Below are 58,772 nucleotides of genomic sequence, written 5' to 3'. Positions count from 1 at the left end.
AAACAGAGCAAGAACAACCATTCGTCGCACAATGCGAATAGCGTAACGAGGGGGCCGTCCAATGCTCCAAACCATCATAAAAGCTTGTTCTTCTTCGCCTATTAACTGTGGTGCATGCCCACTTCAGCCATAATTCCTCATTGTGGTCAACCACGGCATGAACAATTGGCACAAAATTCCTTGCAAGTGTTTAGTGGATACGATGCTTTTAAAAATAATGACGAAGAATAGCATAGGAAACGCTTGCCTACTACCCAAAAAAGTTTATTATTAATGTACTAGTGGGTATCAAGCAAGCATGGTGGAAGTAGTTACCCAATAAGTGTTGTGAAAAGGCTCTGAAAGGCTGCTCTTCAAGCTTTCGCTGTGACTGTGCTGCGCCTTACGCGCAGGCCTGGCCTTTTTTTACGTTCATTCAATCATCCATTCCTCCAAAAGAGAATAAGCTAAAGTTACGGCTTAATGGCATGCATGCCTTCAATAAGACATTATTTCCCGGATTTGTTAACTATACTTGTTAGTTTTTTATGTAGCTTCAATCACCAATTACCACCGAGGTGAATATGTTACATTTGCGCTTAAATGACATGAATGACTTCATGCAAACAATGTTATTACCTTCATTTATTTAAATATTTTCTAAATTTTCAAGTACCCGAAGTCACCCATCGCCCCAGGAAAAAATATGCTACATCTTATCTAAGATTAGAAGATGAAAACGGCAATTTTATTCCCTCTTTTTTCTTTCATCGCATATTTCAAAGTACTCGAAAAATATAAAAAACTGGGAGCTTGTTGCGCGTGTACATGATATAAAGATTTATGAACAGTTTCTATTTCGCTTACTTTTTTTAATCGCCAACCACCCCCACTTACCCTCACGAAAATAAGAATAAACTCCTCATGGCCCGCACACATAGCTCCTTGATTACGAGTGAAGCTCTTATCGAAGCGTGAAACTGATAATCAGGTAGTCAAGCGATTCTGCAGCTGCTTAAATGCCACTAAACGCCCCTACACTATTCGTTGTAACGCTACCACCTATCATCCGCACGTGCAGTCATCCAAAGCCCGTCTGCTGCTCGACAACGCTAGTCCAGTTTCTACAGCAATTCTGTACAACAGCAGCACAGGAAGGTGCCACGATGTCCAAGGCAAGCAAGTCTTCATCGCGAGCACGACACGACTCCCAGATGGACCCGAAGAAGAAGATAATAGAGGAGGACGACTCTGGACTCGGCACGAGTAAGTCTCAAACACGCACATCCGGCGCGACGTCGGGGAAGATTCACGATCCTTCCAAAGCGGGACCCAGCCTCTCAATGCCTGGGCCGAGCCACGCCAAGTCGCCTGCCAAGAAGGCAGCGCTAGGGACCAGCCGCGGCAAGTTACCGGGCAAGAAGAGCCCTGCACTCGGACGCAGTCAAGCCAAGTCACCGATCAAGAAGAGCTCTGCGCCTGGAGCACGACAGAAGTCGCCGCTGAAGAAAGCCATGGGGCTGCTCTTAAAGAGCCCTTCCCCGAAGCCTCCTGCACAAGGGGTGTCTCCCTCGAGTACCGCCGCCCGAATGGATGATTGGGTTGAGATGCAGAGCGAGACGGCTCCAGTCAAGACCGACCCCGAGACGGGATTGCCTGTACCCGTCTACCACGAGCCCAAGTTCCAAATCTTCGAGAACCGCACTGAGGTCGTTGAGCAGCTCCCGGCTGAGCTGCTCGAGGAAGAGGGAATACGCACCAAACCTCCGTTGGCCTCCATGGAAGACCTCACCAGTCCGACGAGCCCGGACAGTCCCATTCCTTCGACCTCCTTCAAGGCGAAAGCTACTATCAGTGATGCTCCGCCACAGGTCTCCTCCCCATCGCCTCCTCGAAGGGGCTACTATACCAGGCAGGCAGCCAGAAAAGGTGGGCACAAAGTCTGAATAAGGTGTCAGCGTGCCCTGGAAAAAGGCTAGAGGAGATCGACGGCCGTTTTCACTCTTCGTGAATCCTCGTGCGTGCTGTTACTCTCGGCGTTTTCCGTTAGTTATCTGGGGGGGCAGATGCAGTTATCGCTATGCATTTCTGTGGCTACAAGACACGTATTCATTATGCCTGTGCCCACTTCATTCTTCACGTTGTTGTCTTTACGCCCCTTTGCTAAATATGCTGCAACAGTTTTACTTAACCTTTTAGTAGCTTCAAGTGTCTGATGCTATGGACGTGGTGGAGAACTCTGCTTAACATTTCCTTTTATTTTTTTGTCAAATTCATGCATTCTGCGCTCGCGCAACAATTGGGATTCTACAGTTGCCTTGTCAGAGGCCACAGATTAAGCGTACCATATTTTCATGTCTTCGTATATTTTTACATCATTTTAATCTCGTTGTTCTCTCCAATTGCTGTTTTAGACAGCAAGCTTTTTATTGTCACTTTTTTATTTTTTATGACCACATTTCTGAATAAAGAGTCCCGCGAGGGTTCCACGATCCACATATACACTTGTTCATTTCTTGTACTGCAAACAACTGTGAAAGCTATTTGTGGCATGCTTAAAAAAATGCACTCCGGGTTATTACGTATGTCGACAGCCGCTTAAACTGAGCGCTACTGAGTAATATTTGATAATATCTGGTGCTTCTTTAGCGTGCACCTAATATAAGTTTAAGTGTTTTCGCATTTTGTCTCTGTAAAAATGGGGACACCGTGGCTCATAATAGAACCGGCTGCCCAAGGACAAAGTAATCGAGCTTAAATTACCATGGTTGCATGCCTTTACTGCAAAAAATGTTTGCATCTTCGCCGAATGACTTACAGCTAGAATCGCCCCGCCGCGGTGGTCTAGTGGCTAACGTTCTTTGCTGCTGGCTCGCATGTCGCGGGATTTAATCCCGGCTGCGGCGGCTGCATTTTCGATGGAGACGAAAATGCTGTGTTCCCTTGTGTTTATATTCCCGGTGCCCTCCACCACGGCGTCTCTCATAATCATATGATAGTTTTGGTATGTTAAACCACACATATCAATCAATACAGATAGAATAATACTTTTCTATCGAGCATCGCAGCACGTGGCTGTAGACACTGTTGTTGGCCGTTGATTCTACGTGACGTTAGCTGCAAGCTTCCATTCATGCTTAAATTATAGCACGCATACGGACCTAGCACGCAGTATGCCCATGTTTATACGGCATCGGTCTTCACATATTTTGGCAGCAAAAGGCCGCTGCATGGAGCGGCGGGCTGGGCGCTCTGGCCAAGTGTGATCCTATATGCACGCGCCACCAGAGATGCTACGATGGCTATCCCTATGGCCGCCTCAGAAGGTTTGAAACTTCGTTTTGAAATGAAGAAAGTTAAAAAAATCCTATCCACACTGCCATAAGTTTGTCAGAAAGAAACACAGTCAGTGCCGTTTCAAACGGAATGCCAAAATACGCGCTGATTATCTAGCGCTCTGCAGTGGTTGTACAATGCATGGGAGACGAAAATTAAACGTACACAGTACATAAAGAGGCCATAAACAAACTGGCAATACTGAGAACGAGTGGGTTAATTGATCCGGGCGTTTCCTGTTATTGCGGCATAATTGACACAAGTCCCGCTGTTCCATTTTTTTCTTCTACTTTCTTCCACTCTAGCACGCAAAAGTTTCACGCAATTATTTACAGAAGCAGCTCATTCACGACAGAATGACACAAGTTCTCAATTGGTTGCTATACTAAAGATATCTGTTGTGCATAGTCGCCCATACTGCTTTGGATTCATCCACACACTCGTTCTTCATTGTCTCGCATATCCATTGTGCGCAATACACTAATTTTACTTAGTTTTTGTTTACATTTGCCACTAGGCAACCAGACATACCAGCATAATCAAAAACATGAAATACTGGCTGTCTTAACTATTAGTGCTGACATTCCCTTGGTCTTCTGGGGAAAAAAAAACGGCTACAAAGACATAACGTTTGTCGGAAGGCCAGCGAAGGCAAAAGAACAAAAACAAACATTAATGTCTCGCCAATGAACTCGGTGTGCTTTAACAAATAGCAAGTAAACGAATGGGTGCTGAGCGTCTGCTCTTTATTGCAGAAACGTAGCCTAGAAGATAGAACTAACGCACATGCGTGCAGTAGGGCCATTCTAAAATTGCAGACGTATGCAGAACAGCTCGATATATTTTTTCAAAAACTGAACGTTAGCGTTCTTGATGAAGCCTTAGCCGTTTCCTTCTTATCACGATAAAAAAATCATCCCCGCCCAAAAACTTCGTGCAGATGACTGAATAGCAAAGCAAAAACTAGCTGCCACAGCGGGTTGCAGACGACGCAGATGAATTGTACGTGCCGCACGAGAAAATCCCGCCAGAAAATTGCGTCGGCCCTAGTGAACGCGTTTTCCTAATTTCCTCACTGACGCCGCTCAATCGTCTCGCCCTTGTCGCTTGCACTCGGCTCTCAAGGCTGCCAGATGCTCGGTGAGCAGTTCTTACTTGCGCTCCGCCGTCCGAGCCTCTTTTTGTGCCTGGGCTACTGCACCGACCCGGCGAACATGAATTCTTTTGCGGATCAGTGGTCGGCAATCGTAAGTTGCTGTTCCGGTGTTCATACAGTCCGCATACTTTCCGCGTGGAAGTTGTAGGTTGAATGTTTCTTCGTCGACGAACTCTTCGCGTGCCCGTGAGCCAGTCACGTGATGTTTGTTTACATCCCTTCTTTGCCGAACGTTGCCTTTGCCTGTCCCCATGCTTGACGGCTTTTTTACGACGCGCACGCAGACGGAGCGGGGAACAATTAATCGTTCGCCATTATCTCTCTGCATTCTTTTTTTCTCCGACTACCCATCTATGTGCAGTGCTTTTGAGGTGACTTCCACTGATAGAGAGCGCTGCACGTTCTTCATTTTTGTCCGTTTCAAAGCCACTTCGTTGAAGCTCCTGCGCGCAAGCTCAACGGCACGGCTACCAAGATATTAGAGACTTTTAGTACTGCGTACGCTGCGTACGTGGTGGCGTTGCGTACGTAAGGACGCCACGTTCTGCGTAGTGCGCATGCGCAGACCGCAACACGCACGTATCGCGTTATGTACGCAGCCGCTACGTACGCACACATAAGATGCGTGCGTGCGTACGTATAAGGTGATCGTGCCGCTCTGGAACAAGTTCGCGACAGCGCGAGACTTCGTTTTGCAAAATGGTGGCATCGAACGCAAGCACTGACCGGCTCTGTGGCTTAAAATATGGCCATAATCTGGCTATAACACTTGAATTGGCTCACATTGGCTGTGAACAACACGTACTCCTATTTTGATCTACCAGATGGCGCAACACGCTTCACGCTCGTTACGTACGCGGGTACTACGGCGTACTAAAAGCCGATTAGTGGCAAACGACGCCACGTAACGTGAGGCGCTTGCGCGATGCGTACGTAGCACCATTCCGCAGTACTAAAACTCTCTATTAACGACGGCGCTGACGGTGCTCCCAAACGGCGCATGCGATTGGGTGCGACGTAGAGAATGACGTAACTGAAGGAAAACCTAACGGAGGTGCCTAGCGTTTCTCGAGCCCCGCCGTGTGACTACCGCTATGGATGATTGGAAAGTCCGGGCAGAAACCTCTATGCATTCCGAGGACCAAACAAGGGCAAAGCCACATTTTTACAGTATACTGTAAAAAAAAAGCTGTAATAAAGCCACAACAGCGGGTGCTTTTGACTACTTACCAGTGTCAGCCGCCACAGACATCGATGACGGATGCCAAAAAAAAAAACGAAATTAGGAAAGAATATCCAAGATTATGTGAGATAGGAAATGAGACCCTCTTCGCGGCAGTCAAATATTCTACTATAGAGCCGACATGAAAGAACTTAGCGCTGAAAACACGCTCGCCAGATTGATCGGATTGACGCTCGTGACATCGTGACCGAAAAAAACTAGGTGAAATATATTCAGTCAAAATGATCACAGAACTTCTGTAATAGCTGGATATAACGCAAACAAAAATGGCGCATGTCTAGAAGCCTCTCTTTCCCTTTTGTTCGTCTGTTCTTGTTTTTGGCGCTGTCAAACTGTTCCATGGTGTCTTGCGAACTAGCCGAAGCTTCCACGCTCATAGAGCCACGTTGGTTCTCGAAACTCCATGGCAAATAGACCCTATAGCAGATGCGTGATTTTATACGAGGTATCTATTCTAAACGCATAAGCTTGCAAACACGGACAAGAGAAAAGTCACGACAACACCGACGCCGACAAACAAATGCAGAAGTGCACACTGGTGGGGAACAAAAAGAGCACGAAAACTTATCTGCGCATGCCCATGCAACAGACGAGCCTATAAATCCTGCACGCGTGGGGGACTACGTGAAAGACAAGTGTTAAGCCATTTGATTTCTTCTTTTTGCACTTTAATCGACGGTTGACTTACGCATGAGCTGCCACTACTATTAATAGGCCACGGTTTACTCATTAAACGCGTTTCTTCGTACGTCTGGCGGCTCAAAACTGGGCGCTCGTCGAGCATCAGGTAGAAGAAGAAGCATGAACACACAAATAAAAATCAAAAGTAACAACAACGTCGCGTTTTGCTACGCTTATCCTTATGGCGTTGCACCACTAATTAATATGTGGCTCTTAGCATCCCAAAACCGCCATATGATTATGAGAGACGGCATAGTGCAGAGCTCCGGAAAATTTTCGACCACCTGGGGTTCTTTAACGTGCACCCGTTTTGCACCACTGGTGCACAGCTTCCTTGATAGTAAGAAAACCACACAGATGAATTCACTTAAAGAGGCCCTGGAACACTTCTTCAAGTAACCATGGAGTGAATTTACAAAAAGAGCTTATTTTCTTATCAATTTAACGCCGCGAAAATTATAAGAATCCGTCCAGTGCGAGTGGAGTTACAAAGGTTTGTCGTATGCTGCAATTGCACTCTCTCTCCTCTCGTCCTGACGAAAGCGCTGGAGGCTAAGCAGGAAGGAATGGCGGGGCCAGAAAAAAGCGTCACGCACGCCTTCTTACCTTAAGCACTTTTTTGTTTTTTTTCCTTCGAATACGCGGCTTTTACCGTGTGATATCACGCATCGGATGGATGGATGGATAGATGGATGGATATGGCTGTACCCTCTAGATCGGGTAGTGGCTAGCGCCACCAAACCGTAAGACTTAATGAATTAAAAACTAGATTTATTTTTTTCTTTAAAAAGTGAGCTGGAGAATTCGTACTTTGCAGTGAAAAGTTTGATTTTCACTCGTGCCTTGACCTTAGCCACCAATCAGATAACCTCCTCCTAGTTAAGTCTACCCGCTTAAAGTCTATTTTACCCTACCGGTCCCTAAACCCCAGTGCTTTGAAAAACGCTGCGCCATCATCCTGAACTATAGCGTTAAGCCCTTTACAGAACATTATCAAGTGTTCGGCAGTTTCTTCTTCCTCTCCACACACACTGCATACTGTGTCTACCCCTTCGTATTTAACCCGTTATGTCTTGGTTCGCAGTACTCCCGTCCTGGCCTCAAACAGTAGGGAACTACCCGAGTATTATCATAGATCTCTTCCTTGGCAATTTCCTGCTTGAAAGTTCGATAGATCTCTAGTGCGGACTTCTTAATCATGCCCATTCTCCACATGTCGATCTCTGTTTCCTTCACTTTCTTCTTAACCGATAGTTCTTTTTGGTTTGGCCACCTGCTGTTTTCTAAGAATTTACCAGTCGATTTCCTGGTTCGATTCTTCCATTTTGTACCGACATTCTTCGTGTACAAGTAGCTGAAAACCTTCCTAGCCCAACGCTCCTCCCCAATTTCTCTCAATCGCTTCTCAAATTTTATCTTGCTGCTAGCTTCCCTGCCCTCAAATGATGTCCATCCCATATGATCTTGTACTCCCTGATTTCGTGTATTCCCGTGAGCTCCTAAAGCAGCCTACCTATTCCACGTTGCTTAATTTCTAATCTTGCTTGAACTTCTGATTTCATGCACAAGACCGCATTGCCAAACGTCAGCCCAGGAACCATCACCCCTTTCCATATTCTTCTCACAACATCATACCTATTGCAATTACACAGTGCCCTATTTTTCATCACTGCTGCATTCCTGTTACCTTTAGTCGTCACGTATATTACATGTTCCCTCAAGTACTCGGTCCCATTGCTTATCCATACGCCCAGATATTTGTATTTATCTGTAATCTCTAGCGTGACCTCCTGTAAGCTCGCTACCTTCGTTGTCATTGAAAATATGACTGCTGATTTTTCCTTACTGAATCTAAAATCTAACCTATCTCCCTCATTACCGCAGATGTCCATCAATCTCTGCGAATCTTCCTTGTTGTTGGCCATTAGCACTATATCATCTGCGTACCTTAATGCTGGTAGTGCCTGATCAATAAGTTTTCCTTGTTTGACTAAAGAGAGGTTGAAGTCCAGTCCACTTCCCTCTAATTTGGTCTCTAATCCTTGTAGGTACATCATGAATAATAAGGGTCACAGGGGACACGCCTGCCTAAGCCGCCGTTTCACCTCTGCAGGCTTCGATACCTGTTTTTCCCACTTTATAACTACCTTGTTACCTTTATAGATATCCTTGAAAAGAATAGTGACTACATGTTCCACGCCTAGTGTGTCCAGTATTCCCCACAATTCCTCTTGAACCACGCTATCGTACGCTCCCTTGATATCCAAAAATGCTAGCCACAGGGTCCTGTGTTCCTTTTCTGCTATTTCGATGCACTGCGTAACTGAGAACAGATTGTCTTCCAACCTCCTGTGTTTCCCAAACCCATTCTACAGTTCCCCCAGCACCCCCTCATCCTCTATCCATGCCTGCAGTCTTTCCTTTAAAATCTGCATCACCAGCCTGTAGACCACTGATGTCACCGTTATAGGACGGTAGTTGTTTATGTCAGCTTTGCCCCCCTTTCCTTTATAGATCATGCTCATCCTGCTAAGTTTCCATCCATTGAGAACTTCACCATCGATTATTATTTTGCTCACTGCCTCTCTCAAAGCCTGCTTAGACTTCGGACCTAATGTCTTTATCAGCATAATTGGAATGCCATCTGGGCCTGTAGATGTACTACTAGGAACCCCTTTTCAGCCCTTTCCCACTCTCGTTCAGAAAATGGAGCCATTGCACCACTTGATTCGTCCTTGTCTATTGTGGTGCATAAAGTACTTCTTTGTTGAAAATTTTCTGTCACCCTTGTTCTTATATATTAAAGAGCTTCGTCCCCTTCTAGCCTAGCACCTTGGGCTGTAGTTATAAAACTCTGCTCTAGGCTCGTCTCATTTCTTAGGGAGTTTAGATGGTTTCAAAATTTCGCAGCTGTCTTTCTATTTTTTATGTACTTCTGCCAGCCACTGAGGTCCCTTTCTTCTAATCTTTTCATTGATCAGAAGGGATGCATCCTTTCTACAGCTTAGAAAGGTTTCCCGTTTTCTTTCAACATCATCTGTCGGTTCACCCCGCTGCTTAGCATGTCCGTGTTTCCTAAAGGCTTCCTGACGTTTTGCTATGGCTCTCTTAACTTCCTCATCCCACCAACTTTTGGGTTTGTGTCTTCTGTTCCGGGGTGACTTGTCACGCGTCTTAGCAAGCTCTAGCTCAAAGAGTCTAATTAGATTAGTGTATGTCCACACTATCTTATTATCCTCCGTGATTACTTTCTCAATTTGTTTAGTGGCTATTTCAATTTGCCTTTCTGGATAAAAATTTTCCTGTAGTTGCTCATCTTGTCTCCTTCCCACTTTCACTGCTCTTCAAAAACTTAGCTTGATACGTTTGTGATCACTACCCAGACTTCTGGAGCCACCTTCATCTATGTGCATTCCCCTGAGCTTATCATACATTGTATGTGACATCAGTGCATAATCTATCGTCGACTGCAGCCTTCCTACCTCCCATGTTATTTGCCCTTCACACTTCTCGGTACTGTTGCAAATGATCAAACCAAGCCTTTCACACATATCCATGATCATTTTGCCTGTCGGGTCGGTATACACATCTATACCTTCTATGTGCGCATTCATGTCTCCTAGAATAATTATTTCGCGCTCCCTTCCTAACTCCTGAAAGTCCTTTGGTATAGACTCTACCATTGCCTGGTTTTCCTCTCTGGCTTTTGCCCCCGTCCACAAGTACACGAAACCAAGGAGTGTCATTTGACCTGCCACTTTCCCTTTTAGCCATAAATGTTCCTTGCACTCCTGCTTTACCCTTTGCCAGTCAGTACTTTTATGAATGATTGCCCCAATACTACCCCCCTTTCTGCTGCCTTCTGTTCAATTACAATATTCCGACGCGTAGTCCGGATTGTTCGGAGGTTGTTTTATGTCCCTGTGATGTGTTTCTACAATATCGTATACCATCGGCCTCTCTTCCCTTAGCTGTTCTTCTATCTCTTCCGACTTCAGCCTGTTCCTACCACACTGCATGTTAATATACCCTATGTCTGAATTGGCTCGGCGCTCGTGGCTACGCCTATTCATGCCCCGGACTCTACCTATCTCAGATATTGGTGCCACTTTGGAATCGTATCTGTCCATACCCCCTGCCGAAGAGTCTCCCTGGTTGTTTTCCTCGTCAATTGCTATCCTGCACCCCGAAGGGCTCGCTTGCCCCCCAAAAAAGCTACTGCGCGTCCTGCAAGTCGCCAGCCCACCTCATGACCTAGCCGCCCATCGAAGTGAATTCTGTCTCGTTGAAAACCACCCCACCTATGCACCTCTCTGTTTATTTCCACCACCTCAAAGCCTTTCTCTCGACTCATCCGCCATATCTGTTGGTTTGCGTTGACAACCGCTCTTTGCAGGTTGCTATCACGCACCGGTACCTCCAGTATCGTGCACATCATTACGTGTACCTTAGGAGAAGTGGCGCGCATGTCATCGATGCCTTTCGCCAGTGTGGTTGCTAGTCCTGCTGTATCTTCATTTAAGACATCGTAAACCACCTGAAATTATCACGAGGTTTCGTCTATCAGCTGTAGTTTTGAGTTTTGCGCTCACTTGCCTCATGACTGCTTCCAGCTTGCGTCCTGGGAACGCCCCTACTGCAACCCTCTTGTCACCTCTTACCCTCTCTTTGATGGCTTCTGTGCATCAATTTAATTTCAAGTCCCCGGCGATTATCACATGCTGTGACTTTTCAGCTGGAGCGTTCTGCACCTGGGGGCTACTTGCAACTTTGACGCCGGCTGCTTTGTCCCCTCCCAGCCCCACCACTACCTCGCTGAAGCTGGTTCTTGCGACCGGGTGAACCTGTTTTTTCCAAACTTGCTTGCTCTTCCTTCTCCACCGTTCTGGTTGCCGGTTCCCTAGTGTTCTCTCCGTAGGCCACTTCTTTGTTCAGCTTCGCTAGTGCTTCCTCGTCGGACTTCAGTCTTTCTCTCATTGCCCTCGTTTTCTCTTTCTCTGTCGCCAACGCAGTCTCGAGCTCGGCGGTTCTCATCAGCAGTTCACTCTGGGCAACCATCATTTTCTCCATTTTTTCCTCGACATCACATTGCCTACACTTCGGGCTAGCCTCTTCTCCATCCGCTTCTACGCTTGGATCCACTTTCAAACCCACTCCACATCCTGAACACTTTACAGTCTTTTTAACCATGGCTTTCTGACACCAATTGTTCCTATACTCGATAATTACTAAACTCGAGCCCTGCACTACAAAAAAAAAAGAAAGTCTAAGCTATACTACGAAAATTTGCGTGTTCAATGTACGCGCACCTCCCCCACGGGGCGGCAAAAGAAAAAAAACAAAAAATTCAAACACACATCTCCACTAACTAATAAAGACCTGGTGACTGGCCCCCGAAAAAGCCATACCATAAAATAAGTGCTACGAAGATTTCGACTGCTGCCTTATAATTATAAAGACAAGCTCAAAACATGCAAAAACACTTATCGGCGCAGTCGATCCAAAGCGCTCAAAAAACACGTCCATCCACCTTGACAGCCCGCGTGGACAAGTAGCGGCTTCCCGCGGCGATCTCTGTAACGAGCGAGCGCGCCATGTTCTAATCAGCCAATGGCTGATAGATGGGCTTCTTACGTGGAATTTCGGGGTATATTCCATAATTTGTCGAGAGAAGAGAGAGCAAATTTTAGCTGACCTTGATAATTTATTTTGAATTCTAGGCCATGTGCTGCGCTTCAATATTTGGCTCGCGTGTTGTCGGGAGCCTGTGCTACCGATCGGTAATGTTTTCTGACCATGCTCAAAAAGTGTTGCAGGGTCTCTTTGAGACGACTTAAAGGCGGAAGCCATGTTTTTTTTTTACTCCTCAGATGATGTGCTGATGCTGCCAAGCAACATTTCGGCACCTAACTTGGCGTTGGGCTGTTTCCAAGATTGGATGCACCTTCCCTAGTTTTGTACTCACTCCGCGATCACACCAACTTTGTCTACACTATGCTGCGGTGTGAACACGTACTCACATAAGGTAAATCACTGTGATGCATCAGTCGTGATGACGTGATAAATTTTGGCGATCTGTGACGTAATCGTGGAGTCGCATGTGGACGTTATCAAGTGATGGTATTTAAAGACGATAGTCTTTCTTGGGATGCTTCGACGTGGAAATTTTGGCCTGTCTGTCTGTGTCTCTGTCTTTCCGTGTCTGTCTGTCACTGGATTTCTCCAAAACAGCGAAAGTCTAACCTCTTGCTGAACGTCTACTATTGAGTGCTACATCAAGTGATTATTAAATAGTGTGTTATTTTATTTTTAAATTGTATATATCAACATCACTATCGCAATAACAAGCAACAGAGTCAACCTGGGAGACAGATACTATTGATTGTAGCGGTTATACTGTGCTTCCACCTAACACCTGCCCAGGCATTCGTAAGCAGCTACTCTATGCTTGTTGCCATTCCTCTGTTGACAGGGATGGTGGTTGAGGCCCTTAATATATTGTTGCCAAGCTGTATTTATATCCCAACAAGAGGCCGATGAATAAAACGGCAGGCGTTTCTTACGTTTCGCTAACGTTTCGCTAAAATGGCATGGTGCTGCTACCTAACATCTGCTCTGTATTCTAGAAAAGTTTCATTTCTTGGAGTCATTGCCAGATGGCGCCTATATGTCACGCCGCATAGAGTTACTGTATATGCTACCTTTTTTCTATATACAGTAACTCTAACGCCGCATTTTCAGACACAAGACTATCGTCTTTCGACGTCCTTTGCATTCGAGCATGCAGGCACAGGGCCATTTTTTTAGGGGCGAAGCTCATTATGGCGTGGCTTGTGCGTCCCTCGTATTACATAACCACCAGTGGCACATACCCGAAATAGCGGTCCTTACGATTTTGACCTCCAAGGTGGTTCCGTTGAGAGATTTCTTCTGTACGTTGTTGAACAATAAAAGATAGTACTCAATGACATGTTAATGGCTGCTAAGGGGGAATGAAAGACAAGAGCATTCGGCCTTTAAGTAACGCGCACGCTGCGATCCCCATTAGCAGCTATTGGCATGTACATTGAGCACGATCTGACAAGAAAGGGTTGCTACGTTATACTCGCTGGGTGTAACCTCCTTGGTTTTAGAAAGGTTTAGCGAGCGTTGGGCCGCATAGCGATGAATACAGTGAACTAGTATATACCATGAACTCGAGTTGGTTAAAGGTGGGAAGTAAACCCGAAGCGCAAGCCGTAAGAAAGTGTGCGTGTGCCACCTCCCGTTTAGTCCTTGAAATGTCCGCTGGATGGCGGTGCTTCTATATGGAGAATATATGATGAAAAGATGCAAGATGGTGGTACTTGGAGTGCTGATTAGATGGACGAACGGACACACAAACAGATGCATGGATGGATGCATGAACGGACGCTGGCGCGGATGCATGGACGAACGCAGGGACGGACGCACGAACAGACGCACGCACGGACGGGTGGATGGACGCATGGACGGTTACACAGACGTACGCAGCAACGGACGGAAGCAAGAAGGAATGGACGGACGAATGCTTCGCCCCACTATCGATAATTCAATCCGTGCATATGCTGGCATTTTTTTTTTCGCCTCACTCTTCCCCGACGCCGCGGTATGGGAAGCGCCGGCCACGTGGGACACCAAGAAACTCATTTCGCGTTTGACGGGACGTCCCAGGCTTCCGGCTAAATAATTCACGGTGTCGTGTTTGAGTTATTCTTCAGTGTGTCTCCCCGTAGGATAGCAGTACTTCTTTCACACGACGACCGTGGTGCATTTTACGTAAGGTATGGCACGCTTCATCTGGAAAACGCGGACATTCTCCTTTAAAGGACCTTCATTCTCAATCGGACTTGTACACCTGTGGTGAAAAAAAACAAAACAAGGAAGGCAAGCTGAGCTAGCTTTGTGGATAGCCGCATGTGGACACAATAGCGTTGAAGAGCTCCTTGCAAAGTAGCCCCAGTGTGGTGGTCTAGTGGCTAAGTTACTCGGCTGTTGACCCGCAGGTAGCGGGATCGAATCCCGGCTGCGGCGGCTGCATTTCCGAAGGAGGCGTAAACGCTGTAGGCCTGTGCGCTAAGATTTAGGCGCAGGTCAAAAAACCCCAGGTAGTCAAAATTCCCGTAACCCTCCACAACAGCGTTTCTCATAATCATATGGCGGTTTTGGGACGTTAGACCACAAATATCAATCAATCATTGCAAAGAAACACTGGCGTAGGTATCGCTGATCGTAAGAAAAATGTTAGCATTGTCTATAAGCGAAAAATTGGAAATAAATAAAATTACAAGATTTAAACCAGCCCTGTTTCGCGAAAACCGACGAAACAGTGAAGCTGGTAGCGTTCCCTTTATCAGGGTAACGCATAAATGTATTTTGCAAGTCTTTCAGATGTGTTGTACCACTGCTCTTCATTAATCGCGCTTTCGTAAGCTTTGAGGAGGTATTATATGCTTATTGCATTTGACCATGCCACCTCTTCTACCCACGTTTGTAAAGAGGCCTATTCCTTATCTCCTTTGATAGGCTGTATCACTTTTCTATATTAAACAATCTTTTCTAAGCATTCAGGTGTCAAGGTAAGCACCCCTTTTTTGATAACCGCAAAGTATTTAGTGACAGTAACGTGAACGACATTTGTTGGACAAACCATTACCTTCAATCTTTTTAGGGGAAGTTGTGTGCAATAAGATTTACTCAAATTATGTGGCACTTGCAGGTTACAATGACGATACATTTTCTAATAGGCTGCGCAGCTTCGTAAAAAAAAAACTCTCAATGACTGTCATGTAGCGGATGTAATCTCTTTACCACATGCAGTACCGCGTGGCGGGAGCTATATTCACACTCGGAGTCGAAACATGGTGCTATACACAACGAGTGGGTGCCTAGAAAACCTATCTATTGTGAAGCAATACTCGATCGTCATTAGCAGCAAAGGCGACAACAAATTGAACAGCTGCATGCGTAGCTTCGCGTGTTGTGTGGTGGGCCCTTCGCTGATCCTCAAAAGGAATAAATATGGCGTACTGGGTGCGTCGCGCCTGTACTTGCCGTAGGAATTCGTGCTTGAGAAGTCACGCGCAAAAAGTTCCCGTTACATGTGGGATAGTTGAGACGTTTAGTGAGAGACGGAAGCCAGGCTATCGACCGAGAAGGTGATGCGTATGGGGCCCGACTACGCCATCCCGTTCTGCACTTGAAGGTGAATGTCAAGCGTCTTCCGAGTTTTTTTTTCTTCTTTCTTCCGGTAATAGATATGCGGAAGTGATAAAACAATACCGGGGATTTCACGTTCCCAGTCATGACATGATTATGAGAAACGATGTAATGGAAGGCTCCGAAAATTTCGGCCATACTGTGTTCGTTAATGTTCACTTACATCATACACAATACACGGACCTCTACCATTTCGACTTCACTGAAATGGAACCACTGAGGCCGACATCCAACTTGCGGCCTTCCCGTCAGCAGCCGAACATCTTAGCGAGTGATCCACCACAGTCGACAGAGATGGAAAGGTACTCCACAAGATCTTCTCATTAGACTGAGGTGTCTACTCATTTCATAATATAATTACCCAGTGCAGATATGGCACATACACATGCATCCACTCATATAAGCAACTAAAACAAGTTATTCATTATCGAATTCTAGTTTGTGTGTCTGTGATGGTGTGCTGCGTTTGCCTTTGGTTAATTTTGTACCGTAAGGAGAACCTCAAAGTCCAGCCTCCTTTTATGTGCGCTTGTTGACGGATTTTGACGTGTGCGAGTACCTAGAAAATAGATGCACGTACAAGAAGAGAGTGATTTTTGAGAGTGGGAGGAAAGGCATCACCCGTGTAGTGGATGAAGGCCATTGCGTGGTAGCCAACACTCGTAGTGGGTATACCAATAACCGATGAGTAAGCAAGCAAGGCCAGTGGAGCGTTCGTCAGCTTTCCGCCTCCGTTCCTTCTGCAAGAATGTCCTCTGTTTATAGTAAGTCTCATTTCTCAAAACTTAGGATACACCTCCCGCAGCATCACCGACAGGCTTCATTCGTGTTTATGAGACAGGGCATCTATGCATCGACACGAGAGAGAAGTCGATACACCAGGTCCTTTTGCACGCCCTGTCAGTCAAACATGAATATCTACCAACTTCATACCATAGCTCTCTGTAATTTTGAGGTTTATTTGGGACCATCATGTGTGGTCCGCAATGCCTTCAGTCCAACATATGAAATCACACGCTGTATCTCTCAAGGGATTCTTTCGCCATGCTGGCGGGGTTATCGTGATTGTGACAAGTAGGCCGTTAGACATTCGCGCCAGTTCTAGCTTTGTCTAATCATCAACAATGGATTTTAAGGAATTGACTGCCCCTAAATAGGTCTGCGAATAGGTCTGGGGTTGGAATAGCGCCCGTTATTCCAACCCCTCTCCTGTGCCATACAAACCTGTAAAGGACCGACAACCAATCTGCGTGGTCACTATTTTCTTTAGCGCAGTCGAAATATTTCCGGTCAGAGTGTGATTGCGAAATGATACCATGCTAAACACTGCTAAATATTTTTACTCACAACTTTTACACCAGCGCTGAGTACGAAGACGTTTATACACGTGACAACACATATCACGAACAGTGAACGCGAGAGCTGTTCATGCTCGAGAGTTGTGGTTTAGTGCGCATGCGCCACAGCTCGGCATGTTCCACTGGCTGACACGAAGGTAGTGCCGCTTCTGACCATGCGAATATATTAAGTCCTAAGCAGTGGGGAATGGGTCGGCAATAGATAATACTATCTGTACTCTATGGAGAACTAAATACGGTGCGCATAAAAATTAGATAACGCGTCTACGTACGGCAAAGTGATCGACTTGATAATTTAGCCTCAAGGATCCTGCGTTAGCCAGCACGAATTAGCGGCGGCTCTTTGTCCCTTTTAAACACATTTTAAAATACATATATCCTGTTCACCATACAAAAAGGATGCTGGAGTATGTCACGATATTTAACGGTCTGTTCATTTCCATACCAGGTTCTCATCCCACGTTCTGGTCTGTGGTGGGTCCCTTTAAAATGCCTCGAAGGAGCTTTTTCTGACAATGATACGATGTGTCTGGAATAAGCTCAATAATATTTAGTGTAGATAAATCTTTCGGTGGTGATTTGCGGGGGTCAGCAATATAGATTTAACGAGAGCATGTCGCTTACAGGGAGGCTAGAGGTAACTATTTAGCCGACGTTGATTGTGAAAATAGCGTTTCAGAAACCTTGCAGTGTTACTTTTGTGCAAAGGAAGTGGTTATTTTGAAATGAAAGCACGTTTTTGTGGTGCGCATTGGGCTAGCGCACTTCAAGTTACCAGCCTCAAGCAGAACGTCTTACGTCACTGTTGCCGTGCACAACATTACCCGGCTTTACTGATTGGCCGCCGACACTATAGTAGCAGCAGAACGAAAGTAGTGGGCGGCACAGTAGCAACAGTGGCCATTGAACTACAGTTCTACTACACTCATATTGAACAATTTCCTGCCATATCCTCCTAAATGACACACGTGCTTGTTTCAAGAGGGCCCCGCTAGATAGCACGACCTGTCCCATTTACACAGGCGAAAATTGAACTCTTGAAGTCCTCGCACCATTCGTCATAGCAACATCTGGCGGTTCTATTCTCCATGAATTAAAGTGAAATGAACAAATGGCATTTTATTACGTCTCTTCATGCACGGAAGGTTTTTAATTAGTGCAGCAAGTTCGATTGCTAGTTATTAGTTCTAGGTGGAACCTCTCACATCGTCGGGATGAATTTTTGAATGTCCTACGTGTAGCGCATGGGTTCTCGCGCATTTGCCTTAATTTCTCGGTAAGTAGGGCACTGCTGTTGCTAATATTTGTGTTTTGACGTTGTAATGCATTGAGCTTTCACTCTGACGTAAATTCTTATTTGTGTTTAGTGTCCCTTCAAAAGTCAGTGCTCTTTCTTGCACCCGCGTAGCGTGCTGAAGAAGGTATATACATTGTTACAAGGCCAGTAAAGAGACTCCAACTTTTTTTCACACACCCTAAAACAAGCTCACCAATACGTACATTATAGACTGTGTAGATCACAATTTCCGAATATTACCGCGCTGCGCGCCGCACAGACCCTCAATTCCCAAAATTAAAAAAAATTGCCCTGCCTAAACAACCCCCCTCGTACGCGCAGTGACGCAAGCATCCCCATGATCAACTTGACGAACCACTGAGCTCTTCGATTGGTCCTTTGGCCCTACGAAATGGCGCCTTCGCTCAGCGGAGACGCAGTGTAGGTATGCAGACCACATTTAATTCTCCTGTGCTGCTCTCCGCTGTTTCGTAGAGCTCGAGACCGCGGGGAAACAAAAAGCGGTATTGTCAGAATGGAAGCCTCGAAGTTGAACGAAAATATCGCTATTTTATTGTGAGGGGATGTTCTTCGTACCACCACGACACGTTCTCATGCGAGAGATGCCTTGTTTGGTCATTGGCTACGGACCGCTGACGTATCGTGTGACGTTTCCGAAGCCTGTGTGTCTGGGAAGGGGGGGGGGGGCAAAACGACAATCTGCGCCTTCCATCCCTATGCCGGAGAAGGGGGCGAGGCCGCGCCAGCATTTTAAACCAGCTCAAACGCATTGTATAATCATTGCAACTTTCTCATAGCAAGTATTCCCGAATTCGCATTTTGACGCAGTAAGTGTGCGCATATTTCATTTCGTTACAATTTTCTGAACCTCGGGATTGTTTACCGGTCTTTTAACAACAGTGGAATAATACGTTTGCAGTGGTCTAGCATAAATTGGCACATTGAGTGGAGCTCACTGGTATGTTCTCGTGTTTTCTAGCTCGCTCGCACGTGAAAGAACAGAAGTCTCCTTTGAGCGACATCTTTTCTGCGAACACGATCCTACTGGCGACGCTGGCGACTCTAGCGAGCACGGTGGTGGTCGTCTACGCGCCAGTGTACATCGAGAAGCACTTCGCAGCATGCCACAGCCCCAAATGCATGGACCTCCGCACCGACCTGGCGCTCATGATGGATAGTGAAGCCGATCCCTGCCGAGACTTCTATCGCTTTGTGTGTGCCAACTTCGAGTCTGTCTACCCCCGATCGCCAAGTTATATGGACGCCTTCACGAAGCTAGTGAAGCAATCGTTTCGTGAAATGCTGAATCAATTCGTTGTCGAATCTCCGGTTGTCACAGAACACTACCCGCTGAGCGCTTACCGTCAGTGCATCGACAGTTACAAGGCCAAGTATCACAGCCTGGATGCGATAATTAATAACGATGACGACCTGGTAGAAATTTGGAATAACATACGTGATCGCAACACAATGAACTGGAAGTTCGATTACCTCATGAAGCTCTCCCTCGACCGCGGAACGCCTGTTTTCATCGGCGCCGACGTGGTGCGCAATGCGTTCACGCGACGTCACTACATGCTCCGCATAAAGGCCGAAAAGGTGAAGCAACCGTCTGACAGGAGAACGGTGATTAACATAATCGAACTTTTCAAGCGCGAGTCTTCCTGGGTCGGCACATTGAAAGTATCGAAGGCCATCATGGCCACAATGCGAGGTGTGGCGGACGCCCTCCGTGACCTCAGCACCCAAGGGAAGGTGCCCGAGGTCTGGAGTGCGTCCCAGGGCTTGAAGATCCTTCACGGCGTCTCGTACAACCGGCTCCACCAAACGTTGGCCAGGTTTCCCCCACCACCTGGCGAATGGAAGCGGTACTTCTTCACGACAGACGCCGCGGCTCTCCTGCCCCTGACGAAGTATCTTAGTACTGTAACGCCGACCGCCTTCGCTTACAGCGTGCGCTTCATCATCGCCGAAAGCTTGCTGACGACGGCGACGTACCAATTTGTCCAGGTTCACGACCTGTCTCCGACTGCCGCTTACCGGCTCCGCGCGGTACGTTGTGCCGACCTGTCCCTTATGCTCCTCCCCACGTTCACAGAGTACCACTTCTTCCAAGAATGGCTCGGACAACAGAGAACAGGCCCTACGTTGAGTCTGTTGACATCCCTGCGGGAAAAGTTTAGCCTGGTGGAGCCCTTTTTTGCTATGCGACAGGACACCAAAAAGAACCTCGAGAGCACGCTCCGCAACATTACCGTTATTCCTGGCCACGACCCTGGGTACGACACGCTTGAAGACTTGCACCGGATCACTGGGTTCGAGGACGTCAGCAGTGACTTCACAGCCTGGGTGTTCCACACGCTCAGAACCAAGGCTCATTTACAAGGGCAGCTGATGGTCCGAACATCGGACGTGCCTGCCGCGAACGAGCACCGCTTAGACCTCAACCCTGGTGTGCTCTACGACGCTTCCGAAGACACGCTGCGCGTGCTTCCCAGCCTGCTCTTGGCGCCGTTCGACGTGGCGAACAAGCCGTCCGCGTTCACCTTCGGTCACCTGGGCACGTACGCCACCGAAGCGTTCGCCCGTGCCACGCTGCCGGACAGCCTGTCGGGAAATGCTTCGAGAATGAACTACACTTCTCAGGTTGACCACGAGCGATTTTTCAAGGAGCTCGATTGCATTCTGGGTGAGCGGAAACGACCGGATGCGGACACGCTCGCTCTGAAGGCGGCCCTGAACTTGCTCACCAGCGTTATTGGCATCAAGGTCGCCTATAGGTGAGTCTGCATTTTGCTGACCAAGAAGTATATAATACAGGCATTACTGTGCAGCAATAGCTGTCATGTAATTTACTCCCTACTAAAGCATGTTGCGAATGTATATTGTCACGGGGTCGTGACGTGGCCGAAGACAGGAGACTTCGTGTTAGGATTTAACTGTTTATTTGGGCGAACCTGTGCCCGGTAAACTGAAAGTCCAATTACAGCAGCAGTCTCGCACAGATAGCAGTCTCGGACTGATAGCGGCGAACGTAGCGTCGGCCTTCGATCAACAACTGACAAGCGGCGAAGCGCGTCGGCATTTATACTCTGGCCGTCGAATGTTCTAGCGTTATCGCTGGGGGTGGCGTTGGTTCCAGAACAATCTGTACCGTTCGCACAGTGGGCGTGATCTTATCGAAATGATCTACTACAGTCCGGAACCTTCTAGAAAACTGCAGGCGCGGTTTGCGCTGAGAATCGTGCGATGTTTTCGGACGATAACAAAAACTTGGAAAATGGAACGTGGCATTGCCCCCCTCTGAAAAAAGGCATCGTCCCGATGCTTTAACTAAAGATGAAAGTACAATAATAATGCAAGAAAGTACAATGAATAAATTACGATACAACAATAATACAAAAAAAACAGTAGTTCAGTTTGTTAACGCGCATGAAACGGCTTGAGGCGCGCGACATGGACGACTTCAGGTCGCGATCGGCGTCGTTGAGAGTTCGTGATGTCGTCGGGGACAACCTCGTAATCAAGTGGGCTGAGCCGTCGAACCACCCTGTACGGTCCGAAGTACCGTCGCAGAAGCTTTTCACTTAGTCCACGTCGGCGTATCGGCGTCCACACCCAAACACGTTCACCGGGCTGGTATTCCACGAAGCGTCGTCGAAGGTTGTAACGGTGGCTGTCGGTCGTCTGTTGATTCTTGATACGGAGACGCGCAAGTTGTCGGGCTTCTTCGGCACGTTGAAGGTACTCGCTCACATCGAGGTTTTCTTCGTTGGTGACGTTGGGTAACATGGCATCGAGCGTCGTTGCCGGGCTCCTTCCGTAGACCAATTTGTATGGCGATATCTGCGTCGTCTCCTGCACCGCCGTGTTGTATGCGAAGGTCACATACGGAAGAATGGCGTCCCACGTCTTGTGTTCGACATCGACGTACATTGACAGTATGTCGGCGATCGTCTTGTTAAGCCGCTCGGTGAGGCCGTTGGTCTGTGGATGGTACGCTGTCGTCCGGCGGTGGTTTGTTTGGCTGTATGTCAAAATTGCTTGAGTTAAGTCGGCAGTGAATGCCGTTCCGCTGTCAGTGATAAGGACCTCTGGGGCGCCATGACGTAGGACGATATTTTCGACGAAGAATTTAGCTACTTCGGATGCACTGCCTTTTGGCAGGGCTTTTGTCTCGGCGTAGCGGGTGAGGTAGTCGGTAGCTACCACGATCCACTTGTTTCCGGAAGCCGACGTCGGGAACGGCCTCAGTAGGTCCATACCAATCTGCTGGAAAGGTCGGCAAGGTGGATCAATTGGCTGCAGAAGTCCCGCTGGCCTTGTCGGCGGTGTTTTGCGTCACTGACAGTCCCGGCATGTTCTCGCATAACGAGTGACGTCGGTGGTAAGACGTGTCCAGTAGTACCTTTCTTGTATCCTCGCGAGCGTGCGAGAAACACTGAGGTGCCCTGCCGTCGGATCGTCGTGCAGGGCCTGCAGGAGTTCTGGTCGCAGAGCTGAAGGCACCACAAGGAGGTACTTAGCTCGAAGCGGTGAAAAGTTTTTCTTTTGTAGAAGACCGTTTCGTAGAAAGAACGACGCAAGTGCGCGCTTGAATACCTTCGGGACTTCGGCGATCCTGCCTTCGAGGTATTCTATTAGGGCCTTAAGTTCCGGGTCGGCCCGCTGTCGTTCAGCGAAGTCGTCGGTAGTTGTCGTTCCCAAGAAGTACTCGTCATCCGGGTCGTCGGGTAGCGGTTGGTCGACAGGCGCACGAGAGAGACAGTCGGCGTCAGAGTGTTTTTTGCCGGACTTGCAAATGACAATAATGTCATACTCTTGAAGTCTCAAGCTCCATCGTGCGAGGCGACCTGAAGGGTCCTTCAAGGTGGCTAGCCAACACAAGGCGTGGTGGTCGCTCACAACTTTGAAGGGCCTGCCGTAGAGGTAGGGGCGAAATTTCGACGTAGCCCAGATGATGGCGAGGCACTCCTTTTCTGTTGTGGAATAATTTGCTTCTGCTTTGGATAGCGATCGGCTGGCGTAACTAATAACCCTTTCAAATCCGTCAGCCCTCGGCACAAGAACGGCGCCAAGACCTACGCTGCTTGCGTCAGTATGTATTTCTGTCTCGGCGAATTCGTCGAAATGGGCAAGTAACGGAGGCGTCTGGAGGCGATGTTTAAGCTCCTGGAAAGCGTGTTCCTGTGGCGTTTCCCACTTGAACTCCACGTCGGCCTTGGTAAGGTTAGTGAGAGGATTGGCGATGCGGGTGAAGTTTTCCACGAACCGCCTATAATAGGCGCACAGGCCCAGAAAATGGCGCACGGCTTTCTTGTCAGTGGGCGGCGGGAAGTCGGCGATGGCGGCTGTTTTCCGTGGATCGGGACGAACTCCAGACTTGCTGATAACGTGCCCCAGAAACAAGAGCTCCTCATACGCAAATCTGCACTTTTCTGGCTTCAGTGTGAGTCCGGAAGTCTTGATGGCTTGAAGTACAGCTTCAAGGCGCCGAAGATGCTCGTCGAAACTCGAGGAAAACACGACGACGTCGTCCAAATACACAAGGCAAGTCTGCCACTTCAATCCTGCCAGTACTGTATCCATAACGTGTTGAAACGTTGCAGGCGCTGAGCAAAGGCCGAAGGGCATCACCTTAAACTCGAAGAGGCCGTCCGGTGTTATAAACGCCGTCTTCTCTCGGTCTCTTTCGTCGACTTTGATTTGCCAATAGCCAGTCTTGAGGTCCATTGACGAAAAGTACTTGGCGTTATGGAGCCGATCAAGTGCTTCGTCTATTCGTGGGAGGGGATACACGTCCTTTCTTGTGATTTTGTTCAGGCGGCGATAATCGACGCAGAAACGTAGGGTCCCATCCTTTTTCTTCACTAACACCACGGGGGATGCCCATGGACTCTTGGACGGCTGGATAATGTCATCCCGCAGCATTTCATCAACTTGTCCCTTCATGGCCTCACGTTCTCGCGTCGAAACCCTGTACGGACTCTGACGGAGTGGTCTGGCATTTTCTTCGGTTATGATGCGATGTTTCGTGATTGGGGTCTGCCGAATTTTCGATGACGACGAAAAGCAATCTTCGTATTGCAGGAGCAGGGCCTTGAGCTGTTCTTGCTTATCGTTCGGAAGTCTAGGATTGACGTCGAAAGCTAAGGGAGGGGCTTGGTTCCTCTGAGCAGGTTCCGCAGAATCGGCGAGGGCGAAAGCACTGGTGGCTTCGACAATTTCTTCGATGTATGCGACCGTTGTTCCTTTGTTCACATGTTTGTACTCATTGCTGAAATTCGTCAGCAAAACCGTTGCTTTGCCTCCCCGCAGCTCTGCAATTTCTCTTGCGACGCAAATATTTCGGGTGACCAACAGATGCTGACTGCCTTCAACGACGCCTTCCAAGTCAGGTGATTTAGGAGCGCCGACTGAAATAATGACGCTTGAGCGAGGCGGAATGGTGACTTGTTCTTCCAGCACATTCAAGGCATGGTGTCCTGACGGCGTGCGCGGCGGTAGTGCTTCTTCTGTGGATAACGTTATCGACTTTGTTTTTAGGTTGATGACAGCACCATGGAGCCATAAGAAGTCCATGCCAAGGATGACATCTCTCGAGCAACGCTGTAGGACTACGAAGTCTGTAGGATAAATACGGCCGTTAATGGTGACTCTCGCTGTGCAGATTCCTGCAGGCGTTACGAGATGACCTCCGGCTGTGCGGATTTCAGGGCCTTTCCAAGCTGTCCTAACTTTCTTTAACTTCGCGGCGAACGAACCACTGATGACAGAATAGTCGGCTCCAGTATCGACGAGAGCAGTCACACTGTGGCCGTCGATAAGAACGTCGAGGTCGCTAGTTCGCCGTCTCGCATTTCAGTTAGGGCGTGGTGTCGGGTCACGGCTGCGTCGGCTTGTTCCGCTGCTTCCATGTTGCGTCGTCCGGCCACCTTCAGTAATTGAGCTTTTGCCTTCAGGGCTTTGCCTGGTTGGTGTTGTGTTCAAAAAGCTTCGTCGCGTCGGCGTCGTCGTCGGAGGATCTTCGGTAGTTCGTCGCACAGCAACCGCACCTCCATCGGTTGCTGCCCTTAGTTTCCCGGATACGGGCTAGGAGACCGGCCTCGCAATGGGCTAGAGTACTGCCGGGGGTGCGGTGACATGCGGCGGCTGGGCGACGGCGAACGGGAAGGACTTCGTGGCGTCCATTGAGTTCCTGCCAGGTAGTCGGCGATGTCACGTGGCCGATCTCCTGGCTGCGGACGCGGTGCATTGACGGCGAAGCCACGCAGTCCCATCTGTCGGTACTGGCAACGGCGGTATGTGTGCCCGGCCTCGCCGCAGTGGTAACAGAGCGGGCGATGGTCAGGGGTGCGCCAGACGTCAGTCTTCCTCGGTGCACTGCGCTGGGCCGCTGGCGAACGGTATGACGTCAGTGGGGGTGGTGGCGGCGGTGGCGTCTGTCGACGGAAGTGCGAGGGGGCAGCGTTTTGGCGTGGACGGGGAGGAGCGTTGTGGCGCAGTGCAGCGGCGTAGCTCATAGCTTCCGGCTCGGGCAGCGGTGCGTGGGGAATTTGAAGCGATTGCCGAACTTCTTCTCGCACAATGTCGGCAATTGAATCCACTTGAGGCTGGGCCGAAGGCAACAGCTTGCGCAGCTCTTCTCGCACGATCGCTCGGATCGTTTCACGCAGGTCTCCGGAGTTACTGGCTTGAGCAGCAGCGCAGTCTGCAGTCAGGCGACGATTATACTGTCTGGTGCGCATGTCCAGGGTCTTTTCGATAGTGGTCGCTTCTGCTACAAATTCTTGGACGGTTATCGGTGGGTTTCTCATCAGTCCCGCGAAGAGCTCCTGTTTGACCCCTCGCATGAGGAAATGAACTTTTTTCTCCTCAGACATGTCTGGATCAGCGTGACGGAATAGTCGGGTCATTTCTTCTGTGAAAATGGCGACATTTTCATTTGGTAGCTGAACCCGAGTCTCTAATAAAGCAGCGGCCCTCTCTTTGTGAGCGACGCTCGCGAACGTTTGAAGGAATGCGCCGCAGAAAACATCCCACGTTCGGAGCGTGGACTCCCGATTTTCAAGCCAAGTCCTTGCGGTGTCTTCCAAATAGAAGAACACACGACGCAGCTTTTCGTCATGGTCCTAGTGGTTGAGGGCGGCCACACGGTCGTATGTCTCCAGCCAGGACTCCGGGTCATCGAACGATGGCCCATGGAAAATTGGTGGTTCCCTGGGTTGATGCATGACCATCGTGGGCTGGGACGCTGCGGTGGTCATTGTCGCTGCAGTCGCGGTCATGGCCTTCGTCTTCCGCGCCTTGTCTAGTAGAAGCCCGTACTCCGGTGGTAGCCCTTGCTGTCGGCGGCTTGTTCGCTGCTCCTGGTTGGTGTCGGTGTCTTCTCCGTGACGTGGGCTGGGTTCACGGCTTGACGGGGGCGTCCGGTACATGAACGAAGCAGCACCTCCACCAGATGTCACGGGGTCGTGACGTGGCCGAAGACAGGAAACTTCGTGTTAGGAGTTAACTGTTTATTTGGGCGAACCTGTGCCCGGTAAACTGAAAGTCCAATTACAGCAGCAGTCTCGCACAGATAGCAGTCTCGGACTGATAGCGGCGAACGGAGCGTCGGCCTTCGATCAACAACTGACAAGCGGCGAAGCGCGTCGGCATTTATACTCGTGCCGTCGAATGTTCTAGCGTTATCGCTGGCGGTGGCGTAGGTTCCAGAACAATCTGTACCGTTCGCACAGTGGGCGTGATCTTATCGAAATGATCTACTACAGTCCGGAACCTTCTAGAAAACTGCAGGCGCGGTTTGCGCTGAGAATCGTGTGGTGTTTTCGGACGATAACAAAAACTTGGAAAATGAAACGTGGCAATATAATTATTTTTGTTGAAGTGGTGCAGTAAGCCATAGTTAAAAACAAACAAAAAATGCAGCTCCAACCACTGTGAAACCTGAGGAACCGTCTTGAGGTAGGCCGCACGGGGTGGTTCCGGTCAAGGTTGCCACTGAATTTCGAGGAAAATTCGCCAAACGTCGAGCGAGACGTCACCAAAAGTCGCAATTTTGTTTTCAAATTTTGCCAGAAAAGCCACCATTCCACATACTAGCATGCCAAGTAATAAAAAATGTTAATTATGTACAGCCCCGTGACGTACGGTGTATAGCATTAACAACCCTCCAAGTTATACTGACGTTTTCCAATGCTATATTTTCTTCACCTGCTTCACCATCGGAGGGCTTAGTGAGCTTCGAGTCACATTTTTCACTTCACCGTGGAAGTTCTGAGAAATGGCGTGCCTGCACTAGCAGCGTACTGAATGGTACTTCCAGATAACAAAGGCTTGTGATGGTTTCAGTTGTCGCGAATACAGCTAGGCTGAAGCAGTTGCTAAAGAAGGGGACGGCTTGCGAAGCGTTTCGGCAGATTTGGAGAATTTAACTACTGTGGAATCGTGGGTCCGACAATTCAGCAAACTAATTGAAAAACACGGCGTAACCATCGCAATGCCCACACCACGCTTTCAGTGCGGCCATGCTTGCACTTCCCATTCCCCTCAGTGCAGTTGTTGATGGCTGCCAGAAGAATCCGACTTTCAGGCGGGTCGAAAAAATATCCTAATAACAACTTTAAACCATACGTACCAAATTTGGGGTGCTACGACAGTGAAGAAGTCTACAAGCTATTCAGGACAGTGGCAGCTGTGGTCTGAACACACGACGTAACCAAGGCCTTGTTACTCCAGATGCGAAATTGTAAAAAAGTTTAAAGCTGTTGAAGCACCATGACCACCTCGTAGTACTCGAAGCAGCCCGCTGACATAAGATTCGCTCTAGGTTGCATGCTGGCGAACGCACCAGTGCCTTTAAGATTTAGGTCAATTAAGAACATACTCAGAAGCAACAGGACATACACACTAAAATCCGCGTAATGTGCGCCTCCTACTTGTGGGTGTAAAACTACTAAAATAGAAAAAATTGTGTCCCCCATTTTGTTTTAAAAGTACGATGTACAGAATGTCTAACTAAGCTTAGAATAGGCCAAATTTCACCTTGTCACCCTTCATAAGTTCAGGTCACCCCGAGCCTCTCAAATTCGGCAATTTCGTGAAAAGCAGCCACCAGTGGCTACCTTGGTTCTGATTCTCAGAGTTTCCACTTCTCTGTTTACTATGCCGACAAGGAAGAAGTGAATGTTTCATGCAGGCATGCAGCGTTTCCCCGGCACGAGTAGATTCTTGCTAGAAAGATTCGCAAACTCGGTGAGCAACATTCGCACTGCTTTGTGATGCATGTGCTTTATCGATTTCCTGTTTGTTAAGCCAGTTGAGATATCTGTCGTCTCCAACTAGTTCCGTCCGGCTGCTTACCCCCTTCAGACGTAACGACCCAAGCGCCCCTGAAGTGCGGATGGGTGCAACTATCGTGGTTTAGGAGAGATCGTGGTGCCGTCTCTGGTTCGACACAGGAGTAAGGCACATGTTCTCGAAGCATTTTTAACAATTTTAGGGTAATATTTTCAATTCCTGGCTATTTTTGTTGATTATATTATTTTAGAACTTCCCTCATTTTAAAACGGTTAAGCGTCACTAAGCTTAAGCCCTCTAGATCTATACTGTTAGCACATGATAGGCATGGATGGACAACCAGCCAAGCCCCTCAAAGGCTGTCCACGTTAAAAAAAGGTCCAAGTATATATGACACCATTATCATCACCATCATTTAAGCCGATTTTGTTTACTGCAGGATGAATGCATCTACTCGGGATCTCCAGTTTATTCGGTCTCATGTGAGCTAATCGCGTATTATTCCTCCCAACTTTTTAATCTCGTCACACTAACCCTCTACCTTCGTCGGCAGCGTTCGCAATTCCTCGGTAACCATGCTGTTGCTCTTACTGTCCACCGGTTGTTTATGTTATGCATTAGGTAGCCAGCTCTGGCCCATTTCTTTCGCTTGCTTCCAACTAGGACATTTGCTATTTTGCTACTCATAATTGTTCGCTGACTCGTGCTGCCGTCCTTCAATCACTCACTGTTATTCATATCAACTTACGTTCCACTGCCTCTGCCTGTACCTCAACTCTCTCTCTCTCTTTCTCTCTCTCTCTCTCTCTCTCTCTCGTTTTTGATATTTTCCATGATAGCATTGGCAGCAGTGGTCGTATGCGTTTTTCGCTTTAATGACAGGCCTATATTTTGTGAAGTTATTTCCGTAGGTCTGCTGAATGCACCCCAGCCAATTCTCAGTACTCAGTGAATATTTCTTTTTCGTCGCCCTAGGTCGGCACGTCATTCCGTGTACTCCAGTGTATAGATTTGATCTAAAATGCCCTGTGTGTCACCAGGTTAATCAGCATTATCATGGCCTTCATAATTCAGTTCGAAGCCTACTTTATACTTCTTCAGTTTATTTCTTCAATCGTTTATTATTTTTTGTGAATCGTTGATATTGATACTGGAGAGCACTATGTAATCTGCAAGTCGTAGGTTGTTCAGCCATTTTTTGTTAACGTTGATTCTTGTTTTATTGCAGTCTATTTGTTGAAACACTTTATCTAAAGAAGCAGTAAACAACATCGGGATTGTCGTATCTCCTTGTCAGACACCTTTTTTTATTGCTATTTTATCACTTTTCTTCTGAAAAAGCAGAGCAACAGTGAAGTGTTTGTACATATCAGCAAAAGAATGGCGAAATAATTAAGTATTTGTGGACTTGGTGCTTTTAAAACTCCTATGAATTGACAGCCGCATAAAACTCCTGTGAATCGTAGTATTAAGGGTCGATAAAGGTGTTTGTATTATTTAGCAAGTTTCTTAATTTTTCGATTTATTCCCATATAGGGATTCACTATAGTGTAGCCGTTCCTGAAACTCACTTGTTCTTTAGGTTGTTGCCAGCCAAGTGTTTCCTTGATCCTTTTTGAAATTGTTTTTGTAAATGTTTTATATATTCCATGATCTATGGGCCTGCAGTTGTTTAAAGTCTTTTATATCCCCTTTCTTGTATACCAGTACATCATCAACTTTTAGTTGGGCGTACGCAGCAATCCCGCGTACACCGCACGATACGTTGCGTGCGCTAGAAACGAAGCATGCGCTCAAGAACACCTTTAGCTTACCGTATCGACCATCCTAGGATGCGTTTCGTTCAACTAGACTTGCAATACAAGAAATGAAACAACCTTTGAGTGCTTCTCAGCGCGATCCTGTCGTAGCGGTCGTAATAACGGCCACTGGCGTGCAAGTCAAACTTAACTGTCTGAGCGACAGTTTTACGTTCTGTGCCATCTTGCTATGTGGCTGCTCTTTCATTCGAGACCTCGCGAGAGCGTCACGTAGCTCGTGCTAAGTATCGTTACGTTTGCGTGCGCAAACGTAACGATAGATTTTTTCAGGGTGTACGCACACACCAATGGAATACTCACTGAGCATGCGCACTTCTCTCCCGTGGTCATGGTGCGTACGTGGGCTCGTTACGTAATCCCGGCTGCGGTGGCTGCATTTCCGATGGAGACGGAAATGCTGTAGGCCCGTGTGCTCAGATTTGGGTGCACGTTAAAGAACCCCAGATGGTCGAAATTTTTGGAGCCCTCCACTACGGCGTCTGTCATAATCATATGGTGGTTTCGGGACGTTAAACCCCACATATCAATCAATCAATCAAGACTCGTTACGTACGCCCAACTAAATGCGTCTATTTTTGGCATTAATGCGTTCGATCGAATGAAGGATTCTTCGTAGCATGCGCAGCTGACCAAAATTATCTCAAGTGTCACGCTTCAAAGTCGACGTTGCGAATTGATATTAGGATGCGAGTCACAGACACATCAGTGCATCATTTGTTCCCTCCATTTCGACTGAACTCACGAACTACTCTCAGAGTTTCAGTGCTGCGTACCTATTATAATATGAGCTCATCGTTCCTGCCCAGTGGTTCACGATTTGCAAATTGTGCGCCGTGCTGCTTAGATTTCTCAGTTATACAAGGCGGAATATACGCTAAGTCACTTTCACTGGTCCCACTCCTATGAATAGAGGAAACCAAGCAGACCATGCTTTACTGTGCAATAAATCATGAATATGGCCTGGTGACGTTAAAGAGGTCACGCTACGACAAGAATCTATACAGACAGAGGTGACTCGGTGTTGTTTAATCATGGAGAAGGCAAGCGACAGTGCGAAACGTTCTGGCAAAAAATAAGTTTGAATATAAAATCCAGAAAATATTTATTAAAAAAGCGTCGGAATATTCATTACCAAATACTAACGGTTAACTTGTCACAGAAAGTATACCTCTGAGTAAGTGAAGATAATAAATGGCAAATTAGCGAAATCCGCTACCTAGTTAGAAAATAGTGGGGACTCGAATGGTTTATTCCTTGATAAGTTGTTAGTAACCACACCAGCGTCAGCAGTCGTGTTAACTCTAGTGGACTACACTTCGTCAATTAGAAGTTTGCATCTATTTTTTATATGCACATGTGCTTTGCTTTACCAGGATGATGTTATTACAAAAGTATAGTATAATAAGATGAAATCACATTGTCCTCGTATTAATAAACATAGCGTTATCACACACACAACTGACCGCACAAGAACCAGAGTGTGATAATGTGATGTTTTTTGATAAACCTACACCACGTCACTATTCAGTGTATTGACTATACGCAAAAAAAATCAAATTAGTTTAGGCTTGTCCGTGTCTGCTTTGTCCCTACGTTTTGAGTGCGAATCATAGTTACCTGCCAGTTAGGAACCAACTTGCCCGGCAGCAAGTGTTATTCGTTTACTCGACATCACTCACTTCGTGGATATGCCGTATTTTTCTTTATCCCTTTCAGTCACGGTGTTCACATTTGAGGACGTGAACTTTGAAGGCACGTATGGCTTGAACTTGAGTCTGCACATTTATGCAGGCTTCCTGAGCTGGCAATTCGCGATAATTTAACTGACTTACAATGCTGAACAATGACGTTGCTCAAGACACTACCATGTTCGACGATCGTTTGAAGTGCCGTGGTCCAGAAACAACGTGAAAAGTCCTTCTCTTTCCCTCCCTAAATGAATACAACCAGAAAAGCAAACTGTCCATGAATTTTGGGCCTAGCATTGTTTCTTTGTGTGCAAGTACAGAAGCTGGCTGGTGGAAGCATCATTAGATAATTAGTTGTACACTCAATAACAATAATTACAGATACTCACACAAAACTATTCATTTATATTTCTTTTGGTGGAATGAGTGAATGAATACTGAGTGTCTTGGAATTATGCCCTGCAAATATTGACGCGTTTTTGATAATTTATCACATTCTGTGACAGAAGGGGTGATTGTGACTAAGAATTCCCCAATACCCGTTCATTCCAAGACCAGCCTTGCTCCCTTCTTGAGTACAGAATTTCCCGTGTGAGTATACCTCTCTACCATACTTTCAGGGCCTCGAAGGACAGGGTGGATCGAGAAACCTCCACATTCGTTCCCAACGTGAAGACGGACGAGCAGGCATTCTTCGTCGGCCACTGCTTACGATACTGCGGCGCCACCCAAGCCAGTAACGAGACGGACGCCGCTAAAGGACACGTACTGTCGCGGCGCGATCTATGCAACTTACCGCTGCGGCACATCCCAGAATTCGCTGGTGCCTTTTCGTGCAGCGCCAACAGTAACATGGTGGCAGTCAGTGACTGTCGCTGACTAGCGCCTGAGCGTGCATTTCTTTATTAGTAGTACTGTGACTCTTGCTTATTCCACTAGCTTGATGTTCGTGGTATGATTTGTAAAGCACGTTTTGTGTAACAATTAAAAATAATTTCCTCCTCCTACAGCCACTGAGGGCATTACCGAGAAAACATGTAATTCTGTATTACTTAAAAACACTGTCGTCATCGCAGACTTGTACGAGACATAACATCTGCTCATGAGAGACGTGTGTGCCAGTGGACGCGTTTTCACGTACGTATTTTCACGCAGTATATATTGAAGATAAAATGTTCGCGAGCCATCTCATTCTTTGAAGCTGTGTAGCACATGACGCAAAGGTGACGCATAATTTATTAAAAGGTACAGCTTATAGTAGTGAATGTTTCGATTTGGCGTATAGTTAGATTTGCGTGGGCCAGAAGTTCGGGGTGAAGCATATTCATTGAAGGAACCAACAACCATTTTTTTACGCTGCCTATTTTTCTTAGCGCGAAGGAAACCATACCCGTCACGGAGTCTGGTCCCAGAATGGTAAAGTGCAAAATGCCGCGAAACATGTGTAGTCAGAGCTTTTCCTGTCTGTAGCGAATATGAATTCGTGTGCTGACATTCTACAAACAGTGAGCGCCCGGGCGGTTCGTGTTCGAGGGCGGTGGTTTACTTCACATGCGTTCTCTCCATGCGCATGCGCAACCGCTCCACTCTGTCTACTGGTGGTCGCGACGGCAGCGCCGTTTTTCACCGTGCTACTCCTCCTACGTCGTAAGCAGCACAGAACTAAGTGGAGCCGGAAGTTATTACACATACTATATGAATATACTATAATGATTTACATACTAATTTACGTAAAAATACACATTCTTGATGACTGGCATGCATGACAGCATCAGACTACGCGGCCACAGTCAACAAGCTGACGGACTTCATAATCCATAATCGAGCTCCAAGGCTCTTCCACTAAGCTGCGCAACAAGACGGTTTTCGATCACGTTAAGCATGACTTAAAAGTATAAATCCCAGCCACAACGCATAAAAAATGCCGGAATATGTCACTATACTTTATGCTCTTTTCCTTTCTGCTAAGAACTAATCGTACGTTAAGGTGAACGCCTAAGATGCCATGCCAAACGCGAAAACCGGCAGGTTCGCATACCGACAGCGTCAACAGGAGTGATACAAAAAACCATAATTTGATTAAACCACTCGCGACGTCATCATGACGCCGTCACACGGCATTATCGCTTGGTCGAACATGCTAGCACGTCGCAGCCCGTGCGACATCAGGTGAGTTGGCTCCACACCTGGAGGCAATCAAAACTTCTAGGCGTGCGCGCGAAGTGACAGCTGGAAGAGCGCTCATTTCTAGAACCCGCTGCAAACCATCTCGGGGCTAGTCATATAAGTACGCTCGCAAGGTGCTCACTACTCCACTAATTGTCCGCCTAGGTGTGGAACAGTGACCACCATGCTCGGCTGCTGAACCAAAGTTCGTGGGTTCGATCCCAGTTCCGGCGGTGGCATTTTGTTGGAGGAGAAATGGTAGAGGCCCGTGTGCTGTCCGATGTCAGTGCACGTTCAAGAACACCAGAAGGTAGAAATTTTCGGAGTGCTCCACTAGGGCGTGTCTCATGATGATATCGTGGTTTTGGGACGTAAAACGGGGATCTTGTTATTAAAAGAGTTAATATTATAGTTACCTGTACTCCAATATTTGAATCGGTGGCCATGACAATCGAGAATTATTGCTGAACCTTTCATAATTGGTTCGAAGCGTTCAACAATATGCTTGTAAGCACTTCATGTTGTGGGACGCCTGGTTACACAATTTGTATTCTTTGACGCCTCGTTCTTACTTTACTCTTTTTCTACGTTATATTGCGTATGTTAACGCGACTCCTTCCCGGCATAAGGCTTGTTTAGGGTTGGTATGCATAGGAATATTTCGAGTGATCTCAAACTTGGTTCAAGATTATAAAATTAGGCTTTCAGTACCAAAGTTCGGCAAACTAGGGCCGCTTATGCGCATAGAGAATTTGCAATGACTATGACTGACAGGGCTTTTTACCCCTGTCCCCGCTGTTTGTGCATTGCACTATTACAGTATGATTGGCAAATAAAAGTCATATAAAAGAACCGTCATGGATCAGTGGTAGAATACTTGGCATGCACAGAGGTGACCCATGTTCCAAAATTGTACCTTCCCGATATTTCCTTGAATATTTTTTAATATTTCGTGCGATAGTGGTTACAGACACCGGCTGTGGTGGACAGATACTCTTGCTCTGATCTCATAACATATTCCGTTGTAAGACCGCATGAGTATCGGGAGTTTTCTGACGGTGGCGGCGCAGGATTGACTGAGCAAAGAATAAACAATGACGTTCGCCTTGCAGTCGTCTTAGGTGTATACATATTAAGCCCTAAGAGTTATTTTATTTATTTGTTAATTTGCTTTTCCTCTTCAAATATTAGTTATTTTTGCGCCCACTTTTCCTCTTTGTTTTTATTAAGCCCCTGGCTAATTTTGTGTTCTCCAACTTCTGGAGAGCATTTCTGCTGGTTTACTTTTTTTTTGGGGGGGGGGGGTGGTCGAGTAGGTAACTTTTCCCAAGGAAACTGTTCGCACAGTTACGAACCGCCTATACATACGTGCAGCTTTGCTGTAAAATTTACAATCTTGAAAGCCTGGTGTTTTTCGAGAGGATTCACAAGCCCGCACGCCAGATGCTACCCAGTTGACACCTGTTGCCACCCTGCGAACTCCCTATAACATGGCAGACGTCACGTCAGTGTATCTGCACAAACGCAGATTAGTCACTTGGAAAAGGCCCATTATTTACATAGAAGGTGTTGAGCAAATCGCTCCTTTTATACCCCGCATCAAGAACCTATCATGATCATAGAGTGGTATGAACGATTTAAATTGTGTAAATCTACCCACCTTCCACTAGTGCAGTACGAATGGCGAGGGCGACAGTCAGGCAAAGAAATGGATATACGCCAGAAACATGTGTCTGAACTATTAGAAAACTATGACTATAAGCCAGTATCGGCCCCATAAAACTGGATAAATCCCACTAGACACAACTTCCACTAAGAAGGATGAAGGCCCAATGAACGGCTGCAAAGCTACGGTAGTAAGACCTGATGAATGGCTGCAAAGCGATGGTGGTAAGTCCCAATGAATGGCTACAAAGCGACGGTGGAAAAGCCCAATGAATGGCTGCAAAGCGACGGTGGTAAGGCCCAATAAATGGCTGCAAAGCGACAGTGGCAACACCGAATGAATGGCTGCAAAGCGACAGCGGCAAGGCCCAATAAATGGCTGCAAAGCGAGAGTCGTAAGGCCCAATGAATGGCAAAGCAATAGTGGCAAGGCCCAATGAATGGCTGCAAAGCGACGGTGTTAAGGCCCAATGCATGTATCCAAAGCGACGGTGGCGAGGCCCAATGAATGGCTGAAAAGCAACGGCGGTGATACGAATAACCGAACACGTACCATGAGAGAATACTAAGGGAAAATGCAACGGTGGCTGCGAAAAGACCCCGAAGCGATGGAAGGCCTGCGCCAACGACGTCGTGTCTACGTCGCGTCTGCGTTTGGCCGTGATACTGCTCGAACCACTCTCCGCAGGGAGGAAACATAGAAACAATCTGTCATCTCCTTGCTAATGCATAGCAACGAACTTAAACTCAAAATAGACACAACCAGGCTAAGGCATAGAAGCTACCCATGGGCAACCAGATTAGTCTTCAGAATTTCAAGCCTCGCCTGGTAGAGCAAGCATCGCCAATTTTTCGTATGCTTCTTGGACTCCCTTGTGATGATGATTATTTCCAGAAGAATGGCACTACCCACCACAGAGGATCGGCCACGAGGCGTGTGGCAGTAGAACTTGTGAAACAAAATGAGGAAATAATAAAAAGGAGAAATAAAGATGAGAAAAGAGGACGAAAATATGCAAAAAATATAGGTAAAAGTATTTGAGATAAGTTTGGTGTCTTTTAATGCAATGCTACCCAAAGTTTACGATATGAACTAATTAATTGATATAACTAAGGTGAAAGGATAGATGAAACATAATGTTTTTCATGTACTGATAGTTTTATTATGGCATTCTTTTTGATTCTTTAAGTAAATAAATATGGCCTCGCTAATGACCCTGCTGCATTGCCCTAGTGTCGACGACCGCAGGTGCACTCCCTTCTTCAGTCTATCCCGTCACTTCTTCTCTTCTTTATTGTAGTCAACCCCACATAAACGTTCTACGTTTCAATATTTCTATGTTTTTAAGAAATTCACATATTTTGCACATGTATTCACAAGAAGCTCAATAACACGTACGGGTTTATTCAAATAGCATACCAATCTGTTCAGTAGAGAATATTTTCATATGTAGCACTTATGTGCTTTTTTTCCTATTCTTATGATATAAACGTACCACGTTTATTATGCTCTCTCGGCCTGGTGGGAAGCTACTCTGCATCGCTTCAAGTTCGCAGACCAACTCTGGGCAGTCCAGGAGGCCAGTGAAGCGGCTGAGAGGCAATGCCTTGACGTGCTGACCTGGCAGATGTCAGCCCAGGTGATTAAGTTTTCCCATCCAACCACTCATTCATAAAGCGAAATCTTGATTTGGCCAATGGGAATGAAACCTTGACTGAACTCGCTAGACTTGCCTGAGCATGACCTTGAAGAACACGAGCTGGGCATTCTTTTTTTTTTTCACTGTGCACACGTGACTAAACAGAAAACGATAGTAAAACTTAAACCACTGTTCTGGTGATATAAGGTGCGCTGTACCATTCGAGTCGCCTAGCCGAGTGGATAAGGGAGCCCGCTGGCTTACGCTTTAGTCAGCATTGCTTCGAATTGCCTCCTGCGGCGTGGTATCAGTGTCTTTATTCTCATAATTTGTGTGCATTGTTGCTAATGTTCATGATCACACTCATCATCATCGACCAACCATTTCAGAAGCAGAAGAAGAAAGGGAACCCGGCCGAGTAAAACAGTTCTCGGCAGCCAGCTCAGAACGCCAACCATTGAAAAGGGTGAGTGATGGCGTGGCGGCCATGCTAGCATTTCTAAAGCTCGCAACTAGGTTCAATTCAACTACGTCAAGCGTTAACGGCCAGGAAGCGTGAGTAATCGTTTAGAATAAGACGCGCAATCGATGAGTCACACCGTTGATGAGTGATGCCTTACGGCGTAGTGGGCAATAATGGTGGAAGAGCTCTAATAGCTGAGTAAACAAGGTTCTGCTCAAAGGAAATACGTACAAGCAAGGGATCGAGAACGAGCGCAGTCACTTCCTTGTCTGTCTTTCCTTTGCGCGTAGCCTTACTTAATTAGGTGTAACCAAATCATCAAGCATTATCCTCTAATAGCTGATACTATCAATCTGCGCCGATTTGTTCGTTACTGGTGTGAAGGTCATTCACGGCCTAGGGATACTCCGAAGGCTCGCGATGGAAAGTTTATTTTCGCACAGCAATTACTGTAGTTCTAAATCATGCGATAAATGCAGCTCTACTGATTGATATGTGGGGTGTAACGCTCCAAAACCACCATATGATTATGAAAGACGCTGTAGTGGAGGGCCCCGGAAATGTCGGCCGCGTGGTGTTCTTTAAACGTGCACCCAAATTTTAGCACACGGGCTTACATCATTTTCGCCTCCATCGAAAGTAGCGCCGCCACCGCCGAGATTCGATCCCGTGACCTAGGGGTCAGCAGCTGAGTACCTTATCCAATAGAACACCATGGCGAGGCAAAATGCAGCTCTACTATCCCGAAACATGAAAGAGTGCGCAGCGCGGGCACCCAGATATTCGCGTTCGTGGAGTTCACACTTTTTAGCTTACCAAACCGTTGATGATGTCAACATGGGGCACCTAGGTTTTTCCAGATGCAAGTACAATATTGTTTGCGAGATTCGCTAACTCGGTGTTTGGAGTTCGTATTCCTTTTTGATGCGCTTCATCGACTCTATGCTTCTTATGGCGGTTTATGTACGCGTCCCCTGCAGCGACTTCTGTCAGTGTTTGTGTCTTCATTCAGTTTCAATGCCAATACGTGTCCGTGCGAGCAGCAATTGCACTTTCGGTGAGGTTGTGGAACCCTCTTTTGCGCGATGCAAGAGCTAACCGCAAATTAACGAAATATTTTACCTATTTTGTGATTACTTCATGCCTAATTGCTCAATTTTGTTTGTGATAATATTGTTACGTCTACAAGGGGTTTATTCGAAGCAGACGTAACGGTCGACTCGACGGTATACCGCAGTGAACGCGAAGCAGCGAGCTCTTGCCACCAACCGAACGTCCTCTTCTTCTGCCACCACCATCTTCCCCGCTACACAGGTGCACATACCTAAATTACACATGTGGTAACACTTCCCTCGGCGCAGACGAAGCCCGCTGGGCGAGTCAAACAGTCTCTCGAGGAATAAAGCGCTTCAAACGTGCAACATGGACAAGTTCAGTTTTTGCAGACCGTCGGCCGTTTGAATGGAGGCGCGCTATGCGGTAAACTAAATCACTGATACCGTCTACAACAAGATAAGATCCCGCATAGTGTGCTAGCAGTTTCTCGCTCAAACCGCGTTTTCTAGTTGGTGTCCACAGCAACACTAGGTCGCCGCGATTGTACGTCACGTGTCGGCGTTGGCGGTCAAAATGTGCCTTCGAGCGATCTTGCGAAGCAAGAGTGCGCAAATAAGCAAGGCGTCTAGCTTCTTCTGCCCGACAGATGATCTCGGATATGCAGGGATCATGGTGGTCCAAACACGGGAAGATGGTATTGAGGGTATGACGAGGTGGTCGAGCATATAGAAGAAAGAAAGGACTGTAGCCGGTAGTTTCATGCTGAGCGGTGTTGAATGCATATGTGATAAAGAGTAGAATACTATCCCAGTCCTTGTGATCGGATGCAACATACATAGACAGCATGTTCGAGAGAGTTCTGTTCGTTCGTTCAGTTAGACCGTTCGTTTGGGGATGGTATGGCGTAGAGTGCCGAAACCTTGAAGCACAGACACCAAGCATCTCTTCCATCACGTCTGCTGTGAATTGTCGGCCACGGTCACTGATTACGATTTTGGGAGGTCCATGTCGAAGAATTACAAAACGTAGCATGAAGGAAGACACATCGGCTGCAGTTGCCGATGGTATGGCAGCTGTCTCGCAGTACCGTGTTAAATGGTCGGTGCAAACGACTATCCAGCGATTTCCATCAGAAGACCGGGGAAAGGGTCCAAGGAGGTCAATCCCGACTTGCTCGAATGGAGTTCTAGGGGGCGGCACCGGATGTAATCGCCCTAAAGGAGCACTTGTTGGGCGCTTATGACGTTGGCACTCGTTACAGCTAGACACGTACTGTTCCGTCGTCTGGCGCATTTTGGGCCAGTAGAATCTTTCTTGAAGACGGCACAGAGTTTTCACTGTGCCTAGATGACCGGACGTTGGGTCATCATGCATTGCCTGCAAAACATAAACACGAAAACTCTTCGGAACAACCAGAAGATATCGTGAGCCGGTGTTGGTGTAGTTCTTTTTGTAAACTAGCCCGTCTCGGATGCAGAAGCGCGTAGGCGATGATTTTGGTTTGGTAGCAAGAAGGTGTTGTATGGTGCTGTCCCTTTGTTGCTCATCCTTAAAGGTCTTGTTATCAGGAAAAGGTTGGTCGAGTGATGCAATGTAGGTATCGAAGGTGTCCGCGTCACATTCCATCGTTAGAAACGGTAGTCGCGAAAGACAATCTCCGTCAGCGTGACGTCGGCCGCTTTTATAGGAAACCGTGAAGTCATATTCTTGTAGACGAAGTGCCCAGCGCGCCAGCCGACCAGATGGGTCACGCAGGTTGACCAACCAGCAGAGAGAATGATCGTCTGTCACGATGGTAAAGGGGCGTCCGTACAGATAGGACTAAAAGCGCTGCACTGCGAAGACTACTGCAAGGCATTCTTGCTCTGTGACAGTGTAGTTACGCTCGGACTTGCTGAGCGAGCGACTTGCATACGCTACGACGTGTTCTTGATTATCCAAGCGTTGAACCAGGACAGCACCTACACCAATACCGCTGGCGTCTGTGTGAATCTCAGTGGGAGCGAGAGGATTGAAGTGTCGAAGAATCGGATGGGACGTCAAAAGAAACTTCAACTCCGAAAAAGCAGACTCGCTATCCGGGGTCCAGTCAAACTGCGCCCCTTTCTGAAGCAGAAACGTGAGCGGGTATGCGATATTGGCAAAGCCAGGAATGAATCGGCGAAATTATGAACAAAGCCCCAAAAAGCTGCGCAGTTCTTTCACCGAGCTTGGCTGCTTAAATGCCTCCACTGCGGCCGTCTTGGCGGGATCCGGTCGTATGCCTTCTTTGTTTACTAAGTGTCTGGCGCTCTCCAAAACGACATTTCTTTGAGTTGAGCACCAAGCGTGCTTTGCTTAGGCAGTCCAGTACGAGGTCAAGGCGTGTGTTGGGCTCACAAAAAGTGCGCCCAAAAATTACAACGTCGTCCAAGTAACACATACACACTTCCCACTTCAATCCACGCAGAATGTTGTCCATAAATCGCTCAAACGTTGCGGGCGCGTTGCAGAGTCCGAACGGCATCACATTGAATTCAAATAGTCCATCTGTTGTAACAAATGCCGTTTTCTCCTTGTCTTCCTCGTGCATTGGAATCTGCCAGTAGCCTGACCTCAGATCCACAGACGAAAAGTAAGAGGCCGATGATAGACAGTCGATAGCATCATCAATCCGCGGGAGTGGGTATACGTCTTTTTTAGTGATGGCGTTGAGACGGCGGTAGTCAACAGAAAATCGCCATGTCCCATCCTTCTTCTTCACTAGAATTACTGGAGCGGCCCACGGACTACATGATTCTTGAATTACATTTTGCTTGAGCATCTCGCAAACCTGTTCGTTGATCACTGCGCGTTCCGAAGGCGATACACTATATGGTTTCTGTCGGAGAGGTCTGTGAGATGTCGTGTCGATTCGGTGCTCTATACGAAAAGCAGGGAATGACGGTGAATCATGCTGAGCGAAATCAAAAATACCGGCATGTTTGCGCAGAATACTCGCCAGTTCATTACGTTCCTTGGTACTGAGTGACTTATCAATCATAGCCATAATGGTCCCTGGCGTGCAGATTATCGCAACGGGTCTTATCCGGGGAATCATTGCTTTCTGCGAGAATGGCAAGCGAGAAGACTTGGTGTTCACGAATCTCTGCAAGTTTCAGACCCTTCGGCAGCACTGTAGGTTCATTATAGCAGTTAATCGCCCATAAACCAGTACGTCTTTGCACAACCGATAATGTACAGTAGGGTATTAAAACTGTCTTCTTTATGCAACTGAGATGCACGGGCTCCACAGTTGCGTCAAATGTTTTCTCGCTTGCAGGCGAACAGGCAACAGGGACACATTTTGCAGACAAAGGCGGCACAGTTGTGTCCACAGACACGCAAAGAGCACTTTCTTGAGAGGGCGAGTTTTCCATAAACGAAACTGGGGTATCAGAATCTACTGTAATTTGTCCTGTGCGGCAATCAACAGTAGCACCACATAGCTTCAAGAAATCGAGTCCCAGAATGACGTCATGCGTAGTATGAGGGAGAACAGCAAACTCTGCGACAAAGTTCTGGCATGCCAAACTAACAATCACAGTGCAGACACCAACAGGTTGTAACACCTCTCCGATCACTCCACGAAACGTATCAGGACGGTCCCAACGAAACATAACCTTTCGTCCAAGAAGGCGGGTGAAAACAAAACTCATCACTTACACGCTTGCACCTGTGTCCACCAACGCCATCGTCGGTACACCATCGATAAGCACTCGAACCTTATTTCTAAACATGGAAGCTAACGGAGGTATATCTGTTGAAATCGAAGACTGTCCGGCGACCTCACCTCCAATGGCCGCGCCGGCTAGTTTTCCGTAGGAGGCGAGGAGTGGCGGCGCCGAGGAGACGGTGATCGGTTGGCGCGAGGGGCAGGTGGTGGTGTCAGACTGCGGTCAGAGGCCGGAGATTGGTTTCGTAGCGGTCCTGGGATCTCGTAAGACGCGCTTCCCGAGAATGTCGGTGCTCGGGTAACGCCAGAACGGGTAAATCTCGATGATCGGTCGTACCTTGGCGGCTGCCGGTAGTTGCAATACCTGGCAATGTGTCCTTCGAAGCCACAGTTGTAGCAGACTGGTAGAGGACGCTCGCTGAACCAATGCTGAGACCGCTCAGCTGTGAAGGGTCGGTGACGAGCTTGCTGAGCGGGGGCTGCCCACCTCTGTGTGGCGGGGCCGTGCCGAAGGCGTTGGCCATATCGCTGGTCGGCCGCGAATGAGTCACGACGTGGCCTCGGATTTCCAGTTTCGCTGATGTCTGCCACACATACCGATGGTGGCAAAGGAGCTGATGGTGCCGCCGTGTAGTAGGGTGGATTGGTAGGTGGATGAGGAATGGTTTCGTCAACCCTACCACCTTGTCGCTGCAGCTCTTCACGCACAATTGCCCGAATAGTAGCCGCAAGGTCGGTGGGCGGGCTCACGTCGACGCTGGCAACCGTTGTCACATTTGCCAGCCTACCAAATTTTGGGGCGATGCGACGAGTCTTCAATTTTTCAAACTTGCGGCAGTGATGTTGGACGTCGGAGGCAGAGGTGAGGTCATCCCTGCCTATCAGAAAATTGTAAACGTCTTCCGCTATGCCTTTCAATAGGTGTCCAGCCCTGTCTTTTTCAGACATCTGCGGGTTTATAATCTTGCAAAGCTTAAGGATGTCCTCTATATAAGCAGTGCAGGTTTCTCCAGGAGTCTGGGCTCTTGCAGCAAGAGTCCGCTCCGCGCTTTTCTTTTTTGAGTCGGAGTCACCAAAAGACTTCTTGAGCTCTTGAGCAAAAAGAGCCCGTGTTGTCAAGGACTCTTCATGGTTTTCATACCACATGAGTGCAGTGTCCGTGAGAAACAGCGCGACGTTTTCTAGCTGATCGATAGAGTTCCAGTGGTTGTACCGGCTCACCCTTTTGTAGTGCGTTAGCCACGCGTCCACATCTTCTCCTGCGATTCCCGCGAACGGGCGGGGTTCCATGTAGTGATGCCTAGGTGTAGCCAGTGTGGATTGGCGCGAAGTCGAGGCGGTTGATTCCTGAGCTTCGCTCTGGGCCATGACGTCTGTTGTCGGCGGCAGACCGGCAAGACGACGGCTCCGGCGAACTCCGAACAGCTGTGGCTCCGTGGTACGTCGACGTGTCTTACCCAGCACCTCCACCACTCTGTTACGTCTACAAGGGGTTTATTCGAAGCAGACGTAACGGTCGACTCGACGGTATACCGCAGTGAACGCGAAGCAGCGAGCTCTTGCCAACACCATGTTCCCCGCTACACAGGTGCACATACCTAAATTACACATGTGGTAACAATATTATTGGCATCGTTTCATTATTTAAACTACGCTTTGAGCATCGTATGAACTGTTTTATGCCCAATTTGACCACTTTCATTTGAGCGTGATCACGACACGGGACATCTATGAATGGACGATGAGCCCGATCCTGAAAGTACTACGCACATAAAATGAAATCGTGTTGGAAGTTCCCGCCAAGCTTCAAGAACATTTCTTTTTGAATGAATCCACGGCGCATGCACTGTAGCCTTAGCGGAAAAGTCGTGAAACGTCTCCTGGTCTCGGAGGCTTTCGTTCTGATGATACCGTTGATCCAGGCCTGTACCAAGACCTCACCGTAACGGCAGAGGGATACGAGAAAAAAAATTGGCCCCGTATCTGCATCTTTCTGCAAATTTCGTCGAAATACGAGAGTCTTGCGTGTGGAGAGAGCGAACAATAAAGTTATTTGATGTTCTGCGCAAAATATCGGCGAGTGGTATTGTGGAGGCGCTGCATTAGAGTGCCTGAAGCGTGCAGCGCAGGCGAACGGGCGCATCAAGTCACGTCACACGTGGAACATGAGCGCCATCTTGCAGTTTTCTTAGAAAACAAAGTGCATGGCTCTGAGACGGGTGTGCGCGCCTATCTCAGAGGCGACAAGGTGTAGAACGCAAGGTGACGGGTAAGTGCCACCAACGTCTCGTTTTAGCAAAGTGTTGGAAACACTCCCCGTTCCGTGCAAGTGTTGCATGGTCAGCGCAGCGGGATAAGTGCTATGGTCCTTCGAATTACTTATGTATGCTTTTTCTAGTAAAAGACGCACATGCAGAATATATACGTGTTGTTACGATGCCCCAGACATGCGCAAACATTGCTTTTTAATTGGCAATCGCACGAGCATTGCTTTTTAATTGGCAATCGCACAAGCATAAACACTCAACCTTGAGCAACGTTGGTGGGCGGTGCAGATCGGGTCGGCCGTTTCGAGCACCCGATACCTTCAAGAGTGCACAAACAGACAATTGTACAGACAGACAAACAGACAGACAGACAGACAGACCGAATTTTTGCGTTGAAGGTCCCCAAGAGAGACTATCATCTTTAAAAGTGTATTCTGCATGACGCGCATCACTTATTCAAGCTAAGACGCAATAGTAACCGAGAAGTGCTCGTTTCTCTTAACGCAACGGCTGGTCCTTACAGGTCAGAAGCAACAGCAACCGGGCGTCGCCATGTCCGCCGGCAAGGTGTTGGCCCTGATTGTGGTTGTTGCAAGCTTCGCGATAATCGCCGTAGGCGTCTCGTGGTGCTGCTGGTGCGTGCGCAGCTGCATTGGCACAGCCGACAAGAGCATCCAGGCGGTCAAGTCGATGGCCACGGTCGCCGACACCATGGACTCGTCGGCGCGGGTGGTCAAGAGCTCGCTGATCTCGGCCACCTTCCCGACGACGGCGACGACGGCAACTATGACCAACCACCCGCGGGTCGTCGCCAGTGAGCCTCGGATGCTCAAGCAGGCCGTCGAAGTTGAGGTGCTGGCGAAGCCGTCGTTGTCGCCCTCCGCCAGCGTCATGTTACACTCCGTGGCTAGAAGTGACCACACGTCAACCAACCCCGCTCACGCAGCCAGAGTGTCCGACGTGCCGACATCTAAGTCGGCGGACAACAACGCCAGATCATTCGCGCCGAAGGCCACACGGGCTGACAACAACCACCTCCGGAAAACCTCCCTAGATGCCGGTGAAAGTCTTCAGAGGAGGTGTTCGAAAGTGTACCTGCTTCACCGTGAAGCCAACGTAGTCCCACTGCAGTCCATTGGGCGCTCTTTCCAACCATCAGTGCGAGAATCTGAAGCACATGGACTCAAGCGGGCAAATGTAGAATCAAAAAACGAGCGCGCTTCCGCAGTAAGCACCCTGGAACTCCGTAACACCATGACCGACGAGACACCATCTCGCAGGAGCTCTGGGTCGATAAAGTCCGCGTACGGAAGGTTGCTGGACAGCCCAGAACCACTAATTAAGCTCCATTATCAGATTTCAGAGCGAGGAAGCAGCGCTGGAATTACTACGGCGTACTGCATCTCAAAACAGCAGACATGGGAGCCCCGTTCTTTCGCTGCGCAGCACTCACGCCATAAGCGATCTTCTCGAATTCCCGCTGGCCGTGAAGGCACTGCCGTGCACTACGAAGAAGTGGTCGCCACTGAACGTAAATATGAAGGGTCCTCTCGTTTGTGCAAGGATGCCCCGCAGAAGAAAACGCCAGATCGAACCTCGAACTTAGTCACAGAAAAGCAAAAAAACGAAAGGAGAGCCAGCTTCAAGACGCCGATAAATTCGGACGAACGCAAAGTTATCTCCAGGGTACGAGGCGCCGCTACCGAACCAGTTAAGAGAGCTGGAGAAAAGGTTGCGGACAAAGCTAGCGTGAAGTCCTCCGACTTGGCGTGGGCGGGGAAGAGGTCTCTCCTCAGAAAAGCTCAGAGAGCCACAGCGTTGTCACCGAGAAGACGTAATGGCGCACCAGAGGTGTCCATTGTCATCAACGTTCCGAAAAAAGAGGTGTCACTGCTCGAGGTGACCAAGGAGCAGATGTTGGCGAACGCTAACCACTGCTGTGCCACACTGAAGAAAGAGTCTTTCTGAAGACCCTGTAAATATATGCAGCTGCTTTTTTTTAACCTCGTACTTGCATACTTGTTTTGTTTCGGGTACAGAAAACTTATAAGCACTGTCAGATGGGGTTTAAAGGCTGTAATATCAAGGCAAGAACAATGCGTTTCGAAGCAGCACTTGTTATAAAACAGAATAGAGATCTCGACGACTAGCGTCGTAATGCGGATCCAGCCTAAGCGTGGAGAGTATAGAGCTTCTTAAAGTAAACCAGAGGGAACTCTGGCGCTACGAGCGTTCAGCGTTCATATGAATGATGGGTATAGTACAAAGATTTGCCTACACTTCATACTTGCAGGCCTCGAATCGTACTGGTAGCTTCGTTTATTTCTATGTTTGGTTTCGTTTCGAAAAAAAGAACGAACCCTTTTGAACTTCGTAACCCGATTTCAAATGATACGGTGGTTATGCGTAACTGCTGAACATTTGCCCATTGTTTCGTTATAAAGCCGCTTCAAGCCACGTGAAGCCAAAAGGAACGTAAAGTATGAAGACATGGCAAATCCATGTACTACCCATAACTCTCATGCTCACCGAAGCACCGTGCGTCGCAGCTCCCATAGACACTAGTGCAACTTTTTTCAAGTGTTTTTATCACTGAATCCTGGAGACAACAAAACGTCAACTTCTCTGTATGATTAGTACCCACTGCCTATGTTCTTGTTTGATGCACACCAACTGTGCAAAATGGGCCATAAATTGAGTGGTTTTATCAAATATCAAATTTTAAAATAATTTTGACACCAATCGATTCAGTGATTTCGATCTAAAGGACTTCCGCCTTCTCCACAAAGTAAAAGATGATAGAGGAGCTTCCTCGGAACTGATCGCGAGATGTCGTGAATCCTCCATACAAGTCCTCCGCCATCATTTATGGTCGTGGCACGTTGGTATAGAGGTAATTTTAAATGCATATAAACAGTAATAATTCACATATAGATAGAACTTTATACATGGATCACGCAAATAATTTTGTGAATAGATTGCACAAATGATTACATAGCTGTGAGACGCGTTTTCCTTCGAAAATTCCAATACTGTAGAAGTATGTGGCGAGGGTCATTGAAGGTTGCAGTTGAAAGTTGGAGTAGGCAATGGCCCCGAGTCGAGGTTATCTTGCCACCGCTTGCGTTTCGCATCTGCTTCGCGGGCTCTCAGTTCAGGGTCCTTCTGGAGACGAGCCTTCTAAGAAGCCTTTTTTGAGGCAGAAAGTGCACATGATGGCTGACAGATGTGTAGGGGGTATCTCGCTTATCAGGAGAACAACGAATTGCATAGTGGGTGCTTCCTAACCTATGAAAGTTACTTTGGGCATGTAGTGGGTCCCATAGAGTTTCTTAAAATAAACTAGAGGGGACTCTGGCAGTGCGATCACTCAGCGACCATGCGAATTATGTGCAGTACACGGATTTGCTTTGTATTTGTACTTGCGGGCGGCGAATGGCACTTGTGACTTCCTTTATTGCTGCGTTTCGGTTTTGTATCGAAGGAAAGAGCGAACCCTTTTGAACTTCGTGACCTGATTTGAAATGGTAAGCCTCAAGAATGATGAGGTGAAGCACAACCGCTGAATATCTGCTGATTTTTGTTTCACGAAAAAACAGCTCCAGGCCAGGCCATACGAACGTACACGGAGCCAGAAGAACGGAGATTAGACAGATCCGTCTAGTGCCCATCATTCCTATGCTCGCTGAAGCACCGTACATGAAAACTCTCATGGACACTAGCACCAGAGTTCCCTCTAGTGTATTATAAGAAAACTCTATGTTGGGTACATTGCACTGCTGCGCCCCTAGCGGACCTGCCAAGGGACATGCCCTGAGCATAATAAGCTTAGCGAGCAAGCTCCTGATTTTAAAAAGTGTGCTCACAATATCTGCGAAACGTGTTATCGATAGTGTCACTTTTCTTCACTCTGTATGACTAAGACACGTGGGTGAGCTCGCATGGGGACTACATTTTTAAGCTCAGCATTTCTTTAAGTCTTCCTCTCCCTTCGAATCCACGCTTTTGCAAAAATAAAGTGAGAGCACAGCTGAAGCCTTGAGCAATGGTGCATTTCTTCGCCGACGAAGCATGTAAAAACACCCAGCGTAACAGCGACCGAAACAATGCGCCTAAAATTACCCGTCGGTGTTAGAGTTTGAGTTTTTTTTTTGCACTGACACCCCTAATAAGGACATACTGCGTCACCTGCTCTAAGAGAAGGAGGAGGAAAAGGGGTGCACTCCCTGCTGCACCACGATGCACTCCCTCTTGAGCAAGTGCAGGCATGGCAGTCCCCCTCGTGCTTGCACCTCGACAAAACGAGAGAGGTTTGTGGAATACGTGCACCGTACACTGACCAGAAAGAGGTGCGTTTCTCGCACTTAATTTAGACCATCGCAATTTCACTGAGGTTGGCCGTTAGGAGTACGCAGAAAAGAGCTGCGTGCGCGCGTCTGCTATGAAGCCCTGCCACAGTGCCCTCGCTCAAGCAGGGAGGGGACACCCTACATGTCCGGCCCATGTTAGTTTTTTTTATTTACGCTATCATATCCCTACCCCCCGTTGGTTCCCTGACACACTCAGCTCTATTCCTGTCTCTTAAAGGGCCCACGACACCCAATTTTCATAATCATGATCGGTTGACTTGGGTTAATTCTTGGGTGTTAGGAAACAAGCTACCAAAATTTTAGCGCACTTGGTCGACAACTAAATTTACAATGAGCATATTTATAAACACGAAAGTCTGGCAGAACTGGCGCACTCGCAACCCGCGACGTAACAGGCCGCTTGGTTTGCGAGTGTCTGCATTCCGGCGAACGATTTGAACGCGATAGCGTTAGAGAGCTCGTGGCGCAGAAATTTCGCCATCGGCACCATTTGTTTTGAGTGAAAAATCGTCCGTTAGCGCGAAATTGGGAATGAAGTAATAAATTAGGAATAAAATTTTTGGTCCTTTTGAGGATCGAACCCGTACCGTTCGCGTGGAAAGCAGGCATTCTACCACAAAGCTACCATGTTCTTTGCAGCTGTTTCGGGGAAAAAAAAACACTACATAAATGCCATGAAGAGGATGGAGTCTCCTTAACGCATTATGTTCGACTGGTGTCACGACGAAAACGAGCCCATTCGGCAATTTGTAGGAGCATTTGGGAGGCCATCAAACTACGTCGAAACAGGTCTGGATAGTGTGCAGCCATCGCCGCTAAAAACACACAAGAACTTTCAATCAGGGAGAGAGAATAAAACATTTATTTGCGACCGAGGAAAGATTTTCGATGAGTTAACTCCTTAGTCCGGGATTCCATTAGCATGGGCCGCTGTCCTCACTCGTCTCGCGAGGGCCTCTTGGTTCTTCGGTTCCGAGCTGGACAGAGCTGCCTCCTACCCTACAGTGTTGTGCTGTGCTCTGTGTTGTAGAGGTGGATTGTGTGGGCATGCCCATACCATGTGGTACAGGGTGGCTGTTTTAGTAGGTAGCGCAGAACCTGCACTGTGGTGCGTATGTGTCGGGATCTATCTTAGACGGTATGTATAGATTAGGGTAAGACAAGGTCTGCAGGCGACGCTACGCTACCTGAGATTCTTTACTAAGCTTTGACACCGGGGGTGGAAGTTTCCGTCTTTCGAGTCTTCGATGTTCTAGAATATCTGTGTGTGTTAGGAACGGGTCCATACGCATAGCCGAGGGTGGGTGCGATAAGCCGGGGTTGGAGGTCCGGAAGAGTAATTCTCGGGCCGAGGCATGGGCGAGCTCATTGCCTCTAACTCCGCAATGGCCGGGTATCCATATCAGCTGTTGCTATTCGCCCTCTGAGCGTGAGGACGAGAGTTGTGTAAGAAGTCGATGCGCAATAGGGCCAATGTAGCCTTTACAAAATTTTTGGTAGTATGGAAGAAGCAGAAATCACCCTCACCCTACGAAACCCAAGGTCCACTTTCATACTAACAGATTCAACTTTCAAAGAGCTTAGAAAATGGACAACTATGTCCATCTAGCGGAAAACATATTATCTCTTTCAAGAGGGGTTGATCAAGCAAATAACAAACGATATATAATGTGCTGCCATCTGTGAGGCATTGATAGACTCTTTATGGTCTCTCCATGGTGGATCTGGCGGCTGTGGCCTCTCAGATAGCAAGCGCACGGTGTGTATCTTGCAGGCTATGTGACTCTTGCTTTAGATGAAAAAGCGCACGGCGTTATCTTGGAGGCTATGCTACTCTTGCTTTAGATCAAAAGTCTGTGTGCCATCTGTCAGATGTTGTGAAAAACGTGTGTCGACTTCAGCAGAGTGCCCTTCTAGCAGAAGGAAGTGGCCATACTGCCTAGTCATTGCATTACTATATATACGTCACGCAAGCGCGTGTGCTTGTGTGGTGTGTGTGTGTAACAAAGCATATTACTAAGTATGCACTAAGTGGTTAAATGGTGCACTAAAGGCTGCATTTCGCTATCGCGTTCAACTTAAGGGTCCCCCAATTTTCGTTCGTTGTCAGCTGCACGTACACTGGAACCAGTGGAACTTGCTTGAGTTGAACATTAAAAATTGAGCCATTCACAGCTGCTGTAACTCAAGCAGAAGGTGATGGCTCTGTTTTTTCAGCACGTGACATAACACCCCCCACGGAAAAATGGTGGTCGCCGATAGTGGGGGGAGCTTACAGCCTGCAACTTCAAGGGCTTGTTTTGCACTGAAACATTGTTGGCCAATTTTTTGTATAAGTATAGGCATTTAGACCATCTACTTCGTTTTCACTGGAAACCACGAAATGTTGCCGGACCCTGTCATGGCCCCATTTAGGGGAACTGTCTTGATTTCCAGAGAACTCTAACACGAGAGGAGGAGCTGAAAGTTTGGCGGGCCATCGAGATTAAAAGCTTGCGGGTACAACGTGACAGCAGCAAGCACTGTAGCTAATTGATTGGCGGATTATGGAAGATGTTTTAGCCCTGAAGCAGGCCTGGTCAGACTGATCACCACAGTCAAACGTCGCGCTGAGCTGGCTTCAACGAACAGTAATAAGGGCTGCAGCGCGAGCACGAAGGTGCTAGAAAAAACGTGAGACGAAAGGCGATGTAAGGAAAGCAAAGAGGACAACACCAGCGCTGCAGCCCTTATTACCATGAATTCCAACCAACTAGCCCAAATAGCCGTTCTTCTTCAATTCAACCAACAGGCTTATGAATATGGCCTAGATCAAAGAGATTTAAATCAGTATTTAACCTCTTTGATTTAAATCCGTATGTGATAATAGAAATGGCCGCACACAGGTCGGAAGGTCATTTCCTTCCGCGTGTTTCTATCTTCATGCTTTAGGCATCTATACAGCCGAGTTACATCCACTAACTCTCTCTAATTTCATGTAGGACACACCAGACTTTCATTGCCACACAACATAGAGCTCTACGAGCATAGACAGTCCTCACGTCATTTAGCCAGCACACATCATCATCATGTTTGGCTTCAAAAAGAATGAGAAAACACGTGGCGAGAAAAACGGAAATGAACACTGACAGAATGATGGCAGGAAAATAGAAAGTTGGCAGAAATGGTGCACTAAAATGTTAAATTTCTCGCTTCCGCGCTAAAGCGGGAACTTTAAAGCGACCGACAACTCATTTTATCCACCCAGCTTTCGCGGCGTGACAGGAAGCTTATTCCTCCTAATAGTCGTAGCTGCAGTAGTTAAAACCATAAGCACGTATACTTATTTTATAAGCAGTATTTTTGAACTGGAAGGCTCTGAACTCGGATGTGCCCTTTTGTACAGCAATGCTAAGGACTTGGGCACGCTGTAGTTGTTCTGTTTTCGCAGGTTCTTTTTTCGCTGTAACTATGCTTACCCACTTGTATTATAAGCTTTACAACTATTTTTGAAGATGACAAGGCTCTACAATGAGACGATGTGATTGCCCCGCAACGGTGGTCTAGTGGCTAAGGTACTTGGCTGCTAACCCGCTGGTCGCGAGATCAAATCTCGGCTGTGGCGGCTGCATTTCCGATGGAGGCGGAAATGTTGTAGGCCCATGTACTCAGATACGGGTGCACGTTAAAGAACCCCAGGTGGTCTAAATTTCCGGAGCCCTCCACTACGGCATCTCTCATATTCTAATGGTGGTTTTGGGACGTTAAACCCCACAAATCAATCAAATCAATTGAGACGGTGTGCTTTATAAAGCTTCTCTGTATTTGTACCGTGTTGTGTGCGCCTGCGCCCAAAGTTGTTGCGCTTGTGTCGTGAACGGCTTGTCTCGTCGTCGTTACTTTCTCGACACACCAACCAAGCCAAGTCACTGAAAACGTCGTTGCGCATATTCGCGGCGTGCCGACTAGCAGTACAAGTCTTTTCTGTGACAAGTTGCAAATAGAAAAACCACGTCACTCCAAAATCACAGCCATCCGCAAACTGCGTGCTCGGAGCCTCGGTTTCATGAGCAGGCCGGAAATTAAGAAACGCTGACGAGCATGAAATAATTCATGGCATATGCGACAGGGACTGACAGGACAGACATGGCACTTATATAGGCCAAAAGACTTATTTGACAAGTGTGTGCCCTGCTGTCTTTTTCGAGACTTTCAATCTCTCGCCTTCTTCTTTCTTCTTTTTTTTTCTCACCGGCTAGGTCACACTATTTGTGACCACCAGATTCAAAGGGAACAGCCACCTATCATCGTCATCATCGTCATCACGTCGCTTGCATGTTTTCGACAGTTTCTTCAGACGCGTTCGTCCTTGTTTTTTAAAATTGCGCTGGCACTCTGACACCAATGCTTCTGTATGCACTCCCATGGCACTAAAACGAAGTCATTGCTTCGTCCCGGAGTTCACTATAGGCTACAAGTCAGCTAAAAAGAAGCATGCTTTGTTCGGTGTTCCAAAGAACGAAGCTCTGTTAGCGCAGTAGCAGTAAGCGATCCCGAGCGCTGACAAGCTGCTTCAGGAAAACTCGGCTGTGTGCGAGCTGCACTTCGGCGAGAGGTACATCTCTCGGCACTTCGAGCACACTGTGAATGGGCGAAACTGTCCGCATTGAAAGGGGTACACGCATGGGCGTGTTTGCCGTTCAGGGGAGGGGGGGCACACATGTGCCCTCCCCTGAACGGCAGGTTCATTGCAAGGTGGCTCATTTCTGTTGAATCAGTGTATGAGGCATATTTTGCGCCCCCCTTCAACGTGACTAAAAGAGTGCCCCGCTGCCTAGTCATTGTATAGAACAGATTTAGCGGCCCCCACCCGGGTGGCCAGCCCCCTTTGCCTTCCTCGTGCGGACGTCTATAGGTAGGACTTTCGGAGAAGCTCTTCGCATTTGTAGACGTCTTTGAAATCACTTTTTCGAAGTGCTTTAGCTGCAATGAGCTTCAGAGTGACAGCTTGGAACAGCTTGTTTCCTGCTTGAGAAAAAAAAAACATGTTACACTGGGCTACGCACAACAAGCCTCGAGCTTCACCAATCAAGTAAACAAGTTTTTTTCTGCTCACCCCTTTGCGTTTTACACAAAGGTACTCCACAAAAAGCGAGCATCTTCCCGTTAAAAGAGGCAGTATACCTGAAGGTCAGGTGCATCACCTAGACTTGCAGCCCAATGTTCTGTGGGCGCTTGTGAAGTACAAAACTTGTTTTTTCTAGCGGATAGAAAAGGACGTGAAACAAATTATTAGGAATGCATTGTTGTAAACAGATAGTGAGTCACTTCTCAGAAATTTGCTGTATCACCTGTGTGCTGCAAATTCAAGGATTTCATCCAGATACCACTCGTCGTTCTCACCTCTGAGTATGACGTTTTGATTGATGGAGCTTTATTTACAGATTAGTGCTTGAGAAAATGATGGTTCGCCGTGGAAAGTGTTGCAAGCAACGGCTCACCGCTGAGTTCATCGTTCCACTCTTCTACCAATTTATATCGATAAAATGTTTCAGTGCCGTCACGCGCTCACTTTCCGCATCCGGTCGACCTGACGATATTTCAGATCAGTCGTGCACCCGCATAAGCATCCTGTTTTCCAGAAGCTACTTAACAAATTTTCTCGGTCGCCATTTGAGGCATCCACGAGCAATCAATTATTTGTTGACGACACAGACGACACATGACAACACATTTGTTGACGACACATGACGACACAGAGTCAACTTTGTTGACTCTGTGTCGTCATGACTACGTGACAGGATGACGCGATTACCCGAAGTTAACCGTTTGATAGACCTAGATTATATGACACACCGTTATTGCAGGAGACACTGACAAGACGAGTGCTGACCAGGGCTCGGACTGACCATTGTGACTGACGCATTACTAAACACATTGAACAGCTCATTGTAATCCTTCTTGATTGTGGTCATGCAGAGCTCTGTGTCTGTCATTTGAATTAAATACTTTGATACACCCAAATTAAACGACTATCTAACCTCGCTATATAACAATAGAACTTTACAGAGCCATCAGAATAAACGCGCTAATAAACGCGGGAGTCGCACTTTTCAGCCTCAATGGTTAACCATCTGTATCGAGTGTTTCAGCAGGGATTAGTTGTTATGAAACCCATAAAAAGTGCAGAAATTTTTTTATTGTTTCATTCGTCGACATTTAAAAAGAATGAATATCCACTTTACCATAGCAGTCTTCTTCCTGTTACGCCGTATGTTCCTTTTCAGAAAAGCGAAAGTGGTAGAGTCTTTGACAGGCTCGACGTCTGGATACGGAGAGTGGACCACGCCATCTTTGATCATTGCTCTCATCTGCAGTGCTCGAGAGAATGTCTCGTCAGTAACTGATTACTAGACTAACTGAACATGTATTATTGTTTTAAGGAAAAAGGAATAGGGGCACTCTTTCTCGAATATCTTGCTTCGCCAAACTGAATTAATATGCAGGTGCTCTAAACAGGATAGCTGCAGTGCACTTAAGCCTACAATTACTAAGTTCGCATATGAGTGAACGTTTCTTATGTAATGTGAAAGTAAACTTTACATATTCACTGACTGCACATTGCTTGGTTAAATGTCATAATATTGAAGGTCCACACACTCAGTCACATCAAAAGTCTCTTGTAGCAACACGACATTTCGTGATAACGTACTGTCTCGAGTAGTCCTCTTTCCCAGGTGGATTTCAATATTCGACGACGACAGAATTGACAGAAAATCCCCATTTCCTGTCGTATACTTCCATTTGGTAGTAGAAGACTGCTTAAACTTTTGTTTAGTTTTTGTAGAGCATGTAGTGAGTGCACTGCAGTGGGCATATTGATATGCATTGCTCCTTTCCTTAACAGTGGCATGTGTTTATTTGACTTTTTCAGACAACCTTTGCGTAAATGTTTTAAAAGGTGCATGGTTTTTCTAGGGCACTTATATAGATATGTTCCTCCATTAGTCAAAGAAAACCATAGCGTGACCTAGAAGACATAATTAATATTTTTAGACATCACTGTTTCGAAAGTACCGCCAATGCCGCCAACAAACATCTCGAAGACTTATCGCGCTATATTGACCAAAGTTTCTACTGCATTAAGCAGTTTCTGTACACATCATATAAAATTTGAATATTTTATTCTATAAACTGCATTTATTAACCTGGGGGTGGTGACACATCTCTATTTGTCCCTCTTTCTAAGCTCACCACGTGCAGAGGAATAGCTTCAGAAAAGGAGTAACTCATGCCTTCCCCGCCATGAACATGTACTACTTGGCCATTATGAATAAGGATGGAATGAAACACATCTGGCAAGCATTGTCAAAACAATAATAATCCATCCAGAGCAATGTAGATAACAGCTGGATCTTACTGGTACTTACGTACGGAGCAGAACCCTGAAAACTTACAAAAAAGGTTCAGCTTAAAAAAAGGCCGACGCATCGAGCGATCATAAGGAAAACGATAGATGTCGCGTTACAAGACAGGACAAGAGTAGAGTAGGACAGAGAACAGACGGGAGTTAAGGATGTCTTCGTTGAAACGAAGAAGAAATGAACAACGGCCGGGCAAGTAGCGCGTATTCAGGATAACTGCGGGTCGTCAAGGGTAACTGGCTGCATTCCAAGAGAAGGCAAACGCGTGATAGAAAGACAGAAAATAAGGTGGGCAGATAAAAAATACGAAGTTTAAAGGTGTAGCAGGGCCGCATAAAGCACAGGATGGGGATAACTGTTGGAACATGCCATTCACAGGGCTAGTTCGGCTGATGGTGATTGTAAGGAGTGATCATATTTCTCTGTCTACCGCTAAGTTTAGATTTTGTGGCATTTATAGTATAGCGAAGGAGGAAACATTACATAGAAGAGCAGGACGACGTTGGAACTGCATCAAAGTGTCGTTTTCAACAATTTTGCATACACACAAAACTACACTGTCTGTTTCATTGGCTAATGCGCGTTATATTGTGAGTTTACATGCTCTCGACGTTATTCCGATTTTACCAACGTATAAGCCACATTTGCCTGCAAATTGTCCAAGAAAACGAGTGTTCCGTAGTTATTATTAGATTACAAAATTATCTGAAGCAGCTGAAACCTCAAACTTTCACAGCACACATTCTGCATAGTGCCCTCGTCTTCAGTTCTTTTTTGTTTTTATTGCAAAACATAAGCCCTAGTCGGCTCAATCAAAAAAAGAGTGGAACGTTTATAAGCTTTTCAGATGGTTCTCCTTAAAACATGTAAAAAAGTAACAGCATATTCACGGAACGAATGACGATGAGTGGAAGCGTTTGTTAATTCGTCCGTGCGTCCGTACTACCATGCGTGCACCCGTTCGAGCGTCTATTCGTGCGTCTATTCGTGCATTCGTCCATGCGTCTATGCATCAGTCCATCCGTATACGTTCGCACGTTCGCACGTCCGTCTGTGCGTGCGTCCGTTCGTCTGTCCATCCGTCCGTGTGTCTGTCTGTCTGTGTTTAAGTCCGTCTGTGCGTCCATCTCTCCATCTAGTGAACACTCAAAGTACCGCCATATTGCTTCTTTTTATCACATATTCATCATATACAAGTACCGCCATCTAACGGACAATCCAAGGACTAAATGAGAGTATGTACTACATTTTTACTGTCACCGCTTTGTTAACACCGAGAGTGTGATAACGACGCCCGCCCTACGTTTTAGGGCGAAGTTCCTTATGGCATGCCTTGTGCGTCCTCCGTTGTCGTTGTGCTTAACTTGTGACTCATACCCGCCCTCGGGCACATATCCACATGTTCACTGTTACGGAAAACATAGCACGGCGTCGTTATCACGTTCTCGGCGTTAGCAAAGCGCTGACAGCAGAAATGTGGTACATACTCTCGTTTAGTTCTTGGATTGTCCGCTGAATGGCGGTACTTGTATATGATGAATATACGACAAAAGGAAGAGAGATGGCGGTACTTGAAGTGTTCACTAGACGGACGGACAGACATATAGACAGACAGATAGACGGACGGACGGACGGACGGACGCTCACACGGATGAACGCACGAACATACGCACGATCGGGCTTATGTACGGATAGACTGACGCGCGGACACACAGACGGACGGGCGCACGGATGGAAACACGGAGGTATTGACGGACGCTTCACCCCACTCATCATCATTCATTCAGTGGATACGCTGTGTTTTTTTGTAACATGTGGACATGCGGATATGTGCCCGAGGGCAGGTATGTGCCACTGGTATGCGGGTATGTGCCACCGGTGGCTAAAAATGGGTATGTGCCACGGGTGGTTACAAATGGGTGTGTGCCACCGGTGGTTACAAACAATAACG

The 58,772-nt window shown here is 47.3% G+C and overlaps 2 protein-coding genes across 2 annotated transcripts; both read left to right on the top strand.

The window, feature by feature from the left end:
* Positions 1-1,145: 1,145 nt before the first annotated feature.
* LOC142768304 (uncharacterized) lies at positions 1,146-34,433 on the top strand. The gene is made up of 3 exons (XM_075870267.1): positions 1,146-1,908; positions 19,267-21,067; positions 32,718-34,433. Exons 1-3 carry the CDS (start codon positions 1,146-1,148, stop codon positions 32,974-32,976), a joined length of 2,823 nt encoding a protein of 940 aa, XP_075726382.1. The 3' UTR covers positions 32,977-34,433.
* Positions 34,434-37,955: 3,522 nt separating this feature from the next.
* On the top strand, positions 37,956-47,652 carry LOC142768644 (uncharacterized). The gene is made up of 2 exons (XM_075870650.1): positions 37,956-38,034; positions 45,572-47,652. The coding sequence occupies exon 2, from the start codon at positions 45,601-45,603 to the stop codon at positions 47,014-47,016; it is 1,416 nt and encodes a 471-aa protein (XP_075726765.1). The 5' UTR covers positions 37,956-38,034; positions 45,572-45,600; the 3' UTR covers positions 47,017-47,652.
* The last annotated feature ends 11,120 nt before the right edge of the window (positions 47,653-58,772 follow it).

This window comes from Rhipicephalus microplus, chromosome 8 (genome assembly GCF_043290135.1).
Source record: "Rhipicephalus microplus isolate Deutch F79 chromosome 8, USDA_Rmic, whole genome shotgun sequence".
Classification (NCBI taxonomy): Eukaryota; Metazoa; Arthropoda; class Arachnida; order Ixodida; family Ixodidae; genus Rhipicephalus; species Rhipicephalus microplus.
This window is presented reverse-complemented; position numbering and strand designations above follow the sequence as displayed.

What these genes read in the sequence shown, in the direction of transcription:
- LOC142768304 (XM_075870267.1), top strand. Translation starts at nt 1,146, where the DNA reads ATGTCCAAGGCAAGCAAGTCTTCATCGCGAGCACGACACGACTCCCAG. An exon ending in CAGGCAGGCAGCCAGAAAAG is followed by an intron (nt 1,909 to 19,266) that starts GTGGGCACAAAG and finishes CGTGTTTTCTAG; the next exon opens with CTCGCTCGCACGTGAAAGAA. An exon ending in GGCATCAAGGTCGCCTATAG is followed by an intron (nt 21,068 to 32,717) that starts GTGAGTCTGCAT and finishes CCATACTTTCAG; the next exon opens with GGCCTCGAAGGACAGGGTGG.
- LOC142768644 (XM_075870650.1), top strand. Translation starts at nt 45,601, where the DNA reads ATGTCCGCCGGCAAGGTGTTGGCCCTGATTGTGGTTGTTGCAAGCTTC.